General features: G+C 40.3%; 2 protein-coding genes across 2 annotated transcripts; both read right to left on the bottom strand.

The window, feature by feature from the left end:
- Positions 1–28,072: 28,072 nt before the first annotated feature.
- Positions 28,073–29,975, bottom strand: LOC111891421 (eupatolide synthase). Its single transcript, XM_023887473.3, has 2 exons — positions 29,031–29,975; positions 28,073–28,898 (listed from the first exon to the last, which is right to left on the bottom strand). The coding sequence occupies exons 1-2, from the start codon at positions 29,958–29,960 to the stop codon at positions 28,290–28,292; spliced, it is 1,539 nt and encodes a 512-aa protein (XP_023743241.2). The 5' UTR covers positions 29,961–29,975; the 3' UTR covers positions 28,073–28,289.
- Positions 29,976–33,845: 3,870 nt separating this feature from the next.
- On the bottom strand, positions 33,846–42,915 carry LOC111891420 (eupatolide synthase). Its single transcript, XM_023887472.3, has 2 exons — positions 41,802–42,915; positions 33,846–34,563 (listed from the first exon to the last, which is right to left on the bottom strand). Exons 1-2 carry the CDS (start codon positions 42,687–42,689, stop codon positions 33,955–33,957), a joined length of 1,497 nt encoding a protein of 498 aa, XP_023743240.1. The 5' UTR covers positions 42,690–42,915; the 3' UTR covers positions 33,846–33,954.
- Between the last annotated feature and the right edge of the window lie 29,174 nt (positions 42,916–72,089).

The raw sequence follows: 72,089 nt of genomic DNA, 5'->3' as shown, positions 1-72,089 counted from the left end.
GGACATCACTTCGTTACTTCTTAAAACAATTTCCTTCGACAAAACAACGGGTTTTATAGAAAATTGGGCTCCGCTGGAGCAGCGTTCCTGAGCCCAAAGGCTCTTCTTCTCGGAGCCGTCGGGCGCTCTGGGGCTTCCGCCTCGTGCTAGGGGGTTCCCTAGGCTTTTTGGGGGGTTTTAGGGCTTAGAGAGATGTTCTAGAGAGAGAAAGAAGTGAGGAAAGGTGTGAGAAAAAGAGGCAGCCTCGAGCCTCTATTTATAGGGCTCCAGGGGCGTCACCACGTCGTGGTGCCTCTCACCACGTCGTGGTGTTGTGTAGGCTCCAAGTTTTCACCTGGTGGTGACACGTGTCATCGCACACAGGGTGGAAATCGGCTAATTTTCAAAAATTCACAACTTTTTCATACGAGCTCTGTTTTTGATGTTCTTTATATCCACGCGTAGGTAAAAACAAGATCTACAACATTCATTTAGACTCCGTCGGCTAATTCTTAACCGATCTTAAATTTAACAGTGGGAGGAGATTAGACTGCTAAATGACTGCGAAGAATTCGTAACTTCTTCATATGGACTCCGTTTTCGTCTATCTTTTTACTGTTGAGTTCCTATTAATGAGATCTTCACGTTTCGAGCCGTGCACTACTATGCCAAATCTTAGAAAAATCATAACTTCCTCATATGAAGTCAGATTTGGGCGTTCTTTTTTTGTATGTTCTCGGTTTAACGTATACTACAACTTTTGTTTAGATCACTAAGGATAAAAAGTCCTCCATTGTAAATTCACTATTTACGTCTCTCGGTGCCATGCCGGTTTTGCCGAAAAACTTCGACGGGCCTTAACTTCTTCGTTATAACTCGGATTTCGGCATTCTTTATATATACGGAAACCTTGTAACATATACTACAACTTGGTTAAGATTATTTATTCTAAATAATCTTTTGTTGAAAAGCCATTTTTGACCCCTATTATCGCATTTCTGGCTACCAACTTCTTTAACAATCATCGCGATACTTCTACTGATCGCCTAGGTTAGCTTTCATTTCAATCTTCTGGTTTAAGTCAGATGCTACATCGAACTTGGTTCTCTGAACCACGTATCATACTCATCGTAGTCAGACTCAATTTGATATGACCCCTAGGGTCGGAATAACAACAATCTTCTTAGTCACTACCGAAACGATGGTAACGACGTGCTTGAATAAATCGAAATCAATTATTGGCTTCTTGGTAACCTTGTGACTTTCCCTAATCCAAGCGTGAGTCCTGTGCTTCCGGAAATATATGCATCTACTACCTTTCACACCTACTTATACTCGTCCCAAGTATTTTCTCGCAGTCCCCAAGTCCTAAAATCACAAAACAATTTAACGCATACGAGTGTGTCCAAATAATCATAAAAATTTCCCTAGACTCTACTAGGACTTCTTCCATGCGTATCTTAAATCATCAATTCTTCTTCCACTCGGTTGGTGATGGAAATTCCAGATGATAGGAAAACTTTAGGAATTACACTAATCGTTCTATCATCCCACCAATCAAATGTGTACATTCAGATGTACCGTACTTCTCTAGATGTACTGCTATTTTATCACACGTATTCTAAAGGCAAGATACCTCTCTTATGATATCTTCTGATAGGTATCATTCACTATCGTAAGTCATCTCATTTCCTCTATTTTCTCAATCTATCATGGTTCGCATCACTTCCTGATCTTCTGCCATTGTGATAGGTTCGGGTGCAGGCGCAACGACCGATGCTTGACCCATCACATTCTTAGGCTCATGTTGTCATCTTCCTCAAATATTTCCTACTCTGTCTTCACCAAGGCGTTTTGTACACCCAAGCAGACGTTCGGTGTACCGAGGCGAGAATTTTAAGATAGGAAAGATTTTATCTATGATTGACATATAGATCTCCTTGTCACACCGAAAAGTTATATGCCAGTTCTAATACTGTAATCAAACGTTTAGAAATTTGAACACATACAATTTTCAGATCCGGTCAGCAACAGACCATAGATCCGAACAAATAATAGCATATAAGGCATCTTTATAGCTATAACATAAAACATTTAGCACATAAAACATTTTAGACATCTTTCCTAAAATAAACTAGTGCTTGTGTCTAAAATATAGCAGACACCCATCTCACAATCATCACTTAGCATTCTAAGTTTAAGTCCAGAAATTTCCTACAAATTCCTAGTGCGTTTAAACTAATGCTCTGATACCAACTGTGACATCTCCATTTTCACGGCCAGAAAAGACCGTTTTTTTTATGCTTTATAAAAATCAGAGTATCTCTTTTATTAAAAAGGTTGTGGAATTTGTTCTCAGTAAAACATGATAAATACGTTTTCAAAGCATTTCTGAAGAAAAGTATTTTTATTCATTTTAAAACATTTGGGATGCCATTGTCAATACAGAAACATAAGCATAGACAAAACTTACATTCATTATCACTAGTGATTTATATCTCCTTAATCTCTCTGTGTAATGTGACTTCATATCAACACCTGTGATATAAATAAATCGAGTGGGTCAGGTTGGGAAACCTGGTGAGTACATAGGGTTTTAAACCCACAATAATATAATTATTATGCTTAATCATCAAACAAGTAACCCAATTACCCATCCCAATTATCTTCTTTACTCTTAAGTACATTCCCTAAGGATTTATCCTAAGGGTCATCTCCTACATCATATTTATCTCTCATCTCCTTACATCGCATTTCCTTATATGTTTGTTCCTAAGGACTCTCCCTAAGGATCATCGCCTACATCGCATAGACAATATTGATTCAGGGATTACTCCATCAATACGTGCCCAACAAGGGTTAGGGTATCATCGCATGAATACGTAGTTACAACATCGCATGAACTCGTAATTCATAGTAAGGGGTTATAGTATCATCGCATGAATACGTAGTTACAACATCTCTTGAACTCATAATTCATCACCTACAGTTTATGAGCCAGCTGGTGTTTCCACATGACTGTCTAGAATAGTCAGTGGTCGCCATCTATACTCTGGTAGATTACTACATCGCCACATCGCCGGTCAAGGTTATGGTATCTCCTCTCATCTCATATCACCTATTTATCATCACCTATCTATCATCACTTAATTATCATCACCTATCTCTCATCAGCTAATTATCATCACATATCTCTCATCACCTAATTATCATCACCTTTCTATCATCACATATCTCTCATCATCTAATTATCATCACCTATTTCTCATCATTTTATCTCATCACACACCAACTATTTCATCTACCCATGTTTTATCCCAATATATTTGTAGATATAAAATAAATATATAGTTTAAATCATTTAAAACATGTATAAAATCATTATTCCACGATATATAGCAAGTATTCAAATAGTATGGACACATAGCACGTAATTTATATAAAATACTTCATATCTATGTGTAAGATGAAAGTAACTATGCACTCACTTGTTAAGGTGGTGACTCGGCACTAGGACATCACTTCGTTACTTCTTAAAACAATTTCCTTTGACAAAACAACGGGTTTTATAGAAAATCGGGCTCTGCTGGAGCAGCGTTCCCGAGCTGAAAGGCTCTTCTCGACCGTTCTTTATATCCATGCGTAGGTAAAAACAAGATATACAACTTTATATCCACGTGTAGGTAAAAACAAGATATACAACTTTCATTTAGACTCCGTCGGCTAGTTCTCGACCGATCTTAAATTTAACAGTAGGTAAAAACAAGATATACAACTTTCATTCGTAACTCCTTCATACGGACTCCGTTTTCTTCTATATTTTTACTGTTGAGTTCCTATTAATGAGATATTCAACTCTCATTAATTTTGCGTAATCCAAAAACCGCTCGAACTAAAATTCGAGTTTCAGGTCATGCACTGCTATGTCAAATCTTAGAAAAATCATATCTTTCTCATACGAAGTCAGATTTGGGTGTTCTATTTTTGTATGTTCTCGGTTTAATATATACTACAACTTTTGTTTAGATCAATAAGGATAAAAAGTCCTCTATTGTAAATTCACTATTTACGTCTCTCGGTGTCATACCAGTTTTGCTGAAAAACTTCGACTGGCCATAACTTCTTCGTTATAACTCGGATTTCGGCGTTCTTTATATGTACGGAAACCTTGTAACATATACTACAACTTGGTTAAGGTTATTTATTTTAAACAATCTTTTGTCGAAAAGTTGTTTTCAAACCCTATTATCTCTAAATTGTCTAGCCCGGATCTACGGGCGTTACAAATGCCCAAACAAGAATCCAACACTCTAAGATTCCTCTGACCAATAACTCCAATACACAAAGATCAAATCCAAGTCCAAATCTAAAAATGTGAACAAGCCCAAAAGTCCACAACTGAACGTACACGGAGCGTACCCCCAAGGTATGCTCAACGTACTCAAAGATATCGAACGTGGTCTCAAATTAGTATGCAGGGCGTACTTACATTTATGTGGGGCGTCTTGGGACTTTTCCAAAACTCGATTTATGACTTAATCCTTTAAGTCCTATACACCCAAACCTATGAAAACCTTTAATATAAGCTCATAATGCACAAAGTCGACACCTTTATACATTTACATGACTCAATGGGACCCAATAACCATCTTAATCCATTAAGACCCATTCTAATCCAACTAGAAAATGATGGACCATTCATAAACATCAAGAAAGCACTTTTATGAACTAACTACATCAGAAGAGGCAAGATCTATCACTCGAAGCTCCTAGAGTGGCTCAAACTCACAAGGCGAACTTAATACACCATAAAAACCCTTAATCTTTCTCTAAACTCAAACTAGCAAAAAAAGAAGTCAAGATAAGAACTTTTTACCACTTGAAGCTTCCCAAGAGTGTGAAGATTTTGGATCTATAACCCCAAGGCTACACCAAGCATGATCACCAAGATCCACTTCCTTGAAATAAAACTAAGGACCCTTCAAGGTCACGTCCAAGCTCAAGAATGCACCACCAAGGGGATTAGGGTTCGAAATGAGGCTCTAAAATCATTGGAGGCTAAGAAACAAAAGAGCCTTGAGCTCATAAGGACGTTTAAATAGAGCCTAAACTCTAAAAGTTAGGATTTGGCACTCTGCTCATTACGTTGGGGGTACCCCAGCTTACGTTGGGCATACTCACCCAGGATTGTGCCCTCCTTACCATGCACACATGGGGCTTAACTTGCAAACCTTTTCCATTAAGGGTCAAACCTGCCAAATATTGAAAATTTCCATAATTTCCTCATCTTAGGTCTGTTTCCAACGAACCTTATATCCACGAAAACGTAGCGAGAAACCCTACCCTTCTAACGACACATCATAGCCTTAAAACTTCCCGAACAAAACCCAAAATCCATAAAAACCGAGTTATCAAATTACAACTATACACTTGACCTCCGAAGGCACCATCGAACACTTGGATCATTTAAACCATAACACCTACATCCGAAAAGGGCCAAATTCATGCTTCCTCAAGGCCCTAAGCCTCATGAAAACTGATGATTGGGCCACAACCCTAATAATGAAGCAATCCAAAACCAAGTGTTACAACTCTCCCCCACTTAAATTAGATTTCGTCCTCGAAATCGCTCCTTACTAACACTCTATCATACCAAACAACCCGAGAAAGGCAATCGAAATTCTAAGCATAAAATGACCTTCCCAAGACAATGAAACCCAACCCAAACATAACTTCTGGCACAAAGAAGAATAAATCCTTAGCCCCTGAAGAAAACATTTGTACCTTTCTGAAACCTGAAATCTACATTGGTTTGACTCCCCGACAGACCGCCCATGCAGAAACATCACCAAACCAAGTCATCATCGAAAACAGACTAAACAAAATACTTCCAACCCTGATTATCTTAATGTGACCAAAGGAAACTAAGTCACTGACTATAAACAACTATAGAACACTTATACTTAACAGAAGGCTCAAATAATCCTTCGAGTAGAAGATTCATCCCTACAACGGTTAGACTCAAACGAGAGTTATGCAACAGGGTCAAATCAATTACTCTAAGATTATTTTATCACACTGAAAGTGACTTAGCATTTTCCAAACAACAAGCTACCCCACACACACACACACGAATCCCAAATCACTAATACTGCTCGAAATATCATGCTGCCTCCTAGATGCTTTCCAAAAGCAGCCAAGACTCCCTGGTCCCAACTTGTCTGCCAACTATCTGAAATAACGGATTCCTTCCCAGTTGTTGAGCCAAAAGAAACCCACACGGTCGCCCCACACGACTTTCGAAAGAAAGCCTCAACTGGCAATAATTACACGAACTATCTCGACACCAAGCCCAATGGTAAACTGAACGTTACGTGACCAACTATAGTCTTACATCATACTTGGTTATACATCATACTCGGTTATGAGTAGGAATTAGTGTTGTCCACATGTCATTATTTTATATGAATATGAACAAAATGTAAGATGATATTTAATTTTTTAGATACATTACATATTTATAGTAGTTCATTGCCAATAAATCTAAAATAAGTTTCCCATGGATTAATTCGAATATTTGGTTTTTTTTCTTGTTTTTACTTCTTAATAACTCCCCATTATTTTTATTTATTAGTATATTAAATTAATCACCATAAAAATCATTTATATTATTTTAATTTATAAACTCATCATGAACGATTAAAAATATTAAATAATATTAACCTCATAAACTTTAATTTTGATGTATACTATTTTATAATCAATCTCTTTATCCTGTATACAAATTCATCATTTTCATATTATGTCATATTGGTAACAAAGACCATAAGTATCAATATTTCTCAAAGATTACATCAATAATCATACGTATCAATGATATAAGTTAACAAAATATTTTGAATAGTAATAGTATAGTATAATATTAAATTAAATAACATTTAGTCATAATTTAAGGAGCATTAATATTAAAATAATAGTTTATGCAATTGACCAATATTATTAATTTTTCTAGTAGTTTAATGATTTTAGTAGAAGGTTTAAAAGCTCTAATATTAAAAAAAAAATTAATACAATTAATAAACTTTTTTAATTATGTTTTTTGAGTTGTAGTTTGGTTAAGCCTTTATATAAAAATTAAAATATTATTAAAACAATAATCCATTGAATTTTACTAAGCTTAATTTATTAGCAATAAGTCTAAAACAATTTTTTTGCATAATATATAGATATTAACCGGACATTGTTTTTCATTTTCTTATATTTAACTGTTAGATGGAATTTTATTATAGTATGACATTAACAATTTTTTATTATCTCATGATTTAAGATACTTCATTATCAATAAATCTAAAAAAGATTATTTTCACTACTAGCTCATATTTTATTATTATATATTTATTAAAATATTAAATTAATCTTCATAAATATCATTCGTATTATTTTATTTATATAAGTATTAAACCAATAATATCTAATAAAAATTCAAATAATATTATTTAAAAATAATAATAAATTATACTGTTCTTTCAGAAAAATAATAAATTTGACTATACTTACTATATTTTCTTATTTATCTACTATCATAAATTAATTTGAAAGTTTTTGACTACTTAACCATCTTAATTATTACTTTAGTAGTTGTGAGACTCGTATAGTATACAAGTTAATTAAAATAAAATGTTAAATACACATGATTAAACGAAAAGTTTATTTGAATTTAAAATTTAAAATAAGTAAAAATTATGAGAAAAAAAATAAAATAAAAACATTTAAAAAAATAAATAAATAAAATTATGTGTTTAGTTGTCAGACCCTTTGTACCAAACATATTAGTTATAGCAAAATGTTAAATGTGAAAGTTTAAATTGTAAAATTTATTTAAAACTGAAATTGAATTTTGATATTTGAAATTTGAAATATAAAATTAATATAGTCATTATGATATGTTTAATTTATGAAAACTAAATTAATGATATATTGAAAAATGAAAAAAAAATGAAGTAAATGACAAGTGGAAAAAATAAATATCTCAAAATTATGACAAAATGACATGGCCTAAACCCTAAACCCAACAGGTCCTCCAACTCGTTGAGTAGGGTCTAAAACCCACACGGTTGACTTGGCCTCTTGTAACAGCCCGGAATCTCAGGTATTGTTAAATTATGTTTTTGGGGTGATTTAAGAGGGGACTCGGCGAGTTGGAGCCTAGACTCGCCGAGTAGGATCGCAGACTTGGTCGCGGGATCGCGACTGGACTCGACGAGTCCAGATATGGACTCGGCGAGTCTACGCTGTTTAGCGAAAACCCTAACCGTTCAGGTTTGGGACGTATAAAAAGGACTCATTGGCCGTCATTGTTCATTTTAGCCTTCTGAGAAGAACCCTAAACCGATTGTGTGCATCTGGAGCAAGGATTATAGGCCATTGTTGATTATAGAAGAGTTGTTGTGCAAGGAAGAGAAGGGATTGGCTAAAGGAACAGCAAGGGAGTCACATTCTGAGGATTGGGGACACAGAGAATACATCATCCAGGTAAGAATTCGTGTATACTCTGCTATGTTGATGTGATTATGGAATTAGGGTTTATAGAACCCTTTTTGTGAATAGATTGAATGTTACCCTAGTCCCCTAATTGATCGTAACCCTGTATTGGGACCTTTGGAGGTCCAGAATGTCCCATGTCTGTGCATTTCGGGAATTGATGAAGGTTTTGGATTGGAATCCTTATGCCTTAGGTCAAAATGTAAATTATGAATCATATGGTGTATCATGAGCAACGAAATGAGGACTTTACGTGATGGATCAGCCAAGGAAGGCCAGACCTAGGAAGGGTCGAAGCAGTTCTGACCTTAGGATGCAGTTTGAGCGGTTGCATGGCATGGACTCGCTAAGTTCGATGAACAGACTCGGCGAGTAGCTTGAAGATTAACTGGGACTCGTCGAGTTGTTCTTCAGACTCGGCGAGTTGAGTCGGGGTGGCCCCGCGATTCTTCCAGGAGTAACTCGTCAGGTCAAGGAGGATACTCGACGAGTAGAAAGGGAATCTCAGAGAATTGGAGGACGTCTAGACTCGCCGAGTCGCCATGGCACTCGCCGAGTCCGGTCGAGTTAACCGTTGACCAGAGTTGACCTAAGTCTGACTTCTTAGGGATAGTCACACTTAGAAGGTGTAAGTGTTAATGAGAGTTATGTGATGTTATAGGGAGGTTGTAGCTCGTCGGATTGTGCACGAGTGATTTCAGGATTTGCTAGCTTTCAGCATTCACGAGGTGAGTCTTCTCACTATACTGTACCCGGAAGGGTTTGACTGTGTGACCGGAAGGTCGGATATGACATATGATATGTATGCTATATGTGGTAAGTTATTTATTATATGTGCTATGTATGTCATGGGCCGGAAGGCGATTATATTATGGGCCGGAAGGCAATATGTTATGGGCCTAAAGGCAATATGCTGTGTGATGGACCGGAAGGTCGGCGTGGGTAGGACCGGAAGGTTTACCCAGCAGGGACGGAAGTCCCCTGAGACACAGGGACCGGAAGGTCAGGGCCTAGAAAGGCGTATGTGCGTAAGTTGTATATTGGGGAACTCACTAAGCATTTATGCTTAGAGTTGTTATGTATATGTTTCAGGTACTAGCGAGGACCGTGGGAAGGCGCCGGCGTGATCGGTACACACTGGAGAATGTTTTTATGATCTTGGGATTTGGACAATTTGTATTTGACATGACACTTAAATTATTTATGCCTTGTTTTGAATGGAAACACTTTATTTTTTTTAAAATGAAAAATTTGTTTGAAAATTTGCGTTGTTACAATTGGTATCAGAGCCTTGGTTTGAGGGATTCGGGTGCACCTTCGGGAGTAACTGAACTCAAACCGAGGATTTGAGAAAAAAAATTTTAAAAATAAAGGCATAGACTCTTGTAAATGGTTTTGTGGTAAGCAAGAAAGAAGCAGTGTGTACGATCAGTCAGCGCCCGAACGGTAAAGATCCCCAAAATACCTTACAATATTATATGATATGAATTGTTATGCATGCTAGAAGACTAGGTATTCATGATAGGACTAGAGTGGCCTGATTTGTGATGCCTTAGTCTAGGGAAGTTTGCCGATATGAGATGCTTTGCTAGTGTGCGGGTAGATAGTGCATAATAGAAGTAGAGTACTCACTATCCGGGGTTTGGGGAGGAAGACTTGGGATGAATGCTGATGCGGTGTGGTCGGTAGTATTGGGCCCGTACTACCGAAGACACCGGGTCAGTGGGACACCCAAGTAAGAATCCCTGGATATCGGAGACTGAGTAGGGTTGCGTTATCGAGTGCGATTATACTCGATGGAGTCTCTGATAGTTTTATGTTGTATTTCAGAGACATCATGGTTAGGCCACGCCACGGAGCGAGTTCGAGCGGTGTGAGTGATGAGGAGATTCGTCAGATGATTCACGAGGAGGTAGCTGCGGCAATCCGGGCTGAGATCCCGGAGATGTTTGGGTCAATTAAGACCACCCTGATGGAGACGTTTGAGGAGCGGTACGCCGCATTGACTGAAGCCGCAGCCGCTGCAGCTACCGCAGCTGTGGCCGCTGCCAGGCCACAGGGGGGTGACTCGTTGCTGTTCCGGGAGTTCAGCAACACGAAGCCACCTGAGTTTGATGGGACGCAGGATCCGATTGCTGCGATGAGGTGGATCGCGGATATAGAGGGGTGCTTCTACACTTGTTCATGCCCGGAGCACCTGAGGGTACGGTTCGCTTTGAACCAGCTCCGTCTGGGAGCGAAGGATTGGTGGAAGTTCGTGACGGCGAACTTCACTTTGGCAGAGATTACAGCAGTGACATGGGAGGGTTTTACTGCTATGTTCAGGGACGAGTATGTTCCCCCGGTGGAGAGGGAACGATTGGTTCAGGAGTTCTTAACCCTCCAGCAGGGTACTGATTCTGTCGCGGTGATCACGCGGAAGTTTCATGAGAGGGCGATGTTCTGCCCCGAGCTGGTGTCCACTGATCAGGCTCGGATGAGCCGGTACTTGGGTGTGTTGAGGAGGGATATCCGAGAGTTTGTGTCAAACTCCACCTACCATACTTTTGCTGAGCTTCAGGCGAATGCCAGGAAGCGCGAGATTGAGTTGGAGACCCAGGCCAGGGAGGAGGCCGAGTCTCAGCGGGTGGACCGGCGACCGGCTCAGTCCCAGCCGGCAGCCAAGCGGGTAAAGTCTGCCGATTCGAGGACAGGAGGTTCGAAGGGCCGCACTTGCGGGAAGTGCAGTAAGAGTCATGATGGGGTATGTCGATCTGGTGCTTGCTACAAGTGTGGCAAGGAGGGGCACATTGCTAGGGAGTGCCTCAAGGGGTTTACGGTTTGCTTTCATTGCAACCAGACAGGCCATAGGAAGGTCGAGTGTCCTCAGCTTCTTCAGGGATCTGCACCTGCTGCCAGAGCTACTGCGACTCGACCGGTGAAGGCCGAGGCCCCGAGGGCTCGGAGGAGAGCCTTTCAGTTGACTGCGGAGGAGGTCCGCGCTGCGCCCGATGTTGTGGCAGGTATGCTGTAATTCATGTAATTATTTTTTTTATGTCGAGATGTTATGCTTATGTTATTATATGCGTAGGTACTTTCCTTGTGAACTCTGTGCCTGCCTTAGTGTTATTTGACTCGGGTGCGAGTAGGTCCTTTGTATCTTTAGCCTTTAGTCAACATATCAGCGTTAGTCGTGAGTCGTTGAGTCGACCTTTGAGAGTTTCTATAGCTGACGAGAGAGTAATTTGTGCCACGGAGGTTCTTCGGGGATGTGTACTAGAGATTTTCGGGGTTGAATTCCCGATTGACCTGATTCCTATTGCGATGGGTGATGTCTGTGTCATTGTGGGCATGGACTGGTTGAGCCGATTCGGCGCTGTCATCGACTGTGAGCGTCAGCTGGTGACTATACGAGACCATAGTGGGGGAGTTCTTTCGGTGTACGGCGAGGGTACCCGTTCGGGATCTGCTTTTTGTTCGGCCGCTAGGGCGAGGCAGTGTCTACAGCAGGGCTGTAAGGGTTTTGTGTCATATGTGATGGATACGCGGGAGGTTTCCGAGAGACCGAAGTCAGTTGAGGAGGTCCCTGTGGTGCGTGAGTTTCCAGATGTTTTCCCCGAGGAGCTGCCGGGAGTACCTCCTGTGAGGCAAGTAGAGTTTGGTATCGATCTGGTTCCGGGGGCCACGCCTATTGCTAAGGTGCCTTATCGTCTTGCACCTCCAGAGATGCAAGAGTTGTCCTCGCAGCTCCAGGAGTTGCTGGGGAAGGGATTCATTCGGCCGAGCAGCTCGCCGTGGGGAGCACCTATTCTGTTCGTCAAGAAGAAGGATGGTTCACACCAGATGTGCATTGATTACCGGGAGTTGAACAAGTTGACGGTCAAGAACCGTTACCCGTTACCGAGGATCGATGATTTATTCGATCAGTTGCAGGGAGCATCTTGGTTTTCCAAGATCGATCTGAGATCAGGGTACCATCAGGTGAGAGTGCGGGAGGAGGATGTCCAGAAGACAGCGTATAGGACGCGGTATGGGCATTATGAGTTTGTGGTGATGCCTTTCGGGCTCACCAATGCCCCGGCTGTGTTCATGGATCTCATGAACAGGGTATGCAGGCCGATGTTGGATCGGTCAGTGATTGTATTTATCGACGACATTCTGGTGTATTCGAGATCGAGAGAGCAGCATGAGAAGCATTTGAGAGAGGTCCTTGAGGTATTGAGGTCGGAGAAGCTTTACGCAAAGTTCTCCAAATGTGACTTCTGGTTGCAGGAGGTCCAATTTCTAGGACATGTTGTTAATCAGAAAGGGATATTGGTCGATCCGGCCAAGGTTGAGGCGGTGATGAGTTGGGAGGTGCCGAAGTCACCCTCTGAGATCAGGAGCTTCCTTGGGTTGGCAGGGTATTATCGGAGATTCATTAAGGACTTCTCCAAGATCGCAGTGCCACTCACCAGATTGACCCGGAAGGGTGTTGCATTCTCATGGGGACCCGAGCAGCAGACCTCCTCTGAGACACTTCGCCAGAGGTTGTGCGAAGCCCCGGTATTAGCTCTCCCGGAAGGGATGGAAGATTTTGTAGTATATTGCGACGCATCGATTTCGGGACTGGGTGCAGTGTTGATGCAGAGGGGTCATGTGATAGCTTATGCGTCGAGGCAGCTGAAGCCTCATGAGGCGAGATATCCCACGCATGATTTAGAGTTGGGGGCAGTAGTGTTCGCACTCAAGATTTGGCGTCACTACCTGTATGGGGTTCGATGTACGATATACACGGACCATAAGAGCTTGAAGTATTTGATGGATCAGCCCAACTTAAATATGCGTCAGAGGAGGTGGTTGGATGTGGTCAAGGATTATGATTGTGAGATCCTGTACCACCCAGGCAAGGCTAATGTGGTAGCCGACGCGTTGAGCCGCAGGGCGGAGAGCACTCCATTGCGAGATGTATGCTTGAGACTGACTGTGATGACTCCAGTATTGGATGCTATTCGTGGGGCGCAGGCTGAGGCTGTGCGACCAGAGATACAGAAGAAAGAGCGGGTCGTTGGGTTAATTTCAGAGTTCGTTAAGGATGGACGAGGGCTTCTGACGTTTCAGGGTCGGATCTGGGTACCGTTCGTGGGCGGTACGCGTGTTACTTTGATGGAAGAGGCTCATAGATCAAAATTCTCGATCCATCCCGGTGCCACGAAGATGTATTTGGATTTGAGGAAAGAGTATTGGTGGCCCTGTATGAAGAGGGACGTTGCATGGTTCGTTGAGAGGTGCTTGACCTGCCGTAGGGTTAAGGTCGAGCACCAGAGACCGCATGGCAAGTTACAGCCATTGGAGATCCCCGAGTGGAAGTGGGAACAGATCACTATGGATTTCATCACCAAATTGCCAAGGACTGCCAGGGGAGTTGATGCAATTTGGGTGATTGTGGATAGGTTGACGAAGAGTGCACACTTCCTTGCCATCAGCGAGAGTTCTTCAGCGGAGAAATTGGCGGAGATATATGTGAGAGAAGTAGTATCTCGGCATGGAGTGCCGATCTCGATTGTTTCAGACCGTGATGTGCGCTTCACTTCCAGGTTCTGGAAGAAATTTCATGAGGAGCTGGGTACTAAATTGCATTTTAGTACCGCATACCATCCCCAGACAGACGGTCAGAGCGAGCGGACGATTCAGACGCTGGAAGACATGCTTCAAGTGTGTGTGTTAGACTTCGGGGGTAGCTGGGATGCGTATTTACCCTTGGCAGAGTTTTCCTACAACAACAGCCATCATTCGAGCATTGGTATGCCACCTTTTGAGCTGTTGTATGGTAGGAGGTGTCGGACCCCCATTTGCTGGGGAGAGGTGGGACAGAGAGTGATGGGCAGCACAGAGATCGTGCTTCAGACGACAGAGCAGATTCAGCAAGTTAGACAGAGGTTATTGACCGCCCAGAGCCGACAGAAGAGTTATGCAGACAGGCGCCGATCCGAGCTTGAGTTTCAAGTTGGCGACTTCGTTCTCCTGAAGGTCTCTCCTTGGAAAGGAGTGATACGATTCAGGAAGAGGGGCAAGTTGGGGCCCCAGTATATTGGGCCATTTCGTGTGATTGCAAGGATAGGCCGGGTAGCCTATCGGTTGGAGTTGCCAGCGAAGTTGGGACAGATCCACGACACTTTTCATGTGTCGCAATTGAGGAAGTGCATAGCCGATGAGTCGGCAGTGGTTCCATTGGAGGATATTCAGGTGGATGCGAGCTTGAATTATGTTGAGAGACCAGTGGCCATCAGGGATCGAAAGATCAAGGTTCTGAGGAACAAGGAGGTACCTCTGGTGTTGGTCCAGTGGCAACACCGGAAGGGATCGGAAATGAATTGGGAGCCGGAACGTGAAATGCGGGAGCAGCATCCGGAGCTATTTTCAGAGTGAGACTTCGAGGGCGAAGTCTAATCCTAGTGGGGAAGAGTTGTAACAACCCGAAATCTCAAGTATTGTTAAATTATGTTTTTGGGGTGATTTAAGAGGGGACTCGGCGAGTTGGAGCCTAGACTCGCCGAGTAGGATCGCAGACTTGGTCGCGGGATCGCGACTGGACTCGACGAGTCCAGATATGGACTCGGCGAGTCTACGCTGTTTAGCGAAAACCCTAACCGTTCAGGTTTGGGACGTATAAAAAGGACTCATTGGCCGTCATTGTTCATTTTAGCCTTCTGAGAAGAACCCTAAACCGATTGTGTGCATCTGGAGCAAGGATTATAGGCCATTGTTGATTATAAAAGAGTTGTTGTGTAAGGAAGAGAAGGGATTGGCTAAAGGAACAGCAAGGGAGTCACATTCTGAGGATTGGGGACACAGAGAATACATCATCCAGGTAAGAATTCGTGTATACTCTGCTATGTTGATGTGATTATGGAATTAGGGTTTATGGAACCCTTTTTGTGAATAGATTGAATGTTACCCTAGTCCCCTAATTGATCGTAACCCTGTATTGGGACCTTTGGAGGTCCAGAATGTCCCATGTCTGTGCATTTCGGGAATTGATGAAGGTTTTGGATTGGAATCCTTATGCCTTAGGTCAAAATGTAAATTATGAATCATATGGTGTATCATGAGCAACGAAATGAGGACTTTACGTGATGGATCAGCCTAGGAAGGCCAGACCTAGGAAGGGTCAAAGCAGTTCTGACCTTAGGATGCAGTTTGAGCGGTTGCATGGCATGGACTCGCCGAGTTCGATGAACAGACTCGGCGAGTAGCTTGAAGATTAACTGGGACTCGTCGAGTTGTTCTTCAGACTCGGCGAGTTGAGTCGGGGTGGCCCCGCGATTCTTCCAGGAGTAACTCGTCGGGTCAAGGAGGATACTCGATGAGTAGAAAGGGAATCTCAGAGAATTGGAGGACGTCTAGACTCGCCGAGTCGCCATGGCACTCGCCGAGTTCGGTCGAGTTGACCGTTGACCATTGACCGTTGACCAGAGTTGACCTAAGTCTGACTTCTTAGGGATAGTCACACTTAGAAGGTGTAAGTGTTAATGAGAGTTATGTGATGTTATAGGGAGGTTGTAGCTCGTCGGATTGTGCACGAGTGATTTCAGGATTTGCTAGCTTTCAGCATTCACGAGGTGAGTCTTCTCACTATACTGTACCCGGAAAGGTTTGACTGTGTGACCAGAAGGTTGGATATGATATATGATATGTATGCTATATGTGGTAAGTTATTTATTATATGTGCTATGTATGTCATGGGCCGGAAGGCGATTATATTATGGGCCGGAAGGCAATATGTTATGGGCCGGAAGGCAATATGCTGTGTGATGGATCGGAAGGTCGGCGTGGGTAGGACCGGAAGGTTTACGCAGCAGGGACGGAAGTCCCCTGAGACACAGGGACCGGAAGGTCAGGGCCTGGAAAGGCGTATGTGCGTAAGTTGTATATTGGGGAACTCACTAAGCATTTACGCTTACAGTTGTTATGTATATGTTTCAGGTACTAGCGAGGACCGTGGGAAGGCGCCGGCGTGATCGGTACACACTGGAGAATGTTTTTATGATCTTTGGATTTGGACAATTTGTATTTGACATGACACTTAAATTATTTATGCCTTGTTTTGAATGGAAACACTTTATTTTTTTAAAATGAAAAATTTGTTTGAAAATTTGCGTTGTTACACCTCTACTCGACAAGTTGGGCCTTCCAACTCGTTGAGTCGCCCTTGAAACATGACTCTTGTGGACCTTTAACTGATATTAGGAAATCAGGATGTTACAGTGGTGCTCAAGAGCAACACTATTGATTCAACAGGTGCGTGGAAGGCTGCTAACCACATAGTGTTGGAATAGTGTCTAAGGCTGTAACTATATCCGGTTGTGCATGGTCCTTTTGGGTTGCCTTCACCATAACAACTTGATAGGATGATTTATTAAGAGAGAATAAATATTATTAATATATTATGGGAATAATATAATGAATAATATATTTGTTATTTGATTAATATAAGTCATAGAATTAATTAGAATTAATTTGGTGACTTAAAGAGATTAATTAAATAAAGGGGTATAAACTGTCAATTGTTTGATAGTTAAGCTTTAAACTGTAAATCCATTTGGATATACTATGGACGAATTCTAAGAGGATTAGGATAGCTAAAATCGTCCATTAGAGTTATCTAGGAATGGATTTGGATAGCCTTAAGAGAAGATTATCTGATAGGGACTTATCTGTAATCCTTAAGGAGTCTACAAGTATAAATAGACCCCATGGCTGATGGAATTCGACACTTGACCTAAAGTAAGGAACCTCTGGTCGAAATTCCTTCCCTCTCCTCTCTCCCAAATCATCCTCCTTGCTTTGGTGTTTGTAAGCCATTAGAGGAGTGACATTTGTGACTCTAGAAGCTCCAAGACCTCAAGATCAACAAGGAACTCAAAGGTATGATTCTAGATCTGTTTCAATGTCCTTGTTTAACCTAATTAGTAATTAGAAGTCTTGGATTCAAAGCATGTTTATTAGAAAGCCTAGATCCAAGCATTAGGGTTTTGCATGCGCACATAGGAAAGTTCTTATGGCTAAAACCCATCAGTGGTATCAGAGCCTAGCTTGGTTTTTCTGTAAATTGTTGCTTGATTAACTGAAACAAACCTGCAAAATTCGAATTTTTGGTTTCTGAGTCATGGACTCGGCAAGTCTCAAAGTGGACTCGGCGAGTAGGCCTGACTCGGCGAGTCCATTTGTGCACTCGACGAGTCCAGGCGTCAGGAATGGCCAGATTCGGGATTTCTTTGTGTTTATCTTATCTTAACTTACCATAAACTAATTAGATCAACATTAATTCGTTTTTCTGATAAATATAACTATTATCTTGATCTAGTTAAGGGTAATTATCAACTAATTAAATATTTAATTTCCTTATATGATAATTAATTAATTATTTTAATTATTTTGGTAATTATCTTAAAAAGAAATCTTGAATAAATCAAATATAGATAATTAGGATATTAATTGTTAATTGGAATTATTTGTTATTTGATCCTCCATGTTTTAAATGTTTAAAACCTACCCTCATGTTTTGAAATTTACTTTTGTGATTAAAAGTTTTAATTTAGACAACTTAAATTTCAAACCCTAGATTTTAAAAGTTTTAAAATACAACCCTATACTAATAAGATATTACTAGAATAATATATATATGTATAACTAAATGCTAGTCTTACCGTTAGTAGGCCTCATTCACGAAACCGATCTATAAGGTGGGTATAAGGTTGCGGCCTATAAAATGGCGCTTAATGGGTGTACACTCACACCCACCGCTTGCTTGATTGGTGGAGGGTCGTTAGCCGAACGGGTAGGATAGGGCAGCCTCATCCTCTCATTAAAAGTATAATAAGAAATACAAAGTAACTACACATATTTTAAAATTTCCCAATCCTAGTTACTTTAGGAAAAGTGAATTGATGCAATCCCATGAAATTACACTTTGCACCTTGCTAAGATGTTGGTGGAGCGTGTGTGGTTTACCGGCACACTAATTGGTTCTAAGCGAAGGTGGCAAAGGGTGATTCGTTGTTTATCATAGTTCGATGGAGCGTGTGTGGTTTACCGGCACGTCGAATAGGTGATTGTTACAATGAAGGCGCCATGTGAATTTGCATGGTAATTCACACCCGCTTTGTGATCCTCGGCATCCCAGTCACAAACAAGAGGGGCATATCGAGATTTAAACATGCCATTGAATAGTTTCAATGAATCTCATCCGAACCTAGGAATTCTCAAAAACACTTAGGACTAATAGTTTAAGTTTCGTGATGGAGAATTAGTGAATCGTCATTCACTTACCTTCAATTTATTTGCATGTTAGATTACGGCATCCCTTTTCTAGTATGTAAATGTTATTGTTGGATCCTAGCCCTAATTTTCTTATTGGGTGATAATTAGGGATTCTTATTCTAATCTATCTTTGTCCTTTTCTAATTGTAGATGTCGAACGCAAACAACGCTGCTGCTAGTTCTTTCACATTGATGAGCCTTTGCCAAAAGGTCACCTTCGATGGAACGAACTTTAGCGAATGGATAAGATACATTCGCACCATTGCTCGCTATGAGGACAAAGAGTATGTCCTTGATGAGAAGCTCGAGAAAATCAACACCGAAATCGCTACTCCAGCCGAAATCACCGCCTTTGAAACTCATGAGCGAGATGCAACGAAGGTACATTGCATCATGATCGCCACCATGAACTCCGAATTCCAAAAGTCCTACGAGGACATGTACCCGTACGAGATGCACCAAGACTTATTGGAAAGGTACCACCAAAACGCGAGACAAGAGAGGTACGAGATTTTCACTAACATGATTTCCGCGAAGATGGGTCATGGAGAATCTCTTACCGTGCACTTGCAAAAGATGCAAAGGTATGTCGACCGCCTTCGCAAGTTAAATGTTGACTTTGGTGAGGATTTGGCGATCGACATGGTGCTTCACTCTTTGCCTCCGATGTACAATCAATTTAGGATGACCTACCACATGAACAAAGAAGAGGTCACCCTAAGCAAGCTCCAAGGTCTCTTGAGGGTTGCTGAGAGCAATTTTAAAGACAAGTCTGTTGCACCTACTCCCAATCCGCCCGCTGCTCCTGTCTTGGCTATTGGACAAGGGAAGGGAAAGAAGAGGAAAGCTTCATCGAAGAACTATCGCAAGGTGAAAGCCCGAGATGGTGCCTCTTCTAGTGGGACCAAAGTTGATCCCGCCAAGCCCTGCTCTAACCCGAAGGAGGCAGAGTGTCACCACTGCCACAAGATAGGACATTGGAAGAGAAGCTGCCCGGATTACCTGCAAGCAATCAAAGAAGGAAAGATCAAGCCATCTTTCGCAGGTATATATACAATCAAATCTAACGATTCTAATCATGCTATTTCTTGGGTTCTTGATACCGGTTGTGGTTATCACATTTGTTCTAATGTGCAGGGACTAAGAAGAAGTAGGGATGTGGAGCAAGGAAGGATCAATCTAATCATGGGGAACAGAAGATCGTCGCCTGTAACCAAGATTGGAGTGTATTCCTTAGTGCTTAGGAATAGTTTAGTTTTAGATTTGAACAATTGTTGCTATTCGCCAGAAATGGCAAGAAACATCATTTCATTTCATGGTTTATTTAGACAAGGATTTAGATTTTCTTTTAATAATGAGAATGGTTCTATTTTGGCTTATCTAAATGGTGTCTTTTACTTTGAAGCTATACCATGTAATGGAATATATGAAACTGTTATGATTGTTGATGACTTTGGAAATGATGTTTTGAATATTGATTCTTCCACTAGTATGGATAAAGCTTCCTTGTGGCATTGCCGTCTTGGACATGTCAACAAGAAACGCATAGCCCAACTCCAAAAGGATGGAGTGTTGGAGTCATTCGACCTTAGGGAAGATGACACATGCGAGTCTTGTTTGCTTGGAAAGATGACTAAGTCGCCCTTCACAAGTACTTGTGAAAGGGGCGAGGGTCTATTGGACCTAATACATACCGATGTATGTGGACCGTTTAGATCAACCACGAAGGATGGGAACCGCTTCTATGTGACTTTTACCGATGACTATAGTAGATATGGGTATATCTACTTAATCAAGCAAAAGTCAGACACCTTTGAAAAGTTCAAAGAGTTCAAGAATGAAGTGGAGAATCAATTGGGCAGGAAAATCAAGATGCTTCGATCCGATCGAGGAGGAGAGTACCTAAGTCTTGAATTCCACGATTATCTCAAGGAGTGTGGAATAGTTTCGCAATTGACGCCTCCTAGGACACCGCAGTTAAATGGTGTGGCAGAAAGGCGTAATCGAACCTTATTGGATATGGTTCGCTCTATGATGAGTCGTGCTTCACTACCAATCTCTTTTTGGGGGTATGCCTTAGAGACTGCCGCCCATATCCTTAACCGAGTCCCTACTAAGAAGGTTGCCAAAACACCTCACGAGATGTGGACAGGGAAAGCTCCCTCGTTGGCACATATCAAGGTTTGGGGTTGCGAGGCTTTCGTAAGACGAGATACTCACGACAAGCTTGAACCTCGAAGTGAGCGATGTATTTTCATCGGCTACCCGCAGACATCCTTTGGATATCTCTTCTATAGACCGAAGGACAATGTTGTCTTCGTTGCGAGGAGAGGAGTTTTCCGAGAGCGAGAACTCATAAGCCAAGGAGACAGTGGGAGGCAAATCGAACTTGAAGAGATTCAAGAGTCGATGGATGAAGGAACCTCTACCGCTGGCGCTCAACCCGAGGAGGAAACTCCGGTTGAACCAATTGACGAATCCTTACCTCTTAGACGTTCCGATAGAGTTAGAGTTCATCCCCAGTTCTATGGCTTTCATATTACTACCGAAGGGGACACGTATATTAGTGATGGTACACTAGTAAATCTTGATGAACCTAATAGCTACAAGGAAGCCATGGCAGGCCCGGAGTCTGTAAAGTGGAAAGAGGCAATGGATAGCGAGATCCAATCCATGTATGATAGCCAAGTTTGGAATTTGGTTGATTACGTGCCCGGACGTAAGACCGTTGGGTGCAAATGGATCTTCAAGAAGAAGACCGACGTGGATGGGAACGTACACACATATAAAGCGCGATTGGTCGCGAAGGGCTTTACTCAAACTCCCGGAGTTGACTATGATGAGACCTTCTCACCAGTTGCGAAGATTAAATCTATTAGAGTGATGTTAGCAATTGCCGCATTTCATGATTATGAGATTTGGCAAATGGATGTCAAGACCGCTTTCCTTAACGGAAAGTTGGCTGAGGATGTTTACATGGCTCAGCCAGAGGGGTTTGTGGATCCGAAGCATCCGGATAAAGTGTGTAAGCTTGAGAAGTCCATTTATGGACTTAAGCAAGCATCTCGTAGATGGAATCTTTGTTTCGATGAGAAAGTCAAAGAGTTTGGATTTGTACGAAGCGAAGACGAATCTTGTGTATATGTCAAAGCCAGTGGGAGTATAGTAAGCTTCCTCGTTCTATATGTCGATGACATATTACTCATAGGAAACGACATCCCGACTCTGCAGGAGGTAAAGTCCTGGCTCGGGAAGTGTTTCGCTATGAAGGACCTCGGAGAGGCCTCTTACATTTTGGGAATAAGGATAATGAGAGAAAGAAGTAAGAGACTAATTGGACTTAGTCAGAATACTTACTTAGAGAAGGTACTAAAACGTTTTAGTATGGAAAACTCAAAGAAGGGAGAACTACCGATACAAAGTAATGCCAAATTGAGTAAGACTCAAAGTCCGAGTACCGAAGCTGAGATAGCAGAAATGAGCCAAGTACCATATGCTTCCGCAGTTGGCTCAATCATGTACGCTATGACTTGTACTCGCCCTGATGTAGCCTTCGCTTTGAGCATGGTTAGCAGATATCAAGGGAATCCTGGCAAAGCCCATTGGATAGCGGTGAAGAATATCCTTAAGTACCTTCGGAGGACGAAGGAATGGTTCTTAGTCCTCGGAGGAAGTGATGACTTGAAGGTGCGAGGGTATAGTGACGCCAGTTTTCAAACCGACAGGGACAACTACCGTTCGCAGTCGGGCTGGGTCTTTACCCTAAATGGAGGAGCAGTGACATGGAAAAGTTCCAAGCAGGAAACCGTAGCTGATTCAACGTGCGAATCAGAGTACATTGCAGCGAGCGAAGCGTCGAAGGAGGCAATATGGCTAAAGAACTTCATCGGTGATCTTGGAGTCGTACCTGCCATAAAGGAGCCAATGGAGATTTTCTGTGATAACGAAGGTGCGGTTGCCTTAACCAAGGAACCGAGGGATCATGGTAGATCAAGGCATATCGACAGAAAGTATCACTTCATTAGACATCGTGTAGAAGAAGGACAACTCGTAGTTAAGAGGATATCATCAGAAAATAACCCAGCAGATCCGCTTACGAAGGGACTGAGTAGGGTTAAGCACTTGCAGCATGCTAGGAGTATTGGGCTGAAGGATGATATTAGCATAGATTAGATAGTATTAGAAACGTGTAATAGATAAATGTAATTGACATTTGATGATTAAATAAAGGAGTTTTATTTATGAGTAATGTTACTATCTTATGTTAATTGTTTAGCTATTGTTTCACTTTGCATGTTTTGACTTCCAGAATAATTGAGGTTATTAGGAATAATCGAATTATTCAATTGGTCCACAATCGTTCATATGTTGGAAGTAGATATGAAAGAAGATTGTCGTGAATTGGTGTGTAGAATGTCTAAATGATGTTAGACATAGCAAAGGATTGCTGCAACGTTCATGAGTGCTTGTGAACTAGTGTTGAGCATTGGAATAAACCCGCGCTTGCTGGAATCACCTTATGGAATAAGATATAAAAGGTGATCGCAAGACGATAATATCATATAGTCTTAAAACCTAGATATATGGTTTATTATTTTTTAATTGATTGTACATTGATAATACGAAAACGCATCAGTAACTTGGTGTTATAAAACGTATTGTTGTGTATAGTAGGTAAATGAATAAGTAAATGCATATAAGTCGAAGTTTATCTGTAACTTTTATCTAATAAGGTAAAAGCGATATCTCGGCCGCTCGATGATTTGATTTGACTTATGTGCCGGGCCCGGTCAGAACTGAATTGATGTGTTCGATTAAGTTCTATGTCAAATAAATCAGAGATCGAGAAACCTAAATGCTTGACTAACCATTCCATAGGATTGTCAGCATGATATCTAACAGAGGACTGTACGTTCCCTTATCTAAAGGACAAGATTGATTAGATCAGAGTTGACAGCGTCTTTGAGAGCTACGATTCCAAACCAAATTGTACTTGTATAGTTACTAGACTTATCCAAGTGGGAGACTGTTGGAATAGTGTCTAAGGCTGTAACTATATCCGGTTGTGCATGGTCCTTTTGGGTTGCCTTCACCATAGCAACTTGATAGGATGATTTATTAAGAGAGAATAAATATTATTAATATATTATGGGAATAATATAATGAATAATATATTTGTTATTTGATTAATATAAGTCATAGAATTAATTAGAATTAATTTGGTGACTTAAAGAGATTAATTAAATAAAGGGGTATAAACTGTCAATTGTTTGATAGTTAAGCTTTAAATTGTAAATCCATTTGGATATACTATGGACGAATTCTAAGAGGATTAGGATAGCTAAAATCGTCCATTAGAGTTATCTAGGAATGGATTTGGATAGCCTTAAGAGAAGATTATCTGATAGGGACTTATCTGTAATCCTTAAGGAGTCTACAAGTATAAATAGACCCCATGGCTGATGGAATTCGACACTTGACCTAAAGTAAGGAACCTCTGGTCGAAATTCCTTCCCTCTCCTCTCTCCCAAATCATCCTCCTTGCTTTGGTGTTTGTAAGCCATTAGAGGAGTGACATTTGTGACTCTAGAAGCTCCAAGACCTCAAGATCAACAAGGAACTCAAAGGTATGATTCTAGATCTGTTTCAATGTCCTTGTTTAACCTAATTAGTAATTAGAAGTCTTGGATTCAAAGCATGTTTATTAGAAAGCCTAGATCCAAGCATTAGGGTTTTGCATGCGCACATAGGAAAGTTCTTATGGCTAAAACCCATCACATAGATCCGACAAAAGAGTTATTCAGTTCGACATAGGTCTGATCTTGAGTTCCAGGTTAAGGACTATGTATTTATTAAGGTGTCACCATGAAAGGGTGTCATTTGGTTTAGGAAGTAGGGCAAGTTGGACATTAGGTTTATTAGACCCTTCATGGTGTCAGCTCGGGTGGGAATGGTTGCCTACCAATTGGATCTACCCAAGGAGTTGAATTAGATTCATTGCATTGTTCATGTTTCTTAGTTGAGATTGCGTATTATAGACGAGATATCCATCGTTCCGTTGGATGATATTCAGGATGAAGAACACCTGAAATATGTTAAGAAACCAATCGTTATTCTAAACACGAAGACGAAGACCTTGTGCAACAACGTAGTGGGTTTGGTAAAGATAAAGTGGTAGCACTGAAAGGGTTCCCAGTGGACTTATGAACCGAAGGAAGAGATGCTCGAGCATTACCTAGAGTTATTTACCAGATTATATTTTAAGGACAAAATTTGAGTCAAGCGGGGGAGAATTATAACATCTCTATCCTAGGTATACATGTTTTTACTTTTCTACATTATGATTTTTGGGATTTTATCGCACCACGACACATAACACGTCATTAAGTGGTGGTACAACCTGTTCGTCAATACAATATAGTGGGGGCTGAGATTAAAACCCTAGGCCTCGGGACTTAGGCCTTATTTAAAGGCTCTAACTTCTAGGCTTAACTCATTTGGCAGTCCCCATCCTCTGAGAACGATAATCTCTCAAACCCTAGCACCCATAAGTGTATTTTGAGTGTTTAAGCTTCTTTTAGTGAAGATTGAAGAAAGAAGGAGTCCCTCTTGTTACTTAAGAGCGTTGTTCCAACTTAGATCCATCATCTTCATCTTGTTTCTAGTCATTAGAATGTATAAATCTTCTAACTTGACCATTACTTTAGTAGATCTAGTTTGTCACTTTTATGAGCTTTTTGTCCGTTATCCTTGTGTTCTTGGGGATTAGGGAACTCTAGGACCTTATGGTTGCATTATGTTTCTTATAGACTTGATTTATGTAACAAAACCAAGTCCACAAGCTTCCTATTTTAATCATGCACTTGAAAGAACCATCTTGGATAAACCTTGGACTTAGGGTTGTAGATTTTAGATCATTGTGATGTTTAAGTGAATAAAGTTGTAAACTTTATCCATTTACACCCTTAGATGAATGAGATTTGAGCTTTTGAGCTTTGGAGTTTAAAGTTTAATGGCTTAATCAATTAAGCTATTTTAGACACTCACCACAGCATAGTGAGTGGTTAGGCGCACGGCAATAACAAGTTTCGGTCGCGTCTATTGTGTCGTCTAGTCGCCACGCTGCGACCATGGTGCTGGCCACGGCGTGGTGGTCTGACCATTGACCTTAACCATTGAACATTGACTTTTTGACCGGTTTGACTGTTGGTCAAACTTAGGGATTTTGAGTAATAGATTGAGGTTTAACCTCTAATAGGTTAGGAGTTTTGTATAGCGGTTTGGCGAGTCGGTAAGTGTTGATATTTTAGCATGTGTTCAGGTGAGTTTTCTCATTATACTTTACACTACAATATGTATCATTGTGTGTTAGGATGGTGTTATGTTGTAGTGATCTATTAGACCGGTAGACTAGTTTAGACAGTTACATGTGTTGTTGGATTATTGTTGATTATCTCTTATATATATATATATATATATATATATATATATATATATATATATATATATATATATATATATATATATATATATATATATATGAGTAAATTACTGAAATCGTCCTTATGGTTTGGTCAAAACTGCACGTTTGGTCCCTAACTTTTTTTTTGCACTCGGATCGTCCTTGTTGTTTGATTTTGTTGAGTTTTTCGTCTATATGGTTTGGTCAGAATTGCACGTTTGGTCCCTTACTTTACGTATATAAGGGACGAAAAACGCAACAAAATCAAACCACATGAACGATCCAAGTGCAAAAAAAAAAAGTTAGGGACCAAGTGTAATTTTGACTAAACCATAGGTACGATTTCAGTAATTTACTCTCTCTCTCTCTCTCTCTCTATATATATATATATATATATATATATATATATATATATATGTGTGTGTGTGTGTGTGTGTGTGTGTGTGTGTGTGTGTGTGTGAACATATATTTTGGCAAGTTAAGGACGATCCAACTTTGTACCGAAGATCATGATTCTTGCGGGGGAGGGTGGGGGGGGGGGGGGGGGGGGGGGACTTTTTGCTGAAGGTCAGTGGCGGACTAGCTTATGTTGAAGACTGAAAAGGAGGGGAGGGCCAGCCTTGGGCTGAAGGCCAATATTTGCATCTATTGTGCGATGTATAGTATTTTGGGGAACTCTAATTTTTGTCTTACAGTTATGGATAAAATGTTTAAGATACTTCTGAGGATCATGGAAAAGCAAATGCATGACTCTATATGTTCATCAACATCTTTTATGTTTGAGATTGTGCATTGTTAAGATATTTGATTTTTGGGTTTATGTTTTTGGAGAAATGGTTTTATGGATGATGAGTTTTATGTAAATGACTTTTATCTTATTTTAAAAATTAAAAAATTTACTATGAACAATTGGAAGGTTACACTGCAGCCTCAATAACAGCAATAGATATGACCCCGGACACCATAGTTGCTCAACGAAAAAGGGCAAAATACAAGTAATAACAATGCACTATTTTCTTCTCTATTGCATTTTTGCAGCATTGCGTATTTGATAAATTTTTTTATTAGACATTGTACTTCAAAAAGTCTTCATCTATGGCATTCTACTAAAAAGACTTTCCCCCTACTTTGACCGTATAATAAAGGAAAGAAACGAATTGAAGCTATACCATATATATATATATAGTATTGTAATTTAATTATTTGTAAAAGTGGCAAGATTTAGCATTGCATTTTAGTAAATAAGTTGAACACCCTTCAAAGCATGTGAAGCATGACTTAACCAGTTAACCCCCTAGTTTTTATTAACTTTCGTATTTTTTTATCTATATGCTTTCAAGTAAAGAGCAATACTTGCATAAAAAATATAGCAAGAAATAAACTATATTTTACTATCGATGAATACCTAAGTTTATATAGTATATTTCAATCATATTATATTCACTGTCACTTTGAAGAATGTTTTATATGAACCCAATGTTCTGGTTATCTTAAACTCTCATTTTGTCAAACCATAAGTTAGTCCTAAATGTCGGCGCTAAAGTTATGTTATTAAGAAATAATGGAAAATTGATCAGGAAAATGTATTATTTAATGGAACTAGACTATACTTGATATTATTGGATAAGTATTTATAGAAGCAGACAGCATTAAACAATATTTTTATTGGATAATTAAATTTTAGAACGTTGAAGTTCTAACATCTGACCAAACAATACCATGATATTATTGGATAATTAAATGTTATAACTTTGGAGTTGTAACGCTAACCAACTTATATGTTGTTCAAAAAAATAAATAAAAGATCCATGGTTCTAAAGATTTTAAGTTCATTGCTTAGATGCAATTTAAAGAAGGATGCAAAAATAATAAAACAAGAAAACAAGTTACCCCACCCACTCTCTTGGCCCACTTGCCTCCGAACCCCATATGTTCAATGAACTTGTTGAGGTATCCAAATCAAATGATTACAAACATAATATTACACTCCTAATCATGTTCCGATGGAAAATCGAATGATTATTAATTAGTCTTGCCAATCATGCTTTACGGGCATAAGGGAAAGAGGCGTTTTCCTAACAACAATCAGGGATCCTACCTCTTCCATGTCCAGTTCCTCGTTCTTCATTCCATTTGGAAGTTGCCAATCAAAAGAGTAAAAAAGATTTGCAATCGTATATTCTACAATCTGAGTAGCAACGCTTGCCGCTGGACAGGCTCTTCTGCCCCCTCCAAATGGAATCATCTCACTACGATCCAACTCAAGGTTTTCTAAGCGCTCAGGATTGAAGATGGATGCACTCTCTGTCCAGACTTTTGGATCTCTTCCTATCCCCCATGCATTTATCAACACTCTTGTCCCTGGGAAGATGTCGTACCCACCAATCTGACAATGCTTTACGCATTCTCTTGTAAGCAAGAACGGAACAGTCGAATGCAATCTTAACGCCTCTTTCACCACCAGTTTTAAGTATGGCATATTTGCAACATCTGCTTCCTCAACACTTGATTTTCTCCCAACGCATCTTCGAATTTCTTCCTGTAGCTTTTGCATCACTCTAGGGTTTTTAATAATCTCAGACATCGTCCACACCATTGTCGTGGTAGTTGTGTCAATTGCTCCATTAAGCACATTCTGATAGGTTGAAGATCACAAGAGTTAGCTTACATTTATATGCTAACTTTTTTAAAAAACAATACTAATAATGCATGAAACGAAGAACCAGTATACGACTCTAAAACGGAAACTTAAAAAGTTTTTTTTTACCATTAAAAGGGCTTTCATTTCGTTTGTAGTCAACTGAGACCTGCATGCATCAACCATATCTTTTTCATGGTCACTTGTTCCGGTATGATCAATATGCTCATCAAGAACCATTTGAAGAAAGGCGTCGAAATTACTGAAAGTCTTTTCTAGCCTCCGATTAAACCCAAGTAGTTCGTCTAATATCAACCCCAATCTACCTGGATAAATATCCGAAACAGAACCACAAAGAGAGATTACCAGATCATCAAGCATCTCTTTTAATTTTTTACCTCTAAACGTCTCTTCTCTATAGCTCTTACCCACTGCAACCTTGCTAACAATGTCGGTTACAAGATGAAAGAGCCTCTCATCTAGGTCAATGGTAGTATTCAGTGATGAAAAAGAATCAAGCATGCCCTTGACCTCAGTGTCTACCACTTTTTTGAACAATCTACTCCTCTTAGAACCTAAGAACTCGGTTACCAAAACCCTTCGCATCTCCTTCCATTGTTCAGCATGAGGGGAGAAAGCAACGTCCATGTAGTCGAAGGTTAGTCGTTTGAAACCCTTGGAACGTGGACGATTACAAAGTATCTGATCGTGGGTTTTTAAGGCCTGGTTTGCAAATTCACTGGAGGAGATGATGACGTATGGTGTGGCACCTAAATGGACAGTCATAATAGGGCCGTATTTTCGGGAGACTTTCCATAGGATTTGATGGAAGTTTTTACCTATCACTTGATGCAAGTTTCCAATTATCGGAAGCTTAGGAGGGCTAGGGGGAAGGTTAGGGGCAGCCTTGGATGTTTTCATCCATCGAAGAGCATATATGAAGATAGAAGAAAAAAAGAGAATTGAAAATAGCGATGAAGGGAAGAAAGTGAAGATATCCATGTCAATGGTTTTTCTCTTTGTTGTGTTTGTTTGTTTGGCTATCGTATCCAACTCCATTTATAATGGAGCCTAAGATGACAATCAATCAACCTCACTTTAAAATAAAAAAGGTTAGATGACCGGTCGCCGTCTTGTACAATGTTGAATATGTGAATATGTTGACTATGTTTTGTAATTTAGTATCAGTTGTATTGTTTTGGCACCACAAAGTTGAATCTTTATATTTTTAATAGATATAAAATCATACTAATTGAGTATTGCTTGGAAGTTGCCACCACAAAGTTGATTGAAGGGTGGATATATTGTTTATTGTATATAATAACAGAGGCGTTGTGGTACAGTTAAGAGTCAAAATCGTAAATCTTACCGCATGTGAGTTTTGAATATTTTTTAAATCAAAAACTGCATGATATATGTTCACAACGGTATTTTGTTGTGCGGTTTGATGCCAGCATTTTATTCAATTTGGTTGTGGTTTGTACGGTTTGATGAGTTGCTCAACGTTATATCTATCAAAATACCAAAAAGCCGAGCCGTTTAAAAAATTGATTGTTTTCGTTTTATAAAAACAAATATTTTTTTTTTAAATAAAATGTTTTTAATAAATTGTGATTAATGTTGCTATAGTTTTGTAAGTATCATTGTTCTTTTTTATATTGACGGTATAATTGTTATATTCTTGTAAACTATGAGATCTTAATCTAATAGTGATTTATTGTTATGTTATAAATAGTTGGTTATCATATTCTCACTTTGTAAGAAAGTTATTTATATACATCGTTTCTAAATTGTGATTTGAAGTTATAACAACAATAACAATATAAAACATGTGCTGCGGTGCGACTTGAACCGATAAAATGACCAACCACAAACAACACCATAAAATTCTAAACCGAGTTATGCGGTGTAGATTGTTTATGCGGTTTCTTGCACACCCCTAAATAAGGTTGTTGTATATCAAAAAAATCTTAATATTTTTGGTCATTTAATGAAATAGTTTAATTATATATATATATATAGATATATATATATATATATATATATATATATATATATATATATATATATATATATATATATATATATTAAAAGTCCTAAAAACTGGTAAAAGTTTGAATTTTTATCATTTTTTTCGGTTCAGCCTAACAGATTAATTTGAAACTATTTCATAAACTAACCCAAAAATTAAAAGTTTTCTTCAAAAATTAAAATATTGAGACTATTTCCTAAATGACCCAAAATATATATGAAAAATGTTTTATATATTATCACACCTTAAGAAACGTTTTTAAAGTTCTTTATTCATTTAAACATATTTATACTTATTATTTAATACATGTATAAAAAATATTTAAATAAAAAAATTAAACAACATTTTTTATACATGTAAAGATAAGTTTTTTTATACAGTTGTAAATGTTTTATACATGTAAAAATAAGATTTTGATGATATAGAAATTTGGTGGGCTTACGTGAAGACAGTGATGATGACTGATGTGAAGACACTCATGACGTTTAGTGTTTTGAAGATTGATCTTCGTTTGTGCATCACATTTAAGCATGATCTTTTATGTTCATTGTACATTTCTGGTTTATAAACAGAGGGGTTAGGAGTTGTTCAAAAGTATGTTTTGTACCTGCATTTGTTTTATTTAGGGGTTACAATTCTCAATCCAACATGTAACCTGATACGAACCCAACACGAAAATAAGCGGGTTTGGGTTGAGTTCTCTGACCTACCAACCCACCAACCTGTTTATTTCGTGGGTTGAGTTGGGTTAGATATTTGGCTTCAAGGGTCAACCCGTCAACCCGATTATATATATATATATATATATATATATATATATATATATATATATATATATATATATATATATATATATATATATATATATATATATAAGAAAAATTAAAATTTTATTTACGAATCAATGGAATATATGACATAATTTGACTTTGCATGAATGTTTTCAATTTCATTTGAGTATTTACGAGTTTATGAATTTATGACTTTGTAATAAATGTTTATAAGCTTATGGTTTTATTACTTTGCATAAATGTTTTCAATTTCATTTGAATGTTTTCATATAATATATGCAAATGTTTTCAATTTCAATTGAATGTTTTCATATAATATTGGTCGATGGGATGGAAAGTACTAAAGTCATAAACTCATAAACATTTATTCTAAAGTCAAAAAGTCATAAACTCATAAACATTCAAATGAAATTGAAAACATTAACGCAAAGTGGAATTGTGTCTTATATTTCATTGATTCGTAAATATATTTTTTTTTAAATATAATATATAACACATAAAATGAATTTTTGGCTTCTAGACATTTCCGAAGAGTAATAACAAATAACTAGATCTAATCCTAACTCAACGACTAAACACAAGCTCGAAATCCTCAATCATCAAGACATACGACATTTGTCCATTCTCATGATTGTATTTAAGCCTTTTTGAGGTTTAGCTTCCTTCTTTCCTTTAGATCCTACAATGTCATCCAAATGTGATTACTAAATCAACCCTCTTTATTTGTTTCCTTTTAATTAACAAATAAAATTAGTAGATATCAATCATTGTTATCTTTAACTCTCTCCATCTATTACGACCAAAACCAACATGTAATGTCATTTGCTACCAAGCTTCGATAAAGTGTCTAAAAGGGATATTTGAATCTCGTTTTCAAATAAAAACTAAAGAACACTTTATGATACATAGATATGGAAATCGAAGGCTACCATAGAAATCAACAAATTTATTGTTCAAACTGAAGCGGGTAAAGGGTGAATATCACATATTTATTTATGTATACACAGTCATACAAATCAATGGTTAAAGAACAAAAAGGGATGAAGATCACATATCTGCTACCACCAATCTTGGTTCGATTATATAAATCTTGCTTTGATTTTCTTTTCAAGGAGTATTGGTTAGGTTTTGTTCAAGTGGTTCATCTGTAAGTGTCCTTGAAGGTATGCCAACGAATCTATACATGTTCTTGAAGTTTTAATTTCATAATTTGAATGTTCAATTTAGTAAATTGGAGTTATTTGTATGTGATGTTGAAGGTGTTATTTTGTCGATTTGAGTTATCTGTAATTGTTTTTGAATATCACATATATATTACCATAGTCGCGGGCTTAACGGGAGCTCAGGGCCCGTGTTACCTCTCAAATTTTTAGGCACAATGGAAATATTTTATGAAAAATTTCAAAGTACTACAAATTTCTCGGCATCTCTTCCCTTATATTTTATTATAGATCTTTGGTCTATTGTCTCTAATTTATGATATTGGCTTTTTTATGGTGTCTGATTTTGGTTTACTTATGGTCTTGTATTTGGATTTTTGGTTTCATGATTTCATGTATTTGATTTTCTTTGGATGGCAGTCAGAGGTGAGGTGGAGCGTGGGTCAGAATAAAATGATGGGTACTTGGTAATGATGCATGATAGGAGACGTTGAATGGTTGGAAGAGGAGATTAATTAAAATTCATAAGAATATTAGTAATTTTAAATTTTATTTATGAAAATAAATAATCAATAGAAAAAGATATGTAGACCCAAATCACAGACAGATAATTTTTGCAACAAAAAATAACACGTTTCATGTCATATCATCTTTTTAATTGGTTGTCCACTTTCTTCTTCTAGTAATGGTCATTTTGAAATACTTTTTGAATATTTTAAAACTTGGAATACCATGAAAAAAATGTTAATAACCAAATATGATCGAAACATGGTAATAATAAGATTAACCGATAAAGTAATGTTTATGGGGCTACCATGACACATTCAAACTCAAAACATTAAATAATACCATGGTTCTAAAGATTTCAAATTAGTTGATTAGATGTAATTTATCATAGATTAATAAAAACAAAAACAGAATAAAAAAAACACTGTAATCAACCACACCCGATCCACCTGTCTCTAGCAACTCATACATAACCCCATATTCAATGAACTTATTTTATCCAAATAAACTTATTACATGCATATTACTTTCAAAATCTTCTTAACATCGAAAACCGACAATTACTAGTCTTGCCAATCGTACTTCACAGGCACAAGGGTAAGAGGCGTTTTCCTAACAACAATCAGGGATCCTACCTCTTCCATGTCCAGTTCCTCGTTCTTCATTCCATTTGGAAGTTGCCAATCAAAGGAGTAAAAAAGGTTTGCAATCGTATATTCCACAATCTGAGTAGCAAAGCTTGCCGCTGGACAGGCTCTTCTGCCCCCTCCAAATGGAATCATCTCACTACGATCCAACTCAAGGTTTTCTAAGCGCTCAGGATTGAAGATGGATGCACTCTCTGTCCAGACTTTTGGATCCCTTCCTATCCCCCATGCATTTATCAACACTCTTGTCCCTGGGAAGATGTCGTACCCACCAATCTGACAATGCTTTACACATTCTCTTGTAAGCAAGAACGGAACAGTCGAATGCAATCTTAACGCCTCCTTCACCACCAACTTTAAGTATGGCATATTTGCAACATCTGCTTCCTCAACGCTTGATTTTCTTCCAACGCATCTTCGAATTTCTTCCTGTAGCTTTTTCATAACTCTAGGATTTTTAATAATCTCAGACATTGTCCACACCATTGTCGTATTATTTGTATCAATTCCTCCATTTAGCACATTCTGATTATAAGTTTAAGATCATAAGAGTTAGCTTACATTTATATCACTATAAGAATAACAATCTATGGCGACGACACCTGTCCCGACGACAGGTGTCGTCGCGAAAAGAAGAGATATGCAAACGACTAGTCGCTACAGATTTTAGCAACTTTGACCAAAATTGTTTGACCTGGAAACCTGTGCCGACGATATGTCATCGCCATAGACTAAGCGGGAACGATGACTTTTTTTGCGGTCTTTTGAAAATCTATACTGACGACGTGTCATCGGCATAGGGTCCGACAAATTGCATTTTCATTTATTTTAATTCCTTGGTGCAGAAAACCTAAACGACGTCGATTTTGGAAAGCTATATCGATGACATGTCGTCGGCAAACCACGTGGTGATCCGAGTGAAATAGCTATACCAACGACTTGTCATCGACACAGGTTTTTTTTATGTTTTTTTTTTATTTCAATAAAAAAGAGAAAAGGCCGTCATTTTGTGAAGCCTATGCCGATGAACTGTCGTCGGCATAGGGATTTACCCTTACAGAAGATACCTTCGTGTTCTTATTTGCAGCAACTAACATCCCTTTCTCTCTCGATCGGTAAAGACGAAAATCGATGGATCCCGTCGATGGCGAGCAACATGGTGTGTTTTTGGCCCTTGATTTCCATTTTGTTAGTGATTATTAAAGTTTTTAACTCTAAATTTGGGGGGTTTTTTATGGTTGGCTGTCACAGCCGTTCCTATTCACCACAGTGGTCACCACTGTTGTTCCTTCACCAACTTCGGCCACCGGAGACCTTATCTCGCCTTTCCCATAGTAGGTATGGACCAAAACCGGTGAAGCCGTTCCCATCCCGTCCCTTGATTTCTTTATCGTTTTTTTTTTCTTTTTGATTTTGTGTTTTTGCGGTGACCACTAGCCACCACCGGAGGACCACCATCAAATCTGATCAACAGATTCCGTCCATCACAGCAAGAACAAAACAGGTTAGAACTTGCTGTAAAAGTCACGGGTTGCTGCAAAACAGGTTATGTTTTTTTTTTTCTAATTTTTGTTGAAATTGAAATTGTATGTATAAGTTTATATGAAATTGAAATTGAAATTGATCATTGTATTATTATATGATTGTTTTACTAGTTTGGTATTTGTATGATTGTGCTATTTGTTTAGGTTTATATGGAATTAAAATTGTATGTATAAAATGTTAATTAACTTGGTTAATGGTGTATGAAATTGAAATAGTGTATAAAATATTATATGAAATTGAAATTGTATGTATACAATGTTAATTTACTTGTTTAGGTTTATATGAAATCGAAATTTTGTATAATTGTGAAATGTGTATGATTGTTCTCTTTGTTTAGGTTGATATGAAATTTTATGTATAAAGTGTAAAATATGTATGCTTGTGTTACTTGTTTACGTTTATTAGTTTAAGTGCATAAAGTGATAAAGTGTTTAATTTTTAAGTTAAAATGTTTGTCTTTAAATTCATGATAAGTGCTTAGTGATAAGTTAAAGTTTTTGTGTTTAATTATTTAACATGACTGTTTAAAATACAAGGTTATAATTGAAAAAAAAAAAACAAAACTAAATTTTTATAATAAAGAAAAAACAAAATATTTAAAGTACGATGCTATAATTGAAAAAAAAACAAAAATAAGTGAAAATATATGTTGTAAACAAACTAATAAAAGTATGTTTATTAAGAACAAAGGTTATTAATAGCAACATAAAAAAATATAAAAATATTTAAACTAATAAAAGTACGTTTATTAAGAACAAAAGTAAGTTTATTAAGAACAAAGGTTATTAAGACAAAAGTTATTAATAGCAACATACTTTTTTTAGCTTGTTTATTAAAGCATTTTATTTTCATTTCTATTTCATAGTTATAACTTATAACATAAAACAAAATAATAAAACTACGTTGCTATTAAAAGTACGATGAAATAATAAAACAAAAAAACAAAATAATATTAAAAGTACAATGCTATAATTGAAAAAATAAGATGCTATATATACTATAAATATGAAACAGACGTGAAAATACAATGCTTTAAACAAACTAATCAACGTACGTTGCTATAAAAGTACATTGACTCATTGATTTTTAGTTTATGTCTCTTCTTTATAATCATCAAGAGCCTAGAAATACCCTCCGGAAATTGATTTATAAATTAATTTCGGGTTGTCCCCGTTTTGGGACTACTTGTTGAATACTTTATCTCATTTAGGATGTGAATGTGTATTGCATGATTGTTTGTTTAAAAAAAATTGGTTGTCATTTTCTCTTTGCTCCTCGGGTATATATTTCTTTATCTACTTGGGAGACAAGGGAAAATGCTGCCAATTTTTTCTCAAACAAACAGTCATGCAATACACATTCACATATGAGATAACGTAATCCAAAAAGTGGGTTTAGAAGCCTACCCTTGTGAATACTCTATCAATTTTGTCCGATTTTTACTTCTAGGCTATATATTTCTTTATATACTTTTGAATACTCTATCCATTCCTTCTGATTTTTTCTTAAACAAAAAATCATGCAATACACATTCTCATATAGCCAAAATACAATTTAACTATGCATACAATGTAATTTTTAATAATGAAACAATATTGACGATCGATAAGAGTTGGATTCGTGAAAACTGAACGTCCCCAAAATTCTTGGAAGATCTTTAAAACTTTATGGAGATTGCTAGGAAATATGTTGACTCTAAAGACAAAGTGCGTTGTCCGTGCATAAAGTGTGTGAATATGTATCGACAGTTGTTGAGTACGGTTTATGTTGTAACGCCAACGTTTCCAGGCTAGACATTATTGTTGATGTAATAGTCTAGGTTAAACTTTGTAACTCTTTTTGAAGTAATAAAGATGAATTATTTGAGTATTATGTGAATTATGTAAATTATGTGCTTATTTAATTGTTTATAAAGATATAATTAAATTAAGGATAAAATAAGCGTCAAAATTTAAGTGTGAGATAAACCCGATATTTTTACATAAAGTTGTAGTGGTCGAAACGAGGTTTTCGGAGATATAAAGAACGCCGAAATCCGAGTTATAACGAAGAAGTTATGATCTGTCGAAGTTTCGCGACAGAACCGACACGACGCTGAGTGACGTAAAATATGAATTTACGATAGAGCGATATTTAGCCTTAGCAATCCAAACGAAATTCATAGAATTAGTTAAACCGAGAGCGTACATAAAAAGAACGCCCAAATCTGACTTGGTATGAGGAAGTTATGATTTTCCGAAATTTCGACTTAGCAGTGTGCTGTGTGTGCAGCCCGAATAATCGATTTGAGATGGAGCGGTTTTTAGCCGAAACAATCTAAACGAGAATTGAAGATCTCGTCAATGGTAGTGCAACGGTAAAAAGACAGACGGAAACGAACGTCGGATGAAGAAGTTATGAATTTATAACGGAGTTTTTCTGTCCCTACCTACTAAAAATAATATAATAAAAATAATGTCAAAATTAGCCAACAGAGTCTAAACGAGAGTTGTAGAGCATAATCTCACCTATACGTGGATATAAAGAACGTCGAAAACGGAGCTCGTATGCAAACGTTATGAATTTCTGAAGTTCGGGGCATGAACCCCAAGGTTGTGTCAGAGCTTACGAGGTGAACACATGTAGTTCACGAGGTGAGCTTAGCTCACGAGGTGAGAATTAGTGGCTCACGAGGTGAACAGATGATGGACGTCTTCCAGGGAAAGTGGCCATGATGAACGCAATGACGTATTGAGCTCACGAGGTGAGCATATGTAGCTCATGAGGTGAATATTAGAAACTCACGAGGGGAACCCTGAAAATTCACCCTATAAATAGAAATCAAGGGTCAGCCGAGTTTGGTTGCTCATCTCTTACTCTCCCACTCCCGATATTCTCTCTAAGTCCTATTTTAACCCCCCAAAGCCCCGGTATCATTCCCGAGACCCAAAGCATGTCCCGAAGCCCGAAGATCCCGAGAAGAAAAGAGTTTTCGAGCCGAAGCTCTGCCCGCGAGAAGCCCGGTTTTTTTTGAAGATCTTCCAGATCTACCAAAGAATACTACTTCTACAAGTCGTAGTGCTGTCCGATCATCTTCTGATCAAGTGAGTGTGTAGTCACTTTCTTCTAACGCATAATTAAGAAGTATTTTATACGAAATATGTGTTATGTGTATATTTTGTTGTTATATGTGTGAATGTATATTCACTTTCTTCTATCTCATAGATATGATTTATTCTCTATGAAATACGTGTTATGTGTATGTGCTTCATCTGTTGTTTGGAATATGTATTGAATGAGAATGCTATACATGTTTTAAACAATGCATAAAAATATATATTTTTTATCTACTAATATGTTGGTAGAACATGGGTATATAGTTGATGTGTGATAAACAGATGAGAGGCCTCGATGTGGTTTTTGATTCAGTCATCTAGCGGAGTTTAGATGACGACTACAGACTTTTCTAGACAGTCTTGTGAAACGCTAGCAGGTTCGCACATGTAGGTGTTAATGAACTTGGGTGTTCATTCGCTGTACTACATCCCCCTCATGGTTTCCTTATTTGACATATATTGCTGGGAAACCCCCGAACGCATGTGTTGTCACCCTGATGAAATATTCTTAGACTAGGTCCCTTGTGTTAGTTGTTTTAGGGACATAAAGTAAGAATAGTGGGAATGAGTAATTGGGTTATTGTTGGTTAATGAAAATAAATTTAATTACTTATTGTGGGTTGAAAACCCTATATGCTCACCAGACTCCCAAGCCTGACCTACTCAGTTTCTTTGTATTACAGGTAGTGGTGTCAGAGCATAAATTGGATGACTTGTCAAGTTATTTTTGGATTATAGACCTGTTGTTGTAAATAACTGTTGTAAGGTCTATATTGAAATGTTTATGCTTTTGGTCTGTGTATCGGAATATGACATCCCGAGTATTGTAATATAATGAAAAATACATTTGTTTAAGAAATGTTTTGGTAAATCTTATTTTATCATATTTTGTTTTGGGAACAAATTCTGCAACTCTTTTAATTAAATGATTACTCTGAAATCATTTTAAAAGCATAAATTAAACTGGTCTTTTCTGGTCGTGATTTTGGGGATGTCACATATGCCCACATACATGACTGTGGGTTTCTAAAATCGTATACTATATGGCATCATCATAGTGTGAAACGTCTTGTTTCGGATTTGGGCTACAATTCGACTCCAATAAACATTCCAACAACTAATGAGATGTTTGATGTAATTGATGATGTTACGATGGAATAAAATACAAATGAAGAAAATACAGATGCTGAAGGACGAGGCATGGACCCAAAATTTGATGCTTTGTTTGAGGAGTTCAATACCTAGTTATACCCTGTTTGTAAGATGTCGTCTTTAGACTTTTTGAAAAAGTTGTTGCATATTAAAGTGATCATTAAATGGACAAATAGTTGGTTTGACCAACTTGTAGACTTGCTAAGAGTTGTTTTCCCAAAGAGCAAGATTCCAACTTCACACTATGAAGCTAAGAAAAAGTTGAGAAATATAGGGTTAGGATATCAATCCATCCATGTTTGCAAATATGATTGTGCTTTGTTTTGGAAGGAGAATGATTCCATGCAAAATTGCTCGATTTGTAACGAGAGTAGTTTTGGATTAGGTGTCTAAGCTCATAATTATTTTTGGTATGTATTTGATTTGATTATGAGCATGGTCCTTTTGGGGCATAGGCTTGTGGGAACCCGTTCGAGTGGGTATCCAAGCAGAGATGCAAAGAGTTTATCAAGAGCGCAACTATAAGACGAAAAACATTTTGATAGAGTTGGTGGATATCATAATGTGGAAAGGGCAAGAAGATGTCCACCAACTGATTGGAGCGCCAAAGCTTGGAACAAAATGATTGATTTGTTACTTTTGACCGATGAATACAGACGCACGTCGGTCAAAAATAAACTTATTAGGTTGAAACTTCCGGACACAAGTGCTCACGAATGTAGATCCTATGCTCAACGGCGTTATTTAGAGGTCGTATTATCTAAAATTGTTATTAACATTTGTATAAATATAATTATTGTTTTTCACTTATTATAGGATAAAATGGGACTCAAGCCGCAACATATTGAGGGTTGGAGATAAATGCGCTACAAAGAAGGTTCGGGTTGATGTACAAGTCGAGCACAAGAAGATTGAGTAAGTGATAAACGAAATAAATGCATTGTTTAAATATATTATTATTATTAATTATTGTTTTTTGTTTAAGGAATATTATTATTATTTTAATGTTTAAGTTTAGCTTGTTTTAATTAACGTATGTTTATTGTTTTCTATATTTTATGAGAAAATTCAAGAGGAACATGAGAAACTGCAAAACATAAGAATGTTTAGAACGTGCCCTTGGGACGAGAAGTGGACATGTTCGCATGGTGGGTAGAAGACCAACCGCCAACTTCGTTTTAATTTTCAATGAACGACCTTCCACTTCCAAATCGTCCAAATCTCAACCCCAATCTTCCCAATTTGATGCACAACAAATGCAAGAATACTTGCAACAATATAATATATCATTGGCAGCATGTATTCCGAACTTTCTATTCAACTCTAACACACAATGAAGTACCTCTCAACAATTTGCCAAAAGGACGGAAGAAGAAGGGGAAGAAGAAGGAGAAGACTATGATGATAATGATGGTTGATGTTTTTTAGTATTTTGAACAATGTTAATTAACTATTTATTGTAATATTAAACTTGAATTTGATGTATTGAATTTGAACAATGGTAGCTAGTTATTGTATTACAATTGATATATGCTGCAAAGTTTTTGGATTTGTTGAAAATGCAGGAATAATAATGTACAGAATCTTTAAAACTAAAAAAACCAACTAGTAGCTATCCCGACGACATGTCGTCGCTATAGGTATGTAATCGACAACCGTGAAAAACCTATCCCGACGTCAAGTCATCTTAATAAAACTTTATTTTTTTTTCGAAAATATGCTTAACGAAAGCTCTACAGACACCGTGTCGTCGCAATAGGAGGAAGCTACGCCGACGACCATATACACCTATGCCGACGACAAGATATCTGTATACCCTATGGTGACGACATGTCGTTGGGATATGGTCCGAATTTGTCGTCGCCGTAGGGGGTTAATGTTGCAGTATTATATGTTTTTTTAACAAACAATATTAATTAATGCAGAAACTCAAACAGTATAACTCTAAATAAGGAAAGTAAAAGTTTTTACCATCAAAAGGGCTTTCATTTCGTTTGTAGTCAACTGAGATCTGCATGCATCAACAATATCTTTTTCATTGTCACTTGTTCCAGTATGATCAATATGCTCATCAAGAACCATTTGAAGGAAGGCATCAAAATTACTGAAAGTCTTTTCAAGTCTCCGATTAAACCCAAGTAGTTCGTCTAATATCAACCCTAATCTACCTGGATAAATATCGGAAACAGAACCACAAAGAGAGATTACCAGATCATCAAGCATCTCTTTTAATTTTTTACCCCTAAACGTCTCTTCTCTATAGCTCTTACCCAGTGCAACCTTGCTAACAATGTCGGTTACAAGATGAAAGAGCCTCTCATCTAGGTCAATGGTAGTATTCAAAGGCAGTGATGAAAAAGAATCGAGCATGCCCTTGACCTCAGTGTCTACCACTTTTTTGAACAATCTACTCCTCTTAGAACCTAACAACTCGGTTACCAAAACCTTTCGCATCTCCTTCCATTGATCAGCATGAGGGGAGAAAGCAACGTCATTGTAATCGAAAGTTAGTCGTTTGAAACTCTTGGAACGTGGACGATTACAAAGTATCTGATCGTGGGTTTTTAAGGCTTGATTTGCAAATTCACTGGAGGAGATGATGACGTATGGTGTGGAACCTAAATGGACAGTCATAATAGGGCCGTATTTTCGGGAGACTTTCCATAGGATTTGATGGAAGTTTTTACCTATCACTTGATGCAAGTTTCCTATTATCGGAAGCCTAGGAGGGCTGGGGGGAAGGTTAGGAGCAGGCTTGGATGTTTTCTTCCATCGAAGAGCATATATGAAGATAGAAGAAAAAAAGAGAATTGATACTGTCGAAAAAAGCCATGAATGGAAGAAAGTGAAGATGTCCATCTCAATGAGTATTTTTTCTTTGTTGTGTTTGTTGGGCAATGATATCCTCCTCCATTTATAGAGAAGCCTAAGATGAAATAGGTCCACGTGATTTTAAAATAAAAAAGTTTAATGATGAGAGGTCACCGTTTCCATCTAGTGTATAAATATTCTTAAATGTGTACAGGTATTATGTATATGTTGATTATGTATATATTTGTAAATTAATATAAATATATATTGCCTGCACCACACATGTAGGGGCGGAGGGAGTAGGTGGGCTAAATTATTACAAGTCCATCATCATTAATATGATCCGTTTCTTTTGCATGGAGTTCAGTTAAAATAATTATTTTTTAATGCATACAAATATATACTAATTGCCTGGCACCACATGTAGGGGCGGAGGGAAGTAATTGGGCTAATGGGTGTATTATTAAATTAAAAAAGCTGGTGTATACCATAAAACATGAAAAATAGTGTAATGCTCAAATAATATGATGTACTTTCTAAAATCATATATAGAAAATAAATTATAATATATATTACTACAAAAATAAGGATATGGCGACGTCACCTATCCCGACAACGCAAGTCGTCGCTACAAGTAGGACTATGCCAACGACTTGTCTTCGGTATAGCTTTTGCCAACTTTGACCAAATTTGTTTGACCAGAAGATTTGTGCCGACAACATGTCGTCGTCATAGATTAGGCGGGAACGACGAAATTATTCGTAGTCTTTTGAAAACCTGTGTCGGCGACATGTCGTCGGGATAGGTTACAACAAATCTAATTTTCACTTATTTTTATTCCTTGGTGCAAAAAAGCAAAACGGTGTAGTTTTTTGTAAGCTATCTCGACGACTTTTTGTCGGCATGCAACGTGGCGATCCACGTGAAATATCTATCCCAATGACTTGTCGTCGGTACAGTTTTTGCACTTTTAATTTTTTTTTTCAGCAAAAGCAAGGACGACGGCGTTTATGGAAACCCTATATCGACGACTTGTCGTCGGCATAAGGGTTTACCCTAACAAAAGTCCAGTCCATCGTTCATTTGCAGCAGAAGACGGCACCCATTTCTCTCTCGACGAAAATCGCGATTGGGCACTCCTTCACCGGCGACGAGCAACAGATACACTCTTGGTCAACCTTTATACTTCGAATTTGTTGTTTGTTAGAGTTTGTTGAAGCTTTTTACCCTGAATTTGGGTTTTTTTCGGGTTACATCCGTTCACCACCGTCCACCGTTCACCACCTTCGGCCTTGCCCACTGGCGACTCCACTTTCTTTCCAGCTTTTCTCCTTCACCGCCACAACAGGTAAGAATTTGGGGGTTTTCACGTTTTTTTTTTTTTTTTTTTTTTTTATCTTTTTTGGTTTTGTGTATTTCCGATGACCACAAGCCATCATTTCCTAGTTTTCTTGATATATATATATATATATATATATATATATATATATATATATATATATATATATATAATTTGGAGCTGCTTAAACTGATTACTTTCAGGCACACTTACAAATTTCACTGGTAATAAACAATATTGAAGTCTTGAAAAACGCTGCTTTGGTGGATGATTCATCAGTCGGATCGATGTTCATGATAGTTTGATATGAAGGATAATAGCTTTAGCTGCAAATGAGATGTGTTTGCCTGTTATTCGCCGTGATTGAATGAGAATGGATAAGAGGCTCGTGGGATTGACGTGAGGGGGCAGGGATGGCTATATTTCTGGGAGCGAACTCAGGGCGAATATGAAGCGCAAGGATACAAGTTAGGCCTTAGAATGAAAGACAATTCCGAATCTGCTTTGTCTACGAACAAGGAAGCTATAAGTAATGCAAATATGAATCTCATGGAGAGTTCGATCCTGGATCAGGAAGAACGCTGGCGGCATGCTTAACACATGCAAGTCGGACGGGAAGTGGTGTTTCCAGCGTTATCCGGAATGATTGGGCATAAAGCGTCTGTAGGTGGCTTTTTAAGTCCGCCGTCAAATCCCTGGGCTCAACTCTGGACAGGCGGTGGAAACTACCAAGCTGTAGTAAGGTAGGGGCAGAGGGAATTTCCGGTGGAGCGGTGAAATGCGTAGAGATCAGAAAGAACACCAACGGCGAGCGCACTCTGCTAGGCCGACACTGACACTGAGAGACGAAAGCTAGGGGAGCGAATGGGATTAGATACCCCAGTAGTCCTTGTCGTAAACGATGTATACTAGGCGTTGTGCGTATCGACCCGTGCAGTGTTGTAGCTAACGCGTTAAGTATCCCGCCTGGGGAGTACGTTCGCAAGAATGAAACTCAAAGGAATTGACGGGGGCCCACACAAGCGGTGGAGCAAGTGGTTTAATTCGATGCAAAGCGAAGAACCTTACCAGGGCTTGACATGCCGCAAATCCTCTTGAAAGAGAGGGGTGCCTTCGGGAACGTGGACACAGGTGGTGCATGGCTATCGTCAGCTCGTGCCGTAAGGTGTTGGGTTAAGTCCTGCAACGAGCGCAACCCTCGTGTTTAGTTGCTATCATTGAGTTTGGAACCCTCAACAGACTGTCGGTGATAAGCCGGAGGAAGGTGAGGATGACGTCAAGTCATCATGCCATCTTATAATAATCTATAAATTGCAATAGAAAAGAAAAAGGGAGGTTTGTGATGATTTTGAAATCATTTCTACTAGGTAATCTAGTATCCTTATGCATGAAGATAATCAATTCGGTCGTTGTGGTCGGACTCTATTACGGATTTTTGACCACATTCTCCATAGGGCCCTCGTATCTCTTCCTTCTCTGAGATCACATTATGGAAGAAAGAGAAGAAGGAACCGAGAAGAAGTAGACAAGAATTGTCATTTGAGTGCTTTACGAAGGGTCTTTTTAATTCATGGGTATACCATGAAGTTACAAAGGTTGTACCCGTGAACCAACCCCTTACAACGAAATAGGCACAAGGAAAGAGCAATAGGTTGGACCAGCCTACAAAAACGAAACGGTCCCTCCGTAACCAATCATCCATAATATCAAACAAATCATTTTCGTCTTTGGTAACTTTACCAAGGACTATAGTCATCGTAATCCTCCTATTCAACTACTTCGACCATTTCCGAACACCTCATAGTATTTTCGGGGCATCCAAAGAGTCGATCATTTATGCATGATTTTTTTCTCGTGCACTACCCCTTCCAATGGGTTTCGAAGATAAAAATCTTTTATTAGCCCGTAAATTGACCACCCAGGTAAATCGATGAATTCAATTTGATTATTCCTTCTTATTATTAAGCATCTGAATCATGAATTGTCTTCTTATGACTCATCAATCAGATAGATTCTTTTTTTGAAAGAACTGTTCAAGGAAAAAGCAACCCCCTCGCCCACTACCGGTTTATCCTCAGGCCCGCCCCCTCTTTTTCCATCAACTAAATGGATTCTTAGATCTTGTTCATGAGATTAAGAAAAAGAACTCTCTTTCTATTATAACTTCTGATAGGTAATATTCCATCTATATATTCTTTTTGGCTAAAATAACTTAAAATCATATACAATGTTGAAATTCACGACAATTTTGCAGCTATTATTCATAGGCAACAACTTCTACGGATTTTGGGTTTCCTGATATTTTCATTTCACGTGAGGTAACTTGATCCCGTGTTTGATATCTTGTCTCTTTTTTCTAATTATGAAAATTTGAACCATATAAAACATTAAAGATTACTTTTTCCCTTTTCATTCAATATAAAAGACACTTGGATGGACTCTACAAAAAGCCAAAGAATATAAATGTTTGGTTCTAAATGCCTTTAAAATTCGAAGAACTTATACATTTTGTTTATATAAATTTATAGTGGGATTTGATTGTTGAGGTGCTTGGGCCAAGTCTAGGTCGTCTTTTTGAGATATACACATTAAAACAGAACAATTATTAATTACCAAGTGTAAGTAATATAATTATATAATAGTTTATGAAGTAATATTAATTATTAATTTGATTTCTCTTATTTTGTTATATCTCACTCATGACATATGCAGCCTCATGAATGATAAAGAAAGTACATTCAAGGACATTATAGATGCGTATATAACATATTTGCAAGTAAGTTTTATGCTTAAGAAATTCATAGATTCAAAAATAATCCAAGAAAAATTTCTGGTTTTTCTAATTTGTTAAAAAATTATGTCAAATCTTCTCCCTCTTTATAGGTTACTGTTGTCAATCCTGCAATGGATAGAGCACTGTCAATCCTGCAAAAGTTTGCTTTTGATGCTCAAAAGGGCAAAATCGTCAAAGATAAATTACGATTTGGTGCCCCTTGGAAACACCCACTATGTAAAGATGACCCTTACCTACGTTCAGAATGGGCAAAGCTTCACCTAATGGATTTCAACCAATATTTAGTCAGTGCCGAGTTTGGAGTATATCTGTCTATTTCTTGTTTTAGTCGTTCTCGTTGTGAAGATTTCAACCACCACCATTTCTTAGTTTTCTATTCAACTCCAACACACAAAGGAGTACCTCTAAACAAATCGTCGAGCCCGAGAGGATGGAAGAAGAAGGAGAAGAATACGAAGATGATGACGATGACAATAATGGTTGATGTTTTTTATTATTTTGAACAATGTTAAGTACTTATTGTAATGTTTAACTTAAATTTGATGTTTTTAATTTGAAAAGTGATTGCTAGTTATTGTATCTTAATTGATATATGTTGCCAAGTGTATGGATTTGCTAAAAATGCAAAATGGAAATGTACAGAATCTGTAAAAACTATAAAAAAAACACATGGTACATATCCCGATGACTTGTCGTCGCCATAGATAATTAAGAAAACTTTATTTTTTTCGAAAATATTCTCGACGAAACCTGTACCGACGACATGTCGTCGGCACAGGGGAACCTATGTCGACGACACCTACGCCGACAACTATTTTGACATATCCCGACAAGCCTATGTTGACGACTCAGTGCCGACGAAATGTCGTCGGTATATCCTATGCCGACAACATGTCGTGGTAAGAAGTTGTCGTCTGCACAGGGGTTTAATGTTGTATTGTGTGTGTGTGTGTGTGTGTGTGTGTGTGTGTGTGTATATATATATATATATATATATATATATATATATATATATATATATATATATATATATATATATGTTTGAGATCCGTTGAGAACTCATAGTTTTCCGAGAACCCGAGAACTAAAGGTGGAGCGTCAGATCAAAATTAACTCATTAAGGGCATGATCGTCATCTTACCAATCTCATTGAATGTTTAATTTTTTATGTTATTGGAAATATTAATAAAAATGTCTAAAAATTAACATAATAAATAAAATTTTCGGATTTTTTTTATAAATATAATAATTTTCGATATTATAAAAATGCAAATTTTTTAATTTTTTTTAAAAAATGTACTTTAAAAAAAAACTGAAAAAAAATATTTTTTTTTTTAAAAAAAACTGCAATTTTTTTATAAACAGTAATTTGTAAAAATCAGTATTTAAAACAAAACTGTAATATATATATATATATATATATATATATATATATATATATATATATATATATATATATATATATAATTTTCTTATAAAAAACTCAACCTTTGAGATGCATTATATGCATTTTTTTTCAAGTGCATATACGTATATTTATTCATATTTAATCAAGTATATTGCCCTTGATATACCAAACAAATATGGTTTACAATGGAGGGTCTTTCCTGTAAATATTTCAAGAGTTTCAAGTCATCCATAAAACTAAATAAACCCAAATTCTTGAGGGTAATACTAATAATAATTAGATTATGACCCGCGTTAAACGTGGGAAAACGCATAAAAAATATACAAATTGTTGAAGGACCTCTTTGTAGATAATTTTATATGTCAAAACAAATTGGATGCATTAATAGGTTAAAATGAATGCGGGGTAGTTCTTTTCATGTTCTTTCAATTGACTCGATGCATGTGCTATTACCTTATCCCTTTGGACCAAAACACAAACCAGCTCCAAGTGCGTCGCTACAGACTACGAAGTCTTCATTCCGTTCTCGGAAACACCAACTAGACATGACTTGTATAATGAATCCATACGTTTCCTTTGAATGTGTATGTAACTTTTAGAATTCTTGTCTGCAGGCGGTGCTCGATCTTGCACCCGCTCCCTATCCCATGTTGAACTTTCAATTGTGACCTTCAAGTCACAATCTCGATCCTTATTGGAGACTCCTCATTCTTTTTTTTTAACAAACTTAAAATAAGTTCTTTCCTTTGATTACCATAGTATATTGATGGATCATGTTCTAATGACCTCTTATCGTATTATGTACTGCTTAGACTCAGGTCTTTTAGAGTTGAGTTTATGAACGTAATTGTAACATTTGGAAATCCAGGTATAGTATTTTAATTATTTATTTTGAGTCAAGAAGGGGGACTCGACGAGCCGATGCCCAGACTCGTTGAGTAGGATCGCAAATGCTGACCAAATTTAATGAATGGACTGGACGAGTCGGAGAGTCGACTCGACGAGTCCGCGTTGTGGTTAGAAACCCTAAACCTTTGGGCCTCTGCCCTATTTAAGGGTCCTTATGGCCTTCATTGGCGGCCACCTTCACCCTTGAGAGATCCCCATGAACCAGAGAGCATAGAGATTGAGAGAAGGGCCATCTTGAGCTTTATTGGTGTGATTTTGCAAAGGAAAAAAAGGGATTCAGCAAGGAGGACCAAAGGTGGTTCTCAATCTGAGACTTTGGAGTAAGGAACTTCACTTTGAGGTAACAAATCGGTCCTTTCTTTCTGTATGGTGTAGATTGCATGAATCTAGGGTTTCTTGACCCTTTTCTCCAATGGAATATGGTGTATATGAAGTCCCTATGTGGAATAAGCATTAGATCTGGACCTTAAAAGGCCCAGAGGGTCCCAACTTTCCAGCTTTAGGCGGTCCCTTTGGAGTTGTGGACCTTGGTTGCCATTTTAGGAGCTATTTCATCAAATAAGGATATATATATATATATATAAGTGTTGCATGAGCTTAAAGATTGGACCTTTACATGATTATTAGGTGTTAGGAGGTCAGATCTATAAGTTAGAGACAAGCAAATCTGACCTCAGAAGATCGTTTGAGTGTTGCCATGGAGGAAACTCGCCGAGTCCATAAGAGGACTCGACGAGTCGAGTCGGGTTGCCCCGCGATTCGTGACCAGTGGTAACCCGTCAAGTGAAAGGCTAACTCGACGAGTCGATTGAGGCCTTAGGAGGATTCCGAGAACACACATGGACTCGCTGAGTCACCCGAGTGCAATCGACGAGTCTGGTTAAAGTTTGACTGTAACACCCAAAGTTTTGAAGGCCAAGAAAGGAAATAAAACCCTAAGTTTAGGGGTCGACTCGGCGAGTCCGAGCGGGATCCGAGTCGAGGAGTAAGTGACCGACTCGGCGAGTCGGCCAAGGTGACTCGGCGAGTCTGGTCTGTGCGAGGAAAACCCTAAATCCGGGGCTTGGAGCTTATTTAATCGCCTCATTCTTCTTCCTAGGGCTCCTTTACTGTCTCTCACACCCAGAACGCCGCACCCTAAGCCTCCATTGTGCTCATTCAAGCTTTTAGCCATTTTTGAGTGATTTAGAAGAAGAAGAAGAAGTGGGAATCTTTGAAGCATCAAGGAGTGGCCTTGGATCTGAAGTTTGGGGAACATTTCAGAGCATTTGAAGGTATTAATTCGTTTCTCTCCTTTAGATCTTCTTTGGCTATGAGTTTTAGGGCTTTTAAGCCATGTCTAAGATCAATTTCGAGCTTGGGGTCCAGATCTGAGGTTGCTACCTCAGATCCATGCTTGTTTTGGTTTAGAATCCCGTAAAGTATCAGCCATTGGGTGGATTTTGGAGCCTCTTGGTCTTAAACCCTAGTTCCTGGTGTATTTTGCTTAGATCTCCATCTTTGCACGTAAAGTTTGCAACTTTACGTGGGGAATAGGCTTGGGAAGGGTAGATCTACAGTTTGGAGTCCATGCATGACTCGAAAGTCCTCTGCATGTAGGTAGATCTTAATGGACTCGGCGAGTCCTTCGAGTGGACTCGGCGAGTAGCTTGAAGATGAGGAGGAACTCGACGAGTGGGATGAACAGCTTGTCGAGTCGGATGAAGATAGGCATGAACTCGGCGAGTTGGATGAACAACTCGGTGAGTTGGATGAAGATTGCCGTGTGCTCGGCGAGTCTGTTCTTAGACTCGGCGAGTCAAGTTGCGTAGTCCCCAAACCCTTCGAGTTAAGACTCGAGTCAGCGAGTCGAGCAAGGACTCAGTGAGTTGGACAGGACAGGATTCGGGAATCAGTAGACTCAGCGAGTCAGGGGCTGACTCGGCGAGTCAATTCGTGATTGGAAGAACCTTGAGCATAGGGACTCGGCGAGTCAGTAAGTGGACTCGGCGAGTAGGGTTGACCTGGAACGTTGACTTTGACCAGGAATTTGACTTTGGCAAGATTTGACTTGGTTGACCTTTGAAGGTGAGTTAGACTAAGTGTTATGTTGATATTGGTAGCTCGGGGAGCTAGTGGAGCAGCAGTTCGGAGTCAGTGGTCAGGTAGCGGTCAAAGGGATTAGCAGCAGCAGTTCAGCAGTATCAGGTGAGTTTCCCTTTGTGTGAATGGGTCTACGGCCACAATGTCGGCCCATGTAGACATGAGTAGAAGACCCGGGGGTTAGCCCTAGGAATCGTATGCTAGTATGTTGGCCAGGACGAGGTCCAATGTTAGCGGGCGGGTGCCCAAGGAATGGTTTATGTGAAAGTTTATACTTGTTGTCTGTGTAATACTTGTATGTGCCTGGTAGGGAGGTGAGAGTGGGCGAGGTCCCGTATCTCACCAATAGCAGAGTGTGGATGGTGTTCCACATCTCAGTAGCAGCAGAGCAGGGGCGAGGCCCAAGTCAGGAAGGGAGTGAGTATGGGCTGGGCCCGTATCTCACTACCAGTAGGAGCATGGATGGGGTTCCGTGACTCATCAGTAACAGGTCAGGGGCGGGGCCCAGAGATAGGCGAGGCCTTAGGACAAGATCCGTTAGTATGTGTTTAGCTTATGTGAGATGTTTATGTGCTATTATATGTTAGTGGGCGAGGCCCTGTGACAGGCGAGGCCTACGTGAAACAGATCTGTATCCGAGCGGGGCTCGAAGCCAGGTGGGGCCTGGAGCGGTGGGGCTGTTGTAGCGGGCGAGGCCCAAGATAGCGGGCGCGGCCCAGTATGTGCAGTATGTGGCTATGCATGGTATGTGGTAGGGTGGGGAACTCACTAAGCTTCGTGCTTACGGTTTTCAGTTTTGGTTTCAGGTACCTCCGGTAGCGGATGATGGAGCTCGGGATGATCGCATGGCACACACCATAGCTTAGATAGCCTGGGAATGTTTACTCTGATAACGAATATGTATTTTGGAAACTAACACTTTTTTATGTTTGAAAACGATGAATTTGCTTAACGTAATGTTTTATCAAATGGAATTTTTAGTCTTGAATTTTGGGATGTTACAAGTTGGTATCAGAGCCTTGGTTTGAGGGATTCGGACATGCTCTCGAGCGTGTCTGAACTCAAACTGAGGGATTGTTATAGAAGTTTTCAAAATGAAAAGACAGTTTTGTAAAAAGAGAGTTTTTGAGAAAGAAAATGGTTTTAGAAAGGCAAAAATAATTCAGAAAGAAAAGAACTTTGAAAAGAGAAAAAGGGTGTGGTGCATGCAATCAACCGAGCTCAAGTAAGTACCCCAAAATACCCATACAAGTTTATGTTATGATTATCAGTTGATAGAATAGTATGCTAGATTAGGACTAAGGATCTAGGAATGATGCCTTATGTGCCTATTATATGTGTTTGAGCTGCATGATAGTGCTGATTAGACAGTAGTAGGATAGCCTGTTTAGGTTATGCCTGAGCTTATGAGTTTGTGATCCATGTTAGTTCAGATTCTTGCTGTTTGGATATGATTGCTTGAGTATGTTGTGGTTAGATTTTCCCCTCGTCTGAATGCTGCTTGCTTTGTGCATTGTGGGATTTCGAGTGATGGGAGTTAGCCATTAGGTGGATACGTCACGTCACATGTGATCAGGGTTGAATAATCTCAGAGTGCTGGATTTGGCCCTATTGCGTAGCTCTTGTTTGAGTCCAACCGTTGTAGGGACGAGCCTTTTACTTGAAGGATTATCTGAGCCTCATCACATGTGATGGTATCCAGGTGATGGCTAATTGGCATCACAAGGAGACCTTCAGCAGCTGAGGACTGGTTGAGTTGAGTCAATGGTTTTCCTAGGGTAAGCCTAGGATGAGATAGTGCTGGGAGTAGTAGTAGTGGATAAGGGACCTGGTGGAGTCAAAGTAATTCCTGAGGAAAGTACGGATAGATGTGGAAGGTAGTATGGGCCCGTACTACTGAAAGCAGAGGATCCGTACTTGATTCGGGAAGGGCCAAGACAAGACCGGGGACCTAGTAGGGGGTGTGTTTGGTCTCGCAGCAGTGATGAGTTTTCTGATAGTGGTTGTGTTATATGTTTCAGCATGGTGACGTTGCGAGAGAGACCAGCGGGCGGATCAGGCGCCGGGGAGGGATCAGGCTCGGGTTCAGGGGCCGAGCAGCTTGAGGAGCGGATGAGAGAGTTGATATCAGCTGAGGTTATGCGCAGTATCCTAGCTCAGACTCCTGTGATCTTTGGCACGGTCAAGGAGGGTATACTGGAGATCTTGGATGAGAGGCTGGGAGCCTTCCGTACCGAGATGATGGCGTTGTTGGGAGCGTGTACCTTGACATTTCGAGAGTTCAGGGCTTGCGGGGCACCAGATTATCATGGGGCTAGGGACCCCATTGCTAGCAGCAGATGGTTGGCTGATGTTGCCAATGCTTTTCGTACGAGCAAGTGTCCCGAGGGGGACAAGGTTAGGCTCGCCTCCTGTCTTCTGAAGGACAGAGCGAGGGATTGGTGGGAGGAGATTGGTCATGCTTTAGGGGATGATGCCACATTGGACGCGATGACTTGGAGCGATTTCTCGGCCAGGTTCATGGCGGAGTTTTCGCCGATTATTGAAGTGCAGCAGCTGGCGCGAGAGTTTCAGGATTTGACGCAGACTACTGAGACTGTGGCGGAGATCACCGCCAAGTTCAGGGAGAGGGCTCTTCTTGTACCGCAGTATGTCGCGGATGAGGAGATGAAGAAGGCTCGGTACCATGAGATGTTGAGGGATGACATCAGGGAGTTCGTGAGCAGATCCAGCTGTAAGACGCTGGAAGATATGATTTCTCGAGCTAGAGAAAGGGAAATTGATTTGGAGCAAATCCGGAAGAGGAAGCCGGATGAGGTTCAGGTAGCTGCGGGTTCGGGCAAAAGGCCCAAGGGATCGGATTCGAGATCGAGGGATCATCAGGACCGCAGTCGGTGCGGAAAGTGTGGCAGGGTGCACGGGGGCGCGTGCAGGAGTGGTAGTGGTGGTGAGTCTGGCTGTTTCAAGTGCGGTCGGACTGGTCATTTCAGCAGGGATTGTACTGTTACCGCCGCACAGGGATCAGACTTGATATGTTTTCAATGCAACCAGCGGGGCCACAAGAAGGCCCAGTGTCCCAGTTTGTTTTCAGCAGGACGGGTGATGGCACCCGCCCCTGCGACTTTGAGGATCACGGATGGCCGTCAGTGCCGGGTAGAGGCACCAGCGGCAGGGAGCAAGGCTTTTCAGATGACGACCTTGGAGACGCGAGCAACGCCGGACGTTGCAGGTATGCAATTTCCCATTTTTTAGTTCTTTTATTTGTGCATGATTTTATTGTTATGGTTCTGCATCATTATCGGTAGATTTATTTTATTTTGAGTGGTTGATTGTGATCGAGTTATATGCCATCTGCATACCTAGGATATTTGTATGGTAGTTAGGGGATGTGCTCTATTGGAGAAGTTTTTGTAGGATGCAGTAACTGTAGCATGCTTGGGAGGGATTTGGTACGTCTCGCTAGTTCGGAGTGGTTAAGTGATTGAGATGGATTGGTTAAATCCCTATCTATGGCGGGCTTGGGTTCCTCAGTAGATGGGTTATGGAATGGTAGCAAAGGTTGGGATCTCTTGTGAGTATTGAGCGGCAAGGGGTAAGCAGGATCGAAGTGGGGGAGAATCCTTCGGGTGTACCCAGAGAGGAGCACGCAGACCCAGAATGAGTACGTGACCACCGAGAAGGAAAAGAAGTAGTTCAGCGTTTGGTGGTTCGAGGATTCAGGGTTGGGAGTTTGAGAAACTCCCCATCAGCTAGTGCGTGTAATGTTAATGGTTAGTTATGGTTGAGAATTCAGGTTGTGGATCGCCCGTAGGACTCGAGAGAGTCGGAATGAGGATCTTGAGAACTAATGGCACATGGGTGCCTTTGTTTTAGCAGTCAGTGGTAGGAGGTGATGTAAGACTACGGGGCATCTGTAGCATTCACTAGCAGTCAGTGGTGAAAGTGTCGTAAGACTACGGGGCAGCCGTAGCATTCACTATCGGTCAGCAATGGATGGCGATGTAAGACTATGGGTAAGTCTAGCATTCCTTAGTAGATTCGTTAGCGGAGTTGGGGCGAGGCCCTTATCTCCTAGTGATCAGGTAGGGATCGGGAATGGGTAGTGGATGAGAATGATAGGGAGTTGCCTATATAGCCCTAGAAAGGTGAGACCTTGGGAGAGGCCGCTCCAGGATATAGTTGGGTGAGACCCGTGGGCGGGGACCGTATGAGATTAGCAGTGTAGATGAGACCTGGGAGCAGGGTTGCTCAGTAGTATGGTTGGGTGAGACCCGTGGGCGAGGCCCGAGCGAGAGTGATTAGACTAGTGGGAATAGAAGGATAGATGCGGGTGGGACCCGTGGGCGAGGCCCGTGAGTTTTAGCAGCACAGATGGGACCTGGTAGAGACCTTAGTGTCAAGTTAGGGGATCGAGAATCCCAGGTTTGTAGTGCCTGAATGGCAGAGTAGATTGAGCAGTTATAGGTGATCGAAGTTCTTTGGAAGTCGCTGGGAGCGACTAGTGGTGGTGTTGGGACTAGCTACCGGTGGGAGCCGGTAATCCAGTCATTGATAGGTTGGAAGGGACCAAGGTGGTCTCAGTTCATCAGGAAGTCAGATGAGGAATAGCAGAATTGCCAGTCAGTGGCAGTGCGAGTATGTAGCGTATGGTGGAATTCAGTTAGCTGATCGTGTGGTGCTCGACATCAAATTGTAGTAGAAAGAAATGCCCAGTGGATATTGGCGATAATGACCTGTACTAGAAGTAGCGGGAGTAATAGAATCGGTGAAGACAGGGTCTTCGCAGTGGCAGATGGAATAGTTGGTAATGGAGCATTGCCTTAGGGAGGCAAGGAAATCGCACAAGGAAGGAAGTGGAGAATCCCTATGGGTTCAGTGCAGTACTCAGTGAGTACCAGAAGGATTGTCGGTTGAGTAAGTTTTGTTTCTAAGTTGTTCAGTGTCAGGTTTGACCCTAGGTTTAACCGTGAGGTTTATGTTAGTCAGAATGACCAGGTGGAAGACCAGCGCAGGTAGGCGGCTAGTGTTGGGATAATTGGTGGGTATTGGAGACGGATCGTAGGCGGTGGGCTATGGCAAACTTCGAGGATGAAGTTTAATTTAAGTGGGAGAGAGTTGTAACACCCAAAGTTTTGAAGGCCAAGAAAGGAAAGAAAACCCTAAGTTTAGGGGTCGACTCGGCGAGTCCAAGGAGGGACTCGGCAAGTCCGAGCGGGATCCGAGTCGAGGAGTAAGTGACCGACTCGGCGAGTCGCCCAAGGTTACTCGGTGAGTCTGGTCTGTGCGAGGAAAACCCTAAATCCGGGGCTTGGAGCCTATTTAATCGCCTCATTCTTCTTCCTAGGGCTCCTTTACTGTCTCTTACACCCAGAACGCCGCACCCTAAGCCTCCATTGTGCCCATTCAAGCATTTAGCCATTTTGAGTGATTTAAAAGAAGAAGAAGAAGTGGGAATCTTTTAAGCATCAAGGAGTGGCCTTGGATCCGAAGTTTGGGAAACATTTCAGAGCATTTGAAGGTATTAATTCGTTTCTCTCCTTTAGATCTTCTTTGGTTATGAGTTTTGGGGCTTTTAAGCCATGTCTAAGATCAATTTCGAGCTTGGGGTCCAGATCTGAGGTTGCTACCTCAGATCCATGCTTGTTTTGGTTTAGAATCCCGTAAAGTATCAGCCATTGGGTGGATTTTGGAGCCTCTTGGTCTTAAACCCTAGTTCCTGGTGTATTTTGCTTAGATCTCCATCTTTGCACGTAAAGTTTGCAACTTTACGTGGGGAATAGGCTTGGGAAGGGTAGATCTACAGTTTGGAGTCCATGCATGACTCGAAAGTCCTCTGCATGTAAGTAGATCTTAATGGACTCGGCGAGTCCTTCGAGTGGACTCGGCGAGTAGCTTGAAGATGAGGAGGAACTCGACGAGTGGGATGAACAACTCGTCGAGTCGGATGAAGATAGGCATGAACTCGGCGAGTTGGATGAAGATTGTCGTGTTCTCGGCGAGTCTGTTCTTAGACTCGACGAGTCAGGTCGCATAGTCCCCAAACCCTTCGAGTTAAGACTCGAGTCAGCGAGTCGAGCAAGGACTCAGTGAGTTAGACAGGACAGGATTCAGGAATCAGTAGACTCGGCGAGTCAGGGGGTAACTCGGCAAGTCAAGTCGTGATTGGAAGAACCTTGAGCATAGGGACTCGGCGAGTCAGTAAGTGGACTCGGCGAGTAGGGTTGACCTGGAAGGTTGACTTTGACCAGGAATTTGACTTTGGCAAGAGTTGACTTGATTGACCTTTGAAGGTCAGTTAGACTAAGTGTTATGTTGATATTGGTAGCTCGGGGAGCTAGTGGAGCAGCAGTTCGGAGTCAGTGGTCAGGTAGCGGTCAAAGGGATTAGCAGCAGCAGTTCAGCAGTATCAGGTGAGTTTCCCTTTGTGTGAATGGGTCTACGGCCACAATGCCGGCCCATGTAGACATGAGTAGAAGACCCGGGGGTTAGCCCTAGGCATCGTATGCTAGTATGTTGGCCAGGACGAGGTCCAATGTTAGCGGGCAGGTGCCCAAGGAATGGTTTATGTGAAAGTTTATACTTGTTGTCTGTGTTATACTTGTATGTGCCTGGTAGGGAGGTGAGAGTGGGCGAGGTCCCGTATCTCACCAATAGCAGAGTGTGGATGGTGTTCCACATCTCAGTAGCAGCAGAGCAGGGGTGAGGCCCAAGTCAGGAAGGGAGTGAGTGTGGGCTGGGCCCGTATCTCACTACCAGTAGGAGCATGGATGGGGTTCCATGACTCATCAGTAACAGGTCAGGGGCGGGGCCCAGAGATAGGCGAGGCCTTGAGACAAGATCCGTTAGTATGTGTTTAGCTTATGTGAGATGTTTATGTGTGATTATATGTTAGTGGGCGAGGCCCTGTGACAGGCGAGGCCTACGTGAAACAGATCTGTATCCGAGCAGGGCTCGAAACCAGGCGGGGCCTGGAGCGGCGGGGCCGTTGTAGCGGGCGAGGCCCGAGGTAAGGGGAGGGGGGGCGAGGCCCAGGATAGCGGGCGCGGCCCAGTATGTGTAGTATGTGGCTATGCATGGTATGTGGTAGGGTGGGGAACTCACTAAGCTTCGTGCTTACGGTTTTCAATTTTGGTTTCAGGTACCTTCGGTAGGGGATGATGGAGCTCGGGATGATCGCATGGCATACACCATAGCTTAGACAGCATGGGAATGTTTACTCTGATAACGAATATGTATTTTGGAAACTAACACTTTGTTTATGTTTGAAAACGATGAATTTGCTTAACATAATGTTTTATCAAATGAAATTTTTAGTCTTGAATTTTGGGATGTTACATTGGCCGTTGACTAGAGTTGACTTCAGTTCACCATAAGGTTTTGGTCAAGCTGATTCAAGAGAGGTCAGGGAAGGGTAGAATGGTCTTCTACCCATTCTTTAAAGATGAGGATAAGAGAAAGTATTAATTAGAGATGTTATCATTTTGATAGGAGGAGGCTAGGTCGGGTTATTGAGCACGAAAGGTTATCCGACATCATATGAGATGAGTCTTCTCACTATACCTTACCTAGAGTGGTAATTATGTGTACCCGGACGGTCTTATGTGTTATGATGAGTATGTGATGTATTATGTTAAATGATATGTATGTGCTATGTTATAAGTAGTATGATATGGACCAGAAGATCAACAATGTATGGGCCGGAAGGTCAAGATGATATGGACCAGAAGGTCTACCAGGATTATGGGACGGAAGTCCCTTGAGACACATTGACCAGAAGGTCTTGTACAGTTATAGCCTTGAGTGGCGTATGTGCGTATGTGGTATTTTGGGGAACTCACTAAGGATTTATGTTTACCGTGTTGCGTGATATGTGTTTCAGGTACTAGTGAGGATCGCGGGAAGGCGCCGGCATGATCTGTACACACTGATGAATATTTATGTGTTTAAGATTCTGGGATATGTTTTTCTGAGATAATATTTGATACAATGAGTTTTGAAATTTTTTTATGAAATTTATTATGGTTGGAAATGAAAAATTGTTTTGCGAATGTACATTGTTATAGTAATATACCTTCCTTCCTATTCCAATGTGATAATATCACATTCCAACAAGTAGTACTTCTAGCTACAAGCTTCTTACTTTAACAATGACTGCAATACTTCAATCTTCTAGCTTAAGTCAGATTCTACATTGATCTTGTTTCTTTAAACCACGTAACATACTCATCTTATTCGGACTCGATTTGATATGGCCCCTAGAGTTGGAATAACAATCATCTTCTTAGTCATTACCGGAACGATGGTAACGAAAGATATGAACAAAACGGAATCAGTTACTAACTTCTTGGTAACCTTGTGACTTTCCCTGATCCAAGTGACAGTCCTGTGCTTCCGGTAGCATAGGACTCTACTACTATTCACACCTACTCATACTCGTCCCAAGTATTTGTCTCGTAGTTTTCTAAGTCACCATACAAAAAAATTCACACAACAGCTTAACACATGAGATAGCAAAACGAAGGTTTTATATTATTCCTATAAACGATTACATAGGTGTTAAAGTTCACCCTAGACTATGCCTCTAATAGTCTACATCATATGATACTACCCGCATGGCTACTACATATCTTGATCTTCGGATAGAAAATCCTTACTCGTGATTCCTTGCGTTGTCACCATCTTCGTCGAGGATTGTCTGAGATGCTCTTTCCTTCGGCTTTGGAGGTGCATTTGCTCTTACGAATTCATTTTTCCTTGGGCAGTCCTCAGAAATATGTCATTCCCTACAACCGTAGCACACCCTCTTACTAAATTTACACTCATTGGCGTATTTCCCAATCCTTCCACATTTGAAGCAAGTCATCTCCCTTCCAGAGTATATATTTTTGCACTTCCCGCACCATTTTTCTTTACCTCTTCCTTTTCTAGACATTGAGAACATGTTACTCTTGTTGGACATTGAAGACCCCTCAAATTTCCTCTTCTTGCCAACTTCAACCTTGTTGGCGGTCCTATCGTTGATCATTTCTTCGACCGACTTAGCTACCCAGATGGTTGCCTCAAGAGTTGGTGTCTGGTGTACCGACACAGTAAGTTCGTCCTTACTTTGTTGAAGTAAACTCCTTGTTTCTTCCATCTGTTCATCCAACATCATCCGCACCATTGCCTGTAAACCTGCCATCGTGATTGGTTCCGGTGCAAATGCTACTTCTAGTGCTTTCTCAGTCACTTTTGGCTCAAGTTACGGGTTACCGTTTCTAAGTCCGCTCCGAGTGCTCACCATGTCGATCTATACACCAAAATCAGATGTTCGGTGTGTAGTGACAAGAATTCCGATAGAAAAGATTTATTTATGATAGACGTATAAATCTCCGTATCACTCCGAAAAGTTACATGCCGGTTTTAATTCCATAATCAAACGTTTAGAAACTTGTACACATAAAATTTCCAGATCCGATCGACAACTGACCATAGATCCAGTAGCATCATAATGCATCATAATTCATTTAACACATAAAGCAATTTAGGCATCTTTCCTAAAATAAACTAGTGCTTGTGTCTAAAGTATGGTAGACACTCATCTCACAATCATTGCTTAGCATTCTAAGTTTAAGTCTAGAAATCCTACAAATTCCTAGTTTGCTTAAACTAATGCTTTGATACCAACTGTGACATCCCCATTTTTACGGCCAGAAAAGACCAATTTAGTTTATGTTTTTTAATAAAATCAGAGTAACTTCTTAAGAAAAGTGTTGCGGAATTTTGTTCCCAGCAAAACATGATAAATATGTTACCAAAGCATTTCCGAAGAAATTTATTTTATTCCTTTTAAACCTTGGGATGTCAACATCAATACAGAAACATAAGCATAAACAGAACTTACATTCATTTATACTAGTGATCTACATATCTTTAATCCCCCAGTGAAGTGTAGCTTTATATCGACACCTGTGATGCAAATAAATTGAGTGGGTTGGGCTGGGAAACCTGGTGAGTACATAGGGTTTTCAACCCACAATAATAAAGTTAGTATGTTTTATCATCAATCAATTAACCCAATTACCCATCCCCATTATCTTCTTTAATTCCTAGGGATCTACCCTAAGAATCATCTATCACTCATTCCTAAGGGTTTTCCTAAGGAATAGGCATGCAGTCCATCGTCGCCAAGGTTATACAACAGGCACTACATCCATAGCTGCCAGGGTTCATCCAACGAGTGCTAAGTCTTTAGCTCTCATTTATCGACAGTATTATTTGTGGGAGTCCACATTCAATACATGTCAATGGGGTTTTAGAATACACCGGGTGAACATATCGTTCATAACACCTATAGGTACCGAGCCTGCTAGTGTTCCACAGACTGTCTAGAATAGTCAACGGTTGTCATCCATACTCTGCTAGATGACAGGGCCATCGTTTGGGTAAAAGTTTCTCTCATTTTTCACCTCTCACCCTCATCTTATAATCTATATTACCTTTTATCTCATCCTCTTACTCATTTTTCATCACACACCAACTATTTCATCTGTCCATGTTTTACCCAACATATTTGTAGATATAAAATACATATACAGTTCAGTTCTGAAGAAATACTTTAGATCTGTAAAGAAAACACATACACATTTCAGATCTGAAGAATAAAGGTCTAGATCTGATAAACAAAGTTTAAATCTTTCATCATATCTTTCAAAGCATAAAATACATATACAGTCTAGATCTGAAGAAAGGTTTAGATCTGGAAAGGAAGAAGTTTAGATCTTTCATCCAACATAGATCTCAAGTATAAATCATCCATATATCAGGTTTAGATCTGAAAAGTTCAGATCTGCAGTGAGAAAGTCTAGATCTGAAGGAAAAAGTTCAGATATGAAAGAAAAGGGTTAGATCTAACAAAAATACATATACCATTCAGATTTGAAGCAAAGTCTTAGATCTAAAAAGAAAAAGTTTAGACCCGAAGAAAAATCTAGGTTCTGAGGAACAAGGAGGTGCCCCTGGTTCAGGTCCAGTAGCAACATCGGAGACGGTCCAAGCTGACTTAGGAGCCGGAGTTGTAAATGCAGGAGCAACATCCAGCATTGTTAGTAGAGTGAGACTTCGGGGGCGAAGTTTGATTCAAGTGGGGGAGAATTATAACATCCGGAAATCCAGGTACAATATTTTAATTATTTATTTTGAGTCAAGAAGGGGGACTCGACGAGCCGACGACCAGACTCGTCGAGTAGGATCACGAATGCTGACTGGATTTAATGAATGGACTCGACGATTCGGAGAGTCGACTCGGCGAGTCTGCGTTGTGATCAGAAACCCTAATTCTTTGGGCCTATGCCCTATTTAAAGGTCCTTATGGCTTTCATTAGCGGCCACCTTCACCCTTGAGAGAACCCCACGAACCAGATGTTGGGTTTTGAGCATTCTAACACTCCTAAGTGTACATGCAACCCTAAATACCTTGGATCTATGTTTTCTCTATTATACACGCAATTATGAACATCCAAGGTATTATCCTAATCTAGCATACAAAACAATGAATATAACATGATAGAATACATACCTCTTTGATGTAGAATGTCTTCATGAAGCTTGAGTGCCTAGTGCCTCAAGTGTGACACCTCAAATGGTTCACACAACACAAAATACACTTAGAATGACTTGAGAGAAATCCACAACTCATTAAATCAGCTAGCCCTTCTTACACACACTAGTGGCCGATTTTGGTGAATAATATGTTGCTTATATAGTGTGTTACAATTAGGGTAAACCCTAAGTGTCATGGCCTTCCATTTCCATGGATCCATGGGTTCAAATGCACCATGGATCATCCATGGACCATCCTATGGGTTTTAGCCCAACTTGATTATCCATGGAGCATTAGCCCACTATACAAGTATGGATGATTCACACAATCAACCCATATATTTAATTAGTCTTCTTTTGATCACTTAATTAATTCTAGATTAATTCTTGATCAATACAATTAAATAATCTTATTAATATATTAGAACTTATAATATATTAATCAACCTTAAGTGTTATTTCTCTCATTATATTCTATCCAAGTGCATGATGCCATGCAACCCAATTGGGCCATGCCGGGTCGGGTCAAGTCTTACCAATTATAGTTATGGACTTAGACATTAATCCAACACCAGAGAGCATAGAGAGTGAGAGAAGGGACATCTTGAGCTTTATTGGTGTAATTTTGCAAAGGAAGAGAAGGGATTCAGCAAGGAGGACCAAAGGTGGTTCTCAATCTGAGACTTTGGAGAAAGGAACTTCATTTTGAGGTAAAAAATCGGCCCTTTCTTTCTGTATGGTGTAGATTACATGAATCTAGGGTTTCTTGACCCTTTTCTCTAATGGAATATGGTGTATATGAAGTCCCTATGTGGAATAAGCATTAGATATGGACCTTAAAAGGCCCAGAGGGTCCCAACCTTCCAGCTTTAGGCAGTCCCTTTGGAGTTATGGACCTTGGTTGCCATTTTAGGAGCTATTTCATCAAATAAGGATTTGTAAGTGTTGCATGAGCTTAAACATTGGACCTTTACGTGATTATTGGGTGTTAAGAGGTCAGATCTATAAGTTAGAGAAGCAGATCTGACCTCATAAGATCGTTCGAGTGTTGCCATGGAGGAAACTCACCGAGTCCATAAGAGGACTCGACGAGTTGAGTCGGGTTGCCCTACGATTCGTGACCAGTGGTAACCCGTCAAGTGAAAGGCTAACTCGACGAGTCGATTGAGGCCTTAGGAGGATTCTGAGAACACGCATGGACTCGCCGAGTCACCCGAGTGAACTCGACGAGTCTGGTTAAAGTTTGACCGTTGACTAGAGATGACTTCAGTTGACCATAAGGTTTTGGTCAAGCTGATTCAAGAGAGGTCAGGGAAGGGTAGAATGGTCTTCCACCCATTATTTAGAGATACGGACAAGAGAAAGTATTGATTAGAGATATTATCATTTTGATAGGAGGAGGCTAGGTCGGGTTATCGAGCACGAGAGGTTATTCGACATCATACGAGGTGATTCTTCTCACTATACCTTACCTAGAGTGGTAATTATGTGTGACCGGACGGTCTTATGTGTTATGATGAGTATGTGATGTATGTTGTTATATGATATGTATGTGCTATGTTATGAGTAGTATGATATGGACCGGAAGGTTAACAGTGTATGGGCTGGAAGGTCAAGATGATATGGACCGGAAGGTCTACCAGGATTATGGGATGGAAGTCCCCTGAGACACATTGACCGAAAGGTCTTGTAGAGTTATAGCCTTGAGTGGCGTATGTGCCGTATTTGGTATTTTGGGAAACTCACTAAGCATTTATGCTTACCATGTTGCGTGATATGTGTTTCAGGTATCAGCGACGATCGTGGGAAGGCGCTGGCATGATTCGTACACACTGATGAAGATTTATGTGTTTGAGATTCTGGGATATATTTTTTTGAGATAATATTTGATACAATGAGTTTTGAAATTATTTTACGAAATTTATTATGCTTGGAAATGAAAAATTGTTTTGCGAATTTACGTTGTTACAAGTTGGTATCAGAGCCTTGATTTGAGGGATTCGGATGCACCATCGGGTGTAACTGAACTCAAACTGAGGATTTGAGGAAGTTTTTCGTAAAAGAACCAATTTTTCTAAAATAGTAAAAGATTTTGAGAAAAGCAGGAGGAACAGTGTGTACGATCAGTCAGCGCCCAAATGATGATTTCCCAAAATACCCATACATTTTGTGTTATGAGATATTATGTGATATGCTATGTATGCTAGAGTAGGCTAGGTATTCATATTAGGACTAGAGTGGCCTAATTTGTGATGTCGTAGCCTAGGAAATTGCTGCCACCATGAGATGCCTCGAGAGTGAGTAGGTAGCAGTGAGGAGCTTATGAGAGGTTGATATGTGTATTTTTATATATATTTATGTATAACATATCTTAATATTTTATCCTTTATTATTATTATTTAGAACTAAAATATACTTAATATGCTTTGAAATATTTAATTACAATTAAAATAGGAGTTGGAATGCAAAAGAAAGAGAATGGAGCTGAAAAGATGCAAAAAGGATATTGCTGGCAGATTGACCCCTCTTCAGTGTTTCGGGTATATCTGATGACTCACAAGTCCATTTTACGAGATTCAAAATGTTCTGAAAACTAGATGAAATTTCCTACGACTTATGTGAAAGGGACTTTTGGCTAATTCGACACTTATCTTATCCAAAATCGGCCTTGAAGATGAAGCATCAAAGCTGGACGGAAATTCCCTCCAAGTTACTTATTCCCCAACCACCACTTTCCTTATCTTTATTTGCTTAATCCCTAAGCCACATTAGTTTCCTTATTCCAATCCAACTCTAATATTCCATATAATTCCATCTCCATCAACTATAAACACCCCATATCATTCCACCAGTTTCATAATCTATGATATTCCACTTCGACTTGTGTAACAAGAAAACTTCATATTTGCCGTTTTGAGGGTCTAGGAGGCGGCCGGAAGGCCGTTAAGCTAACGGGAGGGGAGATCAGAAGGATTGGAGAGCGGATACATGTCGGTAATCATATGGGTTGTTAACGTGACCATCTTTAGCATTCCATTGTGTTACTATTCTGTATTTAGTTTCTAATTTGGGTGTAAAAAACCTTTTACTTTGCGTTTATGATTGAATGAAGCTTTGATTATTAGACTAATTGCTATATTGAATTATTTTTTCATGTTTAATTTATCTTGCCAAGCTTTTTAGAAGATCCTTACGCATTAATGATAATTATTTGCTATTAATTATTAACTAAATTGAGTTGTATGAACATATGCTTGATTGCTTGTTGCTTATGATTTTGATGACCATCGAGATTATAAGTCTAAGAATAACGAATGTGAAACTAGGATTAACTTGGGAATAAGTAAGTTAATGTGTGAGCCTTGTTTGATGACCATCAACAAGAGGTTAAATTGAATTAGTAATTTGATTAACTATATTTACAAGTCTTGCTTGATACGAACTGAACACTAGGAAGCATGTTAGTTTAATCAACTGATCACTGTTTGAATTGACTTGTTTGCTAAAGGATTAGTTGTAGTGAACGCGAATCTAATCATTTTAGGAATTGGTGAACATAAATAAATGAATTTATGTATGCAATTATCTATGTTTTTAAGGTGTAATTTATCTAAATCAAAGTACCTGAAGAGATTTGTTTTCTTGTTAGTTTATCGAAAGTTGTTAATTAATTGTTAGTTTGAGATTTATTAAACTATTTATTTATTCTTTCATGTGACCTGTAGCTTATAATCAAATATTTTAAATTAATTCACCACCGTTCCCTGTGATCGACACCCGACTTACCTAAGCTATACTGTAATCTGACTAGGTACACTGCCTATAAGTGCATAGTTAGTCTAAGTTTGTTAGGTCATAAATATTAAAATTAGTGGGTACTTTTGTGCACATCAGAGGTCTACCGAATGGTAGCATGTGCATAGCGAGAAGTATAGTACTTGTGATCTGGGATCCTAGGAGGAGGACTTGGGGTGAATGCTGATGCGTTATGGATGGTAGTATAGGGCCCGTACTACTGAAAATACCAGATCAGTGAGCAGTCCAAGTAAAAATCCTTAGGGTACTAAGGAACAAGTAGGGTTGAGTTATCGAGTGCAAGTATACTCGGGCAAGTCTCTGATTTTTTATGTTGTATTTCAGAGACATCATGGTTGGGACACACCACAGACCAGTGACCAGCGGCGTGAGCGACGAGGAGATTCGTCGGATGATCCACGAGGAGGTGGCTGCGGCTATCCGTGCCGAGATTCCAGAGATGTTTGGGTCTATCAAGACCACTTTGATTGAGATGTTCGATGAGAGATACACTGTGATTATAGAGGCTGCTGCTACTGCAGCCACCGCAGCTGTTGCCGCTGCTAGGCCGTAAGGAAGTGATTCGTTGCTGTTCCAGGAGTTTAGCAACACGAAGCCACCAAAGTTTGATGGGATGCAGGATTCGATTGCTACGATGAGATGGATTTCTGAAATTAAGGGATGCTTCTACACCTGTTCGTGTCCGGAGCATCTGAGGGTGCGGTTCGCATTGAACCATCTTCACTTGGGAGCGAAGGATTGGTGGAGGTTTGTAACGACAGATCTCACTCTTGTAGAGATTATAGCGGTGACCTAGGAGAGGTTCACCACCATGTTCAGAGATGAGTATGTTCCCCCGGTGGAGAGGGAACGGTTGGCGCATGAGTTCTTGTCCCTCAAGCAGGGGACGGAGTTTGTGACTGTGATTAAATAGATGTTTCACGAGAGGGCGTTGTTTTGCCCTGAGCACGTGTCTTCTGAGCAGGCACACATGAGTCGATACCTGAGCATACTAAGGAGGGACATATGGGAGGTCGTGGCGAACTCGACATACCAGACATTTTCCGAGCTCTAGGAAAATGCTCGGAAGAGGGAGATCGAGCTGGAGACTCACGCCAGGGAGGAGGCCGAGTCTCAAGGGAAGGACAGGCGGCCGGTACAGTCTCAGCCGGTAGCCAAGCGGGCTAAGTCCGCCGATATGAGATCTTGAAGCCAGAAGGGCCGTACTTGTAGGAAGTGCGGCAAGGGACATGATGGAGTGTGTCGAGCAGGTACTTGCTACAAGTGTGGCAAGGAGGGGCATATAGCCAAGGACTGCCCCAAGGGATTTATGGTTTGCTTTCATTGCAACCAGACGGGCCATCAGAAGGCCGAGTGCCCACAGTTGTTACAGGGATCTGCCCCTGCTGCTGCACGAGCTACTGAGGGTCGGCCAGTGAAGGTCGAGGCACTGAAAGCTCGCGGGAGAGCCTTTCAGTTGACAGCGGAGGAGGTCCGCGCAACGCCCGATGTCGCGGCTGGTATGTATTCTTTCATTTATTTATGCTGAGTTCGAGATATTGTGCTTATATTATGGTATGTGCAGGTACTTTTCTTGTGAGTTATGTACCTGCTTCGGTGTTATTTGACTCGGGTGCGAGTCGATCGTTCATGTGTGTAGCATTTAGTCAACACATTAGTATCCGGCGAGAGGCGTTGAGTCGACCTCTACGAGTTTCCATAGCCGACGAGCGAGCGGTGTATGCTACAGATGTGATTTGAGGATGCGTACTCGAGATCTTCGGTGTTGGGTTCCCGATAGATCTGGTCCCGATTGCAATGGGGGACATTTGCGTCATTGTGGGCATGGATTGGCTGAGCCGATTTGGGGCAGTTATAGATTGCGAGCATCAGATGGTGACGATACGAGACCCTAGTGGGGGAGTGCTGACAGTATATGGCGAGGGTACCCAATGTGGGTCAGCGTTTTGCTCGGCTACCAGAGCAAGACAGAGTCTACAACAGAGTTGCAACTGGTTTGTAGCCTATGTGATGGATACACGAGTGACCGTAGAGAGGCCGAGTACGGTCGGTGAGGTGCCGATAGTGCGGGAGTTCCCGGATGTTTTCCCCGAGGAGTTGCCGGGTGTGCCTCCCGAGAGGTAGGTGGAGTTTCGCATCAATTGGGTTCTGGGAGTAGCACCTATTGCCAATTTACCCTATCGCCTTGTGCCGCCAGAGATGCAGGAGTTATCCTCGCAGCTTCAGGAGCTGCTGGGGAAGGGGTTTATACGACCAAGTAGCTCGTCGTGGGGAGCGCCGATCATTTTTTTCAAGAAAAGAGATGGTTCACACTGGATGTGCATTGATTACCGGGAGTTGAAAAAACTGACGGTCAAGAACCGTTACCCATTATCGAGGACCAACGATTTGTTCGATTAGTTGTAGGGAGCGTCTTGGTTCTCCAAGATAGAATTGAGGTCTGGATATCATCAGATGAGAGTGCGGGATGAGGATATCCAGAAGACGGCGTTTAGGAAACCTTATGGGCATTACGAGTTCGTGGTAATGCCTTTTAGGCTCACTAATGCACCAACAGAGTTCATGAATCTCATGAACCGAGCATGCAGGCCGATGTTGGATCAATCGGTAATTGTATTCATCGACGATATTCTAGTGTACTCAAGATCCAGAGAGCATCATGAGGAGCATCTGAGGGACGACCTTGGAGTGTTGAGATCGGAGAGGCTTTATGCCAAATTCTCCAAGTGTGATTTCATGTTACGAGAGGTCCAGTTCTTAGGGCGTCTCGTTAATCAGAATGGGACAGCGGTCGATCCGGCCATGATTGAGGCTGTTATGAGTTGGGAGGTGCCGAGATCCCCCACCGAGATCAGGAGTTTTCTGGGGTTGCTGGCTACTACCAGAGATTTATGAAGGATTTCTCCAAGATTGCTGTTCCCCTCACTAGAGTGACCCGAAAGGGCGTTGATTTTACATGGGGTCCAGAGCAGCAGACCTCGTTTAAGACTCTTCGCCAGAGGCTGTGCGAAGTTCCAGTGATAGCCCTTCCAGAGGGAATGGAGGATTTTGTGGTGTATTGTGATGCATCAATATCAGGGTTGGGTGTGGTGCTTATGCAGAGAGGGCATGTGATAGCATACGCTTCGAGGCAGCTGAAGCCTCATGAGTCGAGGTATCCCACCCATGATTTGGATTTGGGGTCAGTGGTGCTCTCCCTCAAGATATGGCACCATTATTTGTATAGGGTTCGGTGTACCATATACACGGACCACAAGAGTTTGAAGTATCTGATGGATCAGCCCAACCTGAACATGCGCCAGAGGAGATGGTTGGATGTGGTAAAGGATTATGATTGTGAGATCCTGTACCACCCAGGCAACGCTAAAATGGTAGCTGATGCTCTGAGCCGCATGGAGGAGAGTGCCCCGATTCGAGATATATGCATGAGAATGACAGTGATGACTCCGGTATTGGATACCATTTGAGAGGCCCAAGCAGAGGCGGTGAGACCGGAGAACCGCAAGAGAGAACGGGTGATTGGATAGGCATCTGAGTTTGTTACCGATAGCCGAGGGCTTATGACCTTTCATGGTCAGATTTGGGTGCCATTTATGCGCGTGGCACATAACATATTGATGGAGGAGGCGCACAGGTCGAGGTACTCGATCCATTCCGGGGCCTCAAAGATGTATTTGGACCTAAAGAGAGATTATTGGTGGCCCTGTATGAAGAGGGATGTTATGTGGCTTGTAGAGAGGTGCTTGACATGTCGTCGGGATAAGGTCGATCACCAGCGTCCGCATGGAAAGTTATAGCCATTAGAGGTTCCCCAGTGGAAGTGGGAACATATTTCTATGGATTTCATCACCAAATTGCCGAGGACCGCGAGGGGTGTTGATGAAATTTGGGTGATTGTGGATCGGCTGAAGAAGAGTGCCCACTTCCTTGCTATCAGTGAGAGCTCCTCTGCTGAGAGGCTGACAAAGTTATACGTGAGGGAGGTGGTGTATTGTGATGCGTCAATATCAGGGTTGGGTGTGGTGCTTATGCAGAGCGGGCATGTGATAGAATACGCTTCGAGGCAGCTGAAGCCTCATGAGTCGAGGTATCCCACCCATGATTTGGAGTTGGGGTCAGTGGTGCTCGCCCTCAAGATATGGCACCATTATTTGTATAGGGTTCGGTGTACCATATACACGGACCACAAGAGTTTGAAGTATCTGATGGATCAGCCCAACCTGAACATGCGCCAGAGGAGATGGTTGGATGTGGTAAAGGATTATGACTGTGAGATCCTGTACCACCCAGGCAAGGCTAAAGTGGTCGCTGATGCTCTGAGCCGCATGGCGGAGAGTGCCCTGATTCGAGATATATGCATGAGAATGACAGTGATGACTCCGGTATTGGATACCATCCGAGAGGCCCAAGCAGAGGTGGTGAGACCGGAGAACCGCAAGAGAGAGCGGGTGATTGGATAGGTATCTGAGTTTGTTACCGATAGCCGAGGGCTTATGACCTTTCATGGTCAGATTTGGGTGCCATTTATGCGCGGGACACATAACATATTGATGGAGGAGGCGCACAGGTCGAGGTAATCGATCCATTCCGGGGCCACAAAGATGTATTTGGACCTAAAGAGAGATTATTGATGGCCCTGTATGAAGAGGGATGTTATGTGGCTTGTAGAGAGGTGCTTGACATGTCGTCGGGATAAGGTCGATCACCAGCGTCTGCATGGAAAGTTATAGCCATTAGAGGTTCCCCAGTGGAAGTGGGAACATATTTCTATGGATTTCATCACCAAATTGCCGAGGACCGCGAGGGGTGTTGACGAAATTTGGGTGATTGTGGATCGGCTGACGAAGAGTGCCCACTTCCTTGCTATCAGTGAGAGCTCCTCTGCTGAGAGGCTGATAGAGTTATACGTGAGGGAGGTGGTGTATTGTGATGCGTCAATATCAGGGTTGGGTGTGGTGCTTATGCAGAGCGGGCATGTGATAGCATACGCTTCGAGGCAGCTGAAGCCTCATGAGTCGAGGTATCCCACCCATGATTTGGAGTTGGGGTCAGTGGTGCTCGCCCTCAAGATATGGCACCATTATTTGTATAGGGTTCGGTGTACCATATACACGGACCACAAGAGTTTGAAGTATCTGATGGATCAGCCCAACTTGAACATGCGCCAGAGGAGATGGTTGGATGTGGTAAAGGATTATGACTGTGAGATCCTGTACCACCCAGGCAAGGCTAAAGTGGTCGCTGATGCTCTGAGCCGCATGGCGGAGAGTGCCCTGATTCGAGATATATGCATGAGAATGACAGTGATGACTCCGGTATTGGATACCATCCGAGAGGCCCAAGCAGAGGTGGTGAGACCAGAGAACCGCAAGAGAGAGCGGGTGATTGGATAGGTATCTGAGTTTGTTACCGATAGCCGAGGGCTTATGACCTTTCATGGTCAGATTTGGGTGCCATTTATGCGCGGGACACATAACATATTGATGGAGGAGGCGCAAAGGTCGAGGTACTCGATCTAAC

Source organism: Lactuca sativa, chromosome 6, assembly GCF_002870075.4.
Source record: "Lactuca sativa cultivar Salinas chromosome 6, Lsat_Salinas_v11, whole genome shotgun sequence".
Lineage (NCBI taxonomy): Eukaryota > Viridiplantae > Streptophyta > Magnoliopsida > Asterales > Asteraceae > Lactuca > Lactuca sativa.
The sequence above is the reverse complement of the archived record's forward strand: the minus strand, read 5'-3'. Positions and strand labels throughout refer to the sequence as shown.

Excerpts from the sequence above, each read along its gene's own strand:
- LOC111891421 (XM_023887473.3), bottom strand. The coding sequence starts at position 29,960 with ATGGAGTTGGATACGATAGCCAAACAAACAAACACAACAAAGAGAAAA. Across the intron at positions 28,899-29,030 it reads AAATGAAAGCCCTTTTAATG|AATGTGCTTAATGGAGCAAT; the intron begins GTAAAAAAAAAC and ends TCAACCTATCAG.
- LOC111891420 (XM_023887472.3), bottom strand. The coding sequence starts at position 42,689 with ATGGACATCTTCACTTTCTTCCATTCATGGCTTTTTTCGACAGTATCA. Across the intron at positions 34,564-41,801 it reads AAATGAAAGCCCTTTTGATG|AATGTGCTAAATGGAGGAAT; the intron begins GTAAAAACTTTT and ends ACTTATAATCAG.